General features: G+C 41.9%; 8 protein-coding genes across 8 annotated transcripts; 3 read left to right on the top strand and 5 right to left on the bottom strand.

The window, feature by feature from the left end:
* Window positions 1-814: 814 nt before the first annotated feature.
* On the top strand, window positions 815-1,759 carry LOC309366697 (olfactory receptor 5AP2-like; the record flags this gene model as incomplete). Its single annotated transcript, XM_081905463.1, has 1 exon — window positions 815-1,759. One exon carries the CDS (start codon window positions 815-817, stop codon window positions 1,757-1,759), a length of 945 nt encoding a protein of 314 aa, XP_081761589.1.
* Window positions 1,760-6,113: 4,354 nt separating this feature from the next.
* On the bottom strand, window positions 6,114-7,049 carry LOC309356730 (olfactory receptor 5V1-like; the record flags this gene model as incomplete). Its single annotated transcript, XM_081888375.1, has 1 exon — window positions 6,114-7,049. The coding sequence occupies one exon, from the start codon at window positions 7,047-7,049 to the stop codon at window positions 6,114-6,116; it is 936 nt and encodes a 311-aa protein (XP_081744501.1).
* A 7,434-nt stretch (window positions 7,050-14,483) lies between these two features.
* LOC309366862 (olfactory receptor 5V1-like) lies at window positions 14,484-15,419 on the bottom strand (the record flags this gene model as incomplete). The annotated part of the gene is made up of 1 exon (XM_081905752.1): window positions 14,484-15,419. One exon carries the CDS (start codon window positions 15,417-15,419, stop codon window positions 14,484-14,486), a length of 936 nt encoding a protein of 311 aa, XP_081761878.1.
* Window positions 15,420-19,717: 4,298 nt separating this feature from the next.
* LOC309366877 (olfactory receptor 5V1-like) lies at window positions 19,718-20,650 on the bottom strand (the record flags this gene model as incomplete). Its single annotated transcript, XM_081905793.1, has 1 exon — window positions 19,718-20,650. The coding sequence occupies one exon, from the start codon at window positions 20,648-20,650 to the stop codon at window positions 19,718-19,720; it is 933 nt and encodes a 310-aa protein (XP_081761919.1).
* Window positions 20,651-26,205: 5,555 nt separating this feature from the next.
* Window positions 26,206-27,141, bottom strand: LOC309366847 (olfactory receptor 5V1-like; the record flags this gene model as incomplete). Its single annotated transcript, XM_081905705.1, has 1 exon — window positions 26,206-27,141. The coding sequence occupies one exon, from the start codon at window positions 27,139-27,141 to the stop codon at window positions 26,206-26,208; it is 936 nt and encodes a 311-aa protein (XP_081761831.1).
* A 5,140-nt stretch (window positions 27,142-32,281) lies between these two features.
* On the bottom strand, window positions 32,282-34,831 carry LOC309356736 (olfactory receptor 5V1-like; the record flags this gene model as incomplete). Its single annotated transcript, XM_081888389.1, has 2 exons — window positions 34,803-34,831; window positions 32,282-33,247 (listed from the first exon to the last, which is right to left on the bottom strand). Exon 2 carries the CDS (start codon window positions 33,212-33,214, stop codon window positions 32,282-32,284), a length of 933 nt encoding a protein of 310 aa, XP_081744515.1. The 5' UTR covers window positions 33,215-33,247; window positions 34,803-34,831.
* Window positions 34,832-53,965: 19,134 nt separating this feature from the next.
* LOC309356740 (olfactory receptor 5J3-like) lies at window positions 53,966-54,910 on the top strand (the record flags this gene model as incomplete). The annotated part of the gene is made up of 1 exon (XM_081888405.1): window positions 53,966-54,910. One exon carries the CDS (start codon window positions 53,966-53,968, stop codon window positions 54,908-54,910), a length of 945 nt encoding a protein of 314 aa, XP_081744531.1.
* Window positions 54,911-60,587: 5,677 nt separating this feature from the next.
* On the top strand, window positions 60,588-71,495 carry LOC309356745 (olfactory receptor 5AP2-like; the record flags this gene model as incomplete). Its single annotated transcript, XM_081888417.1, has 2 exons — window positions 60,588-61,386; window positions 70,502-71,495. Exons 1-2 carry the CDS (start codon window positions 60,593-60,595, stop codon window positions 71,493-71,495), a joined length of 1,788 nt encoding a protein of 595 aa, XP_081744543.1. The 5' UTR covers window positions 60,588-60,592.
* Between the last annotated feature and the right edge of the window lie 594 nt (window positions 71,496-72,089).

Consider the following 72,089-nt stretch of genomic DNA (forward strand, 5'->3'; position numbering starts at 1 on the left):
GTGGCCAATTTAATCCCATAGCACGTTGTCTTGAGTCGTTATTCCACATGACGGGGGACCGCGCAGGATCTGGGGACTCCGCCTGTCCACGCAAAGCACCATGCAGACTCAAAACCCAGCTTTTTTAAAAAGAAAAAGAAAAAAGCAGGCTTCCAAAACACGTGAGCAAGAAAAAGATAAGCAAAAGAAAAGGGAGATAATGCAAGACCTATCAGCCCAAATTGTAAAGTAACGTTTAATGAGGGGAGGATAGTAAAAATAAAATGAAAGTAGATGAAAATAAAATCTGAAATGGAAGAGGGGTTTTTCCACTGGCACTAGATCAAATATATTTTTCCAGAATTAGAATATGCACAACAGCTTGATTATTGATCCACTTTTGTCATTATTATGACAACATTGAAAAAGTCCCACCATCACCTTCAGAGTAACAGTGCTATGTAGAACTCTTCTGCAGCTCTGCAGTAATAAGAAAGATAATGCAAAATGGAATCAGACTCCCTCCCAGCTCACACTGCTTCTAATGTTATCCTTCTAACTAAAGATTTTAAAAGAGTACTTTTCCCATTTAGAGTTGCTGAAAAGCAAGCACAGAGATCAACTCTTTGATCCATTGCACAGTGACAACAGATGTCCTTTTTACATCCTTTTCTATCCTGTATGTTTGAAATGTACTTTTGAATTTGGAAGCTGGTTAGCTCCAGTTGATCAAATTTGCAATTTGTGCTGCCAATAAATCTTCAAGTCTAGCTATTTTCTTCCTTTCAAGTTTACATTTTTACCTCTCCCTGGCAGGTGAAAAGACCTAGGATAAATGACCGCAAAAAATCAAACCCAAGTGACTGTGTTCATATTCTCAGGATTCACAGATCATCCAGAATTGCAAGCTATCCTCTTTATCACATTCCTGGTGATTTACACCATCACTCTGGGTGCAAATCTAGGGATGATCATCTTGATCAGGATGGATCGACAGCTACAAACCCTAATGTACTTCTTTCTCAGTCACTTGGCTTTCCTGGATGCCAGCTACTCTTCTGCAGTTACTCCAAAAGCCATATGGGACCTTTTAGCTGAAAGGAAAACCATTTCCTTTGCTGGGTGTGCAGCACAGTTTTACATGTTTGATGGTCTGGTGATGACTGAATTCTTCCTGCTGTCTGTGATGGCATATGATCGCTATGTGGCCATCTGCAACCCATTGCTTTATTACGTAGTTATGTCTAAGAAGTTCTGCACTGCGGCAGTGGCCAGTGTATATATCTATGGTTTTGCGAGCTCAGTGGTTCAAACAGCCTTGACTTTTCAGCTGTCCTTCTGCAGATCAAATGTGATCAATCATTTCTACTGCAATGACCCACCGCTTCTCGCTTTGTCCTGCTCTGACACTCGACCGAAGGAAATCCAGCTTTTAGCTCTATCTGCAATCAACTTATGCAGTTCCCTCTCAGCAATCATCGTCTCCTATGTCTACATTCTGTCTGCCATCTTTGGGAAACACTCTGCAGGTGGGAGTCAAAGAGGCTTCTCCACATGTGCCTCACACATGACAGCTGTTATCATTTTCTATGGCACCCTCTTCTTCATGTATCTTCAACCCAGCTCGGCTCATTCTCTGAACTATGACAAAGTGGTGTCAGTTTTTTATGCTGTTGTTATCCCCATGCTGAACCCTCTGATCTACAGCTTAAGGAACAAAGAAGTGAAGGGGGCCTTGAAGAGAGTGATGGGAAGAAATTGTTTTTATTGTATGGTTTAAATAAAGTGCAGACCTGGTCCTGTGTTTAAATAAATAGTAGTATTACAGTTGACCAACTCTACAATTTTATGATTCTGTGACCCTGAGATAAATGCTACACTGATTACCATTTCAGAGCTGTGTTTAGTGATAAAGACCTTCCCATAGGGAGCCCATGGGGTGCCCTCCAGATCCCATCAACCAATGCTCAGGGGTGATATAAACTACAACTTTGAGAGGGCACCATGTTGGCTTCCCTTGGAAGGGAATTGTCAAGGCTACGGGAAAGCTATTTCTCCCCCAGTTGTAGCAAGAGCAGGGAAAACAAGGTAAAGTCCTTTTTAACGAGTTTTATTTAATACTAATAGCGAGAGACAAAAAACTGCAACAAGTCTTAACAAAGGCATTGCTCCAAACTGGGCACCTCCTCCCTCCATTCTAGCAACAGCACCTTCCCTTACAGTGGCCACTTGCGGCCAAATGTCTCTGATTCTGTTGTTCCTGCACTCTTAATGAACGAAGCATTCTGGGAAAAGGATGACTATCTGTACTGCCTCCACCACCCACAAGTGGTTATCCATCTATTGGATTTTCTGGTGAAAGGTAGCTGTCACCTTTGGAGTGGCAGGGTGGCCAGCCAACTGGTCATTCAAGCCCCTGTAGGATGTACCTTGGATAGAGATGAGTGAATCTGCCAATTTAAGTTTCTCATATTTCCAGTTGTCCACATTTCTACATCAGTTTGTATTTTTTAAAGTCCTCATGAAAATTCTGCAGCGTTCTAGTTTGAATTTCCCCATATCTGATGTACACATACTTGAAAAACAATTTTCTCTCATGGATTTTTGTATGATGTTGTCAGTAATGATGCATTTGTAGGCATACTTTCCCATAATCTATGCATTTTTGTACACATCACTTAACTACATTGCAAAATTAAGAGAAGTGCAAATTTCGAGACATCGGTGTGTTTCATTGTTTCAGAAAGTGCTAATTAGATGGGTTCGCCTTTAAATGCAAACTGAATTGTATTTCTCCCCCATCACTATTCATGGAGATGATTTCTCCCCTCTATTTACTAGCCATGGGTGTTCCATAAGAGGCGCCACATACTGTGCTGACCTGCTCAAATTTCCTGCTGGACAAGAGGGCTTGAGGTGCCAAACCAGTGAAGTCAGTAATGTCTATCACATCCTTTTCTACTCATATTAAACCTGCATTCACTGATGCTTCAGAGTACACAATGACTATCTGTTCTAAAAGTGTTTTAAGTTGGAGTCAAAACTCTTTGTATATGGGTCTTGTGTGAAATGGGGTTTACTAGCCCTCCTTTCCCATTCCTCCCTTCCTAAGCAAAAACAGCATTGCACCAGGGCCCATACCTATTTGAGGGCTAATACTCTAAGCTTTATTTTTTTTATTTAAAAAATAGCAAATCCCCACCTTTAAATGTTTTTAGCCAATGAGTGAAGACAAAACTATGATTGATGAATGGTTGATGAGTTCTGTCCTGGGTCCATTGTTGTTTAACATATTTATAATGACTTGGATGAAAGAATGGAGGGGATGATCATCAGATTTGCAGATGACACAAAATTGGGAGGAATAGCTAATGCAGCAGAAGACAAAATCAGAATTCAAGGTTACCACAACATATTGGAGAAGTGAGCCAAAACTAACTAACAAAACTAACAAGGTTGTGCACTTAGGCAGGAATAATCAGCTGCTGAAATATAAAATGGGAGGTGGGGGGTACCTGGCTTGCCAGTAGTGCATGTGAAAAGGATCTAGGGATCTTAGTAGACCACAAGTTTAACATGAATCTACAGTGTGATGCAGTGGCAAAAAAAAGATAATGCTATTCTAGGCTGCATCAACAGAAGTACTTTCTCGCTGTTCTGGCTTCTGGGATAGCCACGCGAAGCCTGTTCAGGGCAGCGTGATGAATGCTCCCCCTGCCCTGAAGAGGCTTCGTGCGGCTATCCCAGAAGCCAGAACATCGAGAGGGATCACTGTGCAGCAATCCCTCTTGCTGTTCTGGCTTCTGGGATTCAGAATTATTTTTTTCTTGTTTTCCTCCTCCAAAAACTAGGTGTGTCTTATGGTCTTGTGCGTCTTATAGAGCGAAAAATACATTATAGTGTCCCAATCAAGGGACGTAATAGTCCCCCTCTGCTCTGCCTTGGTCAAACCACACCTGGGATACTGTGTCCAGTTCTGGACAGCACAATGTAAGAAGGATATTGACAAAGTGGAATGTGTGTAAAGGAGGGAGACCACAATGATCAAGGGTCTGCAAACCAAGCATTTGGAGGAACAGTTGAGGGAATTGGGTATGTTTACCCTTGTAAAGAGGAGGCTGAGAGGAGATATGATAGCCATCTTCAAATATTTAAAGGGCTGTCACATGGTAGACGGAACAAGCTTGTTTTATCTTAACAAGGGTACTCTCCTCTCTCTCTCTCTCTCTCTCTCTCTCTCTCTCTCTCTCTCCCCCCCCCAACCCTTACCCACTCCTCAGAGAAGAAGTGGGGGTCTGGTAGGGAACATGGTTTCAAGTTATTAGTCCCCCCCCTCCAGAAAAAAGAATATACAACAAAAGTGCTGGACAATTCTCTGAGAAAGCAAAATACACACACACACACTGAGGCAAGTAAGGGGAGAACAACAGAACAACAATAAATTATCCAAATTAGTACCTAAAAGGTTAAAAGGGAAACAGTCTCATTTTGAGAGCCAGTGTGGTGTAGTAGTTAAGAGCGGTAGTCTCGTAATCTGGGAAACCGGGTTCACCTCTCCGCTCCTCCACATGCAGCTGCTGGGTGATCTTGGGCTAGTCCCACTTCTCTGAAGTGTCTCAGCCCCACTCACCTCACAGTGTTTGTTGTGGGGGAGGAAGGGAAAGGAGAATGTTAGCCATTTTGAGACTCCTTCGTGGTAGTGATAAAATGGGATATCAAATCCAAACTCTTCTTCTTCTTCTTTTAAAAATGAGTACAGTAATCCCATAATTTATGTGCATTAAACTTGTGCACATTCAGTTTTATGTGTGTGGCAATTTTTAAAAACAAAAAGGGGAAGGAAGGCAGATGGGGTTCCAAGAAAAAATGCCTTTGGCAATCCCACCTGCCATTGAACTCAATGGGGTTTTGGCTTTAGGCAACTCAATGGGGTTTTGGCTTTAGGCAATTTTGGCTTTAGGCAATGTCCCTGGAGCGTAACCCCAGTGTAAATTGTGGACTTACACAGTATGTTTCCGAGCACAATTCAAAGTTTTGGTGTTGACCTTTAAAGCCCTAAATGGTGGAGTGTCTCCACCTCCATCGTTTTGCCCAGGCACTGAGGTCTAGCGCCAAGGGCCTTCTGGCAGTTCCCTCATTGTGAGAAGCAAAACTACAGGGAACCAGGCAGAGGGCCTTCTCAGTAGTGACACCCGCCCTGTGGAATGCCCTCCCATCAGATGTCAAAGAGATAAACAACTACCTGACATTCAGAAGACATCTGAAGGTAGCCCTGTTCAGGGAAGTTTTTAATGTGTGATATTTTAATGTGTTTTTAATCTTTGTTGGAAGCTGCCCAGAGTGGCTGGGGAAACCCAGCCAGATGGGTGGGGTACAAATAAATTACTACTTCTACTACTACTACTACTATTATTATTATTATTATTATTATTATTATTATTATTATTATTATTATTATGATGCATGAACAGGTGGTGCCATTTAAAACAGCAAGAGACCATTGCTGCATTCCCTATGGCTGCGGGGGGGGGGGTGAGTTTTCACATTTTACTTCTAAAATAACAAAACAAGCAGAACTGGCCTATTTCCAATGGAGTGGAATTACACAGTTGAGACAAAGTGCGTGAAGAGGCCTGGGCAGGCTCTGTATTTATCCCTCTATTGCAGTTTGCCCCTCCCCCAGGGAGGTCCTCCACGGCAGCCCGCCTGTGATTGGCCAATTTTCAGGCAGGCGATGATCTGACTAAGTCCTGCACCCAGCACTGCCACAGGATTTTGCAGGGGAGATGGTGCCAGGCTGCAACACCACCTGCCCAATAGGGAGCAAGAGGACTTGTCAAGTGTCAGGCCTGCTTAAAGCCTTATAGCCACTTAAAGTAAAAGAAAGAGAGGTTAACTACTTTTGCTTTGTCCCTGCTTACAGCCGTGGAGGGAATGTGGACCACCATACAAAAGTGATTTTCTCACTTTGTGCAGGACAAATGAAAAGGAAAGAGGGAGGAAACCATGTGGCCTTCTCCCTTAAAAACAGACCTGTGTTGGGGATTTGGGCCACGTCTGAGAGATACTTCTGAATGGGCTAAACAACACATTTTGATAGTACTGAGGAACAGGAAAAAATGAACCGAGCCCATTCATGGAAATCTTTTCAAGCCAAGTGCTTTGACCAGAGCCCTTTTAACTTGCTTATTTCTCAGGCTGTAGATCAAAGGGTTTAGCAGGGGAGTAACAACCACATACAACATAGAAACAATTCTGTCCTGTTTGGGGGAATAGCTGGAGGTGGGGCGTACATAGGTGCCCATGGTCGCCCCATAGAACAGGAAAACTACAGTCAAGTGGGAACCACAGGTAGAAAAGGCTTTGCTCCTTCCTTCAGCAGACTGCATGCGCAAGACAGTAGAAATGATATAGACATAAGAGATCAGAGTGACCAGGAAAGCACCAGCTCCTAAAATACCAGGCACAACAAGAAGGACCAGTTCAAAGATGTAGGTAGAGGAGCAAGAAATCGCAACCAGTGGAGGGATATCACAGTAATACTGGTTAACTTTGCTGGGCACACAGAAAGTTAATGTAAAGGTCAGCAAGGTAAGAACCGAGGCATGGATAAAGCTAGCTAGCCAGGACCCAGCAGCCAGCTGCATAAACAGCCGTGTACTCATTATGTTTGTGTAGTGCAAGGGACTACAGATAGCCACATAGCGGTCATATGCCATCACTGCTAGCAAGAAAACTTCAGTGCCCACAAAATCAATCAGAAGGAAGAGTTGTGATACACAGCCAGCAAATGATATTGTCTTGTCCTCTGACATGAAGACCTGGAGCATCTTGGGCACAGTGACAGTTGGGGAAAGAATATCCAGGAAAGATAAATTGCTGAGGAAGAAGTACATGGGGGTCTGGAGCTGGACTTCTGTTGCTATTGCCAAGATAATTGCCCCATTCCCTGCCAGAGTGATCAAGTAGATCAACAGAAACACAAGAAAGAGGGAAATCCGCACTTCCGGAACATCAGAAAGCTCGATCAGGTAGAATTCTTTTGTTTCTGTGATGTTGTCTTTCTCCATCTTCCTGCCAATCAAATTAATCAATTAGAATATCTAAAATGCACACAGAGAGAAAGTAGATTTGTTAAAGGTGTTTGAAGAGAAAGAGCAGGGATCATTCAATTTGTAACCCAAGGGTTAATTCCATCATTAGTAAGACAGCCAACCAAGAGGAGAGATGAAGGTGTTTTCTTGCAATGAATCAGAATGCTGTGATCATTACTGAGTTCTGATTTGCTGTGCTGTTCTGAATGTGTTTTCCCCCTGTGTAGTTGTATGTCTCCTTGGCATGTACTAGGCCTGAATGAAGAAACCTTTGCTTATTTCTCCTCATATTATATACTGCTCTTGTTCAGTTTACTAAGTGAAGTATTCTCAGTTTCTCTTCTTTCCAGATACTACTTCTGTTACTCAAGTGACTCTGCTAACAATAAGTAGGTCTATATCTTCCTATATACAAAAAAGTAACACTGTTGTCATGCTGTGGTTCACATGGTGGCCGTACCAACTCCTGCATGATGACACAATGACAGGCAGGTGAGTGAGTGAGTGAGTGAGTGAGCAGTAGGATGGTCCAAGTGAGCTTCTTAAATAAGAATGAGAGGCACTGTCTGTAAAATGTGACTGCAGCAAGGTTTAATGGAGAGGGGAGGCTTCAACAGTTTGGCAAATAGCTCTGAAGCAGCTACCTCCTCTGTTAAACCTTGATGCTTTAAAGGTGGGAAACCACACTCTCTAAAGCACCTCCAACCAGCCCTCCTTAAAAAGGGGTTAGGCCAGGTGTGGAGGTAGGAGTTTGCAAAGGGATTAGTAGGTAAACGGGCTTGGTGAGCAGGAGTGTATAACAGATAGACCATTTGACTTTTAATCACATAGAACTTGTACCATACCTGTATCCCTGCCACAAACACGGCTACCAAGCAGGCCAAGGGGAACTGGCAGCTGAGTGGAAGAGAGTTGCCAAAATATCAATACAGATTCCATTGAACATTGTTTGAAACAAGGTCATATTTACTTTTCACTGTGAAATGATTTGCCATCTTGGCTGTCTCTTAGTGCAGACCCAGTTCATCATCCCTGAGCTTCCACACCCACCACCCGCCATGAACCACCACTGGCAGTGTTGATATTCCTTTTTACTCTCCTTGCAGAGGGATATTTTTTAAAAAAAGAAATTTCCCTCTCATTTATTCCATTTGGGAAAAAGTACAAACACTAACTTCAAAGGAGGTGATGGTTGCAGAGCATTGGATGCAGGGGATCTGAAACCACCCCTTGCCCACCCCTGGTAAAACCCCAGAAGGCCCCATTTGTTCCCTCACCACTTTCAGAGCACCAACAGCAATAGCAAGAGATCTTGCCACTGTTTCTGCAGACCCTCCAAGTGTCCCTATTTTCCAGAGACATTCCCAGATTTACAGAAGCTGTCCCAGTTTCTTACTGGATCCCAGAATGTCCTGCTTTTCCTCAGGATGTCCCTGTCTTCATTGGAGAAATGTTGGAGGGTTTGGAGCTATGCAACCCCCAAGCCAAGGAGATAAATAGCTATACAACCTTTAGAAGACATTGGAATACAGTCCTGTATAGGGAAGTTTCTTAATGTTTAATGTTTTATTATGTTTTTATATATGTTGGAAGCTATCCAGTCAGATGGGCAGGACATTATTATTATTATTATTATTATTATTATTATTATTATTATTAGTGCCCCTGTTTTCATCGGAGAAATGTTGGAGGGTATGCTTCTGAAGGGAGACATCCCTGATCCCTCTCCACTGAAATATCTCTCTTTCTCTGATCATGCAGAGGAAGATCTGCACAATCCTATGGCATAGGAATGCAGACTTGATGAAAATAATAGTTTAATAATATAAACTGTATCATATACTATGTAATGTAAATTATTCTGTTCAAAATTTTAGAGACCACTGGAATGATGGGTAATACATTAGTACCAAAGCCTGAAAGATATTCCTAAATTGCAGGGGTTTGGACAAGATGACTATTGGGGACCTTTTCAACTCTACGATTGTATGATTCATATATATATATATTCATATATTCATATATTCATATATTCATATATTCATATATTCATATATTCATTCATATATATATATATATATATGCAGGTTTTGGTGTCCTCGGGTGTCTTCCCGTGTAAAAGTTGGGGTGTCTAGGCGACGTTTCGACGAGGTCTCACTCGTCATCTTCAGGCTGGTGCTTTCGGCTTCTTGTTACTGGAACAGAGCAGGATCTCAGTGTTTGAGTTCCTATAAATACTGTTGAGGGGGTGTGGTGTATAGCCTCCAATGTTCTGGGCAGAGAGGAAGTTCCCAGGCTAGTGTGCCTTTTCTTCTTTTGTTCCTTAAGAACAAAAGTAATTAAGGAACAAAAGAAGAAAAGGCACACTAGCCTGGGAACTTCCTCTCTGCCCAGAACATTGGAGGCTATACACCACACCCCCTCAACAGTATTTATAGGAACTCAAACACTGAGATCCTGCTCTGTTCCAGTAACAAGAAGCCGAAAGCACCAGCCTGAAGATGACGAGTGAGACCTCGTCGAAACGTCGCCTAGACACCCCAACTTTTACACGGGAAGACACCCGAGGACACCAAAACCTGCATTCCTGTACCCGTGAAAATCTACGAAAGCATATATATATATATATATATATATATATATATATATATATATATATGAATGAATATATATATATATATATATATATATATTGCACCGTGTCTTGCTTTTAGCATTTAAAAGGTATATTTATTAACTTTATCAAATATACTAGTTTGACCTGCAACACAATGTTGCAATGTCCAACCATAGCATTCTATTCACTCCTTTCTATCTCCACCTTACCCCAGACAGCAAGTTAGCATTTCATGCTCACTGAGCAGGCTGTTTGATGGTTACCCACCTCCTAAAGCTTTTTGCCCTGAAGATGTTGCCCAGTTCTGCAAAATTCAAGGATTCCTACATCAGCTGATACAGTGGAACCTCAGTTGTCGAACGTAAACTGTTCCGGAAGACCGTTCAACTTCTGAAACGTTTGACAACTGAGGCTCAATGGGCTGTCAGCAACTTCCATTGAGAAAATTGAAAAACACACAGTGGAAGCCATTCACCTTCCGAGGCACATTTGAAAACGGAAGCATTTACTTCTGGGTTTTCAGCATTCAGGTTCCGAAACATTCGGCTTCCGAGACACTAGAAAAACGAGGTTCTACTGTATATGCCAAAGATACTATCATTTTTGGACTGCCGTCACTAAACCTACAGTATACATTCTCACAAATAGATTTAAATCTTGGATAATGACAACAATATATTCAAAGCTACTAACAATTACTAAACCTACCATATATCTATACATTCCCACCAATGTTTCCATTATACAGATAGGGGACTTTTAATTATGAAATGGAAACTTGCCCAACATTATCAACTGATGTCTCAGTGAGTTCTGATCTTTGATCTTTAGTACACTGAATGAATACAATATGAATCCATTTTTTAAAAAAACAGCACTACAGACCTAAAATGTTTGACTGCCTAAGATTGCCAGTATAATGAAATTCACCCACTTGCCTTTCTTGCTTTCTTTGCAATCTGTAGCACCACAGTAGGAGAGGGCAATGTGAAGAACTTATGTGGAGTCAAGAGGAATGTACATCTTCTGAAGTATAATATAAGAAATATTGCCACTGCCATTTGGCAAAAGGGGAAAGCCTTCTCCCCCCTCCACTCCCGCTTTTGCCATGGGGAGAGCTGGCATTAAGGTGAAGTGTCTACATTGGGACAAGTGTCTCTGGGGCATCTTGCTTTTCCTGACTTGAAGTTGCAAGTGAAAAAACTTACTTGGCCCAAATGTGTTTTGAATCCTATGACTCTGATTCAGGGTAGCTGAGTTCTCCCAAAGTTATGGCAAATTCAAGAAGACTTAATTTAGTGACTCCATGATTCAAGGAAGGAAGGAAGGATGGAATAGTTTTTTGAGTAACACTGAGAGTGTTTGGCGTTTTTAATATTATGATTTCGATTTCTAGTCTGGCCATCATTCTATTAATGATACCAGGACAGCTTACAACATAAAACATGAATTCCATTAAAACAAAAGCAAAACATTCACATATAAAATTACAACCTATATAGTACATCAGATGGAATACCAGCAATTTACAGCTAGTCACATCAAGTCAAGTCCCTACAGAAACCTGACAAAGTGGTGCTGAAAAGTAGACACCTATGTCACCAGATGTACCTGGGGGCGGGGAGATACAGTGATACCTTGGGTTACATACGCTTCAGGTTACATACGCCTCAGGTTACAGACTCCACTAACCCAGAAATAGTACCTCGGGTTAAGCACTTTGCTTCAGGATGAGAACAGAAATCGTGCAGCAGCAGCAGGAGGCCCCATTAGCTAAAGTGGTGCTTCAGGTTAAGAACAGTTTCAGGTTAACAACGGACCTCCGGAACGAATTAAGTACTTAACCCGAGGTACCACTGTATAAACATGGTGCCACCACAAGTTGCTTGCTTCACATCTCGACATGAATATAAAGGGAGGTATTGGTTATCATCGTTAAAAAGAATTCAAAGGATAGGTACATGGAAAACAACCTTCCACTGAGCTATGCCACTGCCTCATCTTGTTCAGTAGCAGGTACACTGACTGACAGCAGCTGCCCATGGTTTCGGCAGGATATTTTCCAAAAGCCTACTTGGAGGTGCCAGGGATTGAACCTGGGATCATGTGCAAGCAAAGCAGGGGCTACCAGGCAAAAATTTCCTCTATAACCTGGCCTTTGGTCTTTAACTATTGGTGGCCATTTAGAAGTGGGTGGTATGTTGTTAATGTATTTCTTTTTCCTCTTGGTTTTAATGTATTTATGTGAGAGGGTTCCTGTCTGTTTGTTTGGTTGCAAGTTGCTAACAAATTTTATAAATAACAACAACAACAACTTCACTTTTAAAATATACATAGTTGTTCATAGTTTTTCCAAGAGCAATGTCTTCCTATTTTTGTGTGTGTGGGAGAAGAAGATGGAGCTGTTTAAGTATACTTTTATACAGTAACTCTGTTAGGATACACATTTTACAGAGAAACATAAGCAAGAGAGATACCGCCTCAAGGAACGTACAATCTAGAGGCAGGTGGGTTGTGGAACAGGGGCTACAATAGCAGAAGGGGTTACATAAATTGAGAGTAAAAGAGAAACAAAGGAAGAAATGGAGCAAATGCATTTTATGCATGTTTACACTGCAACCCTCAGGAGTAACTCCAACTGTGTTCATGTGTAATTACTCTCAGGCAAGGCTGCTACATTTAGTGTGGACAGGTCGAAGCTCCTGAATCAAAATATTCTTGTTGCAAGGAGCTTGAACCATCAGTACTCACAAATAGTGGAGCCTGTTGTTGTTGTTGCTGCTGCTGTTACCCCAGATGTAATGTTGTGCACTAGTGTGAACCCACAAATGCACAATTAACCCATTCAAGCTTCGATGCAAACAAATCAGAGCAGCAAAAACAGTCATGGTGTCAAAACTTTACCCTATATCAAAACAAAAGGCCATGTATTATTCTCTTTAAAAGATGTCCTGTGGAAACGGAGGAGGATATCAACCAGATTTTATTTCCTTTTAATCAATCAGTCAAATATTAGTCAAGAATATGATTAGAAGCCAAACATATGAGAGTATTGAAGGACAGAAAAAAGAGAATTTAGCCACTTCATGAAAATGTTTGGAGGTGAAATGCTTTGACCAATGCCCTCTTAACATCCTTATTCCTCAGACTGTAAATCATAGGGTTTAGCATAGGAGTAACAATCTCATAAAACATGGAAACAATTCTGTCCTGTTTGGGCGAATAGCTGGAGGTGGGGCGAACAAAGGTGGCAATGGTGGTCCCATAAAACAGGAAAACTACAATCAGGTGGGAACCACAGGTGGAAAAGGCTTTGCACCTTCCCTCAGCAGACTGCATGCACAAGATAGTAGAGATGATATAGGCATAAGAGATCAGTGTAACCAAGAAAGCGCCATCTCCTAAAATGAAAGCCACAAGTTTGCCGCATGCATATCCCGAAGGATACGTAACCAGAGGTGCTCGTATATAGAGGTACCACTGTATTGTACTTCACCAGATCTTAACCTATTACAGTATTTGTAAGAATGGATTCCAAATATCATTAAATTTGTCCATGGCAAGTGTGCGTTTATATGCAAGTTGTTCATATGCTGCGAGTTTGTGGAAGTCCTCAATCCAACTGTAGAAGGGAGCCACATTTTTATTTTTCCAGTTAATCAGTATCAGTCTTTTTGCTGTGCTAAGTGCATGAAGAGGCCACTCATATTGTCCTTCTGTAAGGTTCCATGTGCTGTGTATATAATTCAAACGAATATTTTGCTCTGTAAATGTAAGGTTTTCCATACAGTTCTGATAGTTTCAGTTACCTTCTGCCAAAAATATTTCAATATAGGACAATGAAAAAACATGTTTTATTTAATGTTGTCTATGCAAATACAAAATTAGTATTGTTTAAACGGTTGAACCAAAAAGGTTATTTCCTATTAACATCAACTCCAATTTGGACCAGGTTATAGTATATCCACAGATATTGCCAAAAACATCTATGGTTTGCAGTAATATTGGAACAGAACTGTGAGGTTTTGTGATGAACAGAATAATATCATCTGCAAACATTATCAATTTGTATTAAGAAGATTGAGCTGTTTAGGTATTCTTTTATAACTCTGTTAGGATACATGACACTTTTCAGAGAAACATGAGCAAGAGGGTTGCTGAGTCAAGGAGCATACAGTCTAGATGCAGATGAGTTACAGCATAGGGGCTCAGTGCCAGGGGGAAATACATATAGTGAGAGTAAAAGATAAACAAAGGAAGAATTGGAGCAAATATCTTTTATAAAATGTTTACACTCAGAAGTAACTCCCACTGCATTCAGGTGGACTTACTCTCAGGCACTAAGTGAAGACAGGTTGAAGCTCCTGATTCCAGAATTCCTTGATGCAAGGAGTTTGAACCATCGGTACTCACAAATATTAAGGCCTGCTGTTGTTGCTGTTGTTACTCCAGGTGTAAGACTGTGAACTAGTGTGAACCCACAAATGTACAACTAACCCCATGGAATCTTCAATGAAAACTAATTTGAACACCAAAAACAGTCATGGCTTTAGACTTATTATCTTTATGAAAACAACAGTTTAAATACCCAGGATAAACCCTTTTAAAGGCTGTGTATTCTACTCCCTTAAAATATGTCCTGTGAAACTGAGAAAAATCTGGACCAGGGCTGATATCAAGACTTAATTTGCTTTCCCTCTCAAATGATCAATCAAGTATTAGTCAAGAATGTGCTCAGAAGTCCAACATATTCTGAGAGTATTGAAGGATAGGAAAGACAGAACCTAACCATTTCATGAAAATATTTTAAGGCTGAGGGCTTTGACCAAGGCTCTCTTAACGTCTTTGTTCCTCAGGCTGTAGATCATAGGGTTTAGCATAGGAGTAACAATCCCATACAACATGGAAATAATTCTGTCCTGTTTGGGCGAATAGCTGGAGGTGGGGCGAACATAGGTGGCAATGGTGGTCCCATAAAACAAGAAAACTACAGTCAAGTGGGAACCACAGGTGGAAAAGGCTTTGCGCCTTCCCTCAGCAGACTGCATGTGCAGGATAGTAGAGATTATATAGATGTAAGAAATCAGAGTGACCAGGAATGCACCACCTCCTAAAATGCCACCCACAAGGAGAGCAGCCAGTTCTGGGAGGTAGGTAGAGGAGCAAGAGGCAGCCATTAACGGTGGGATATCACAGTAATATTGATGAATTTTATAGGGCTCACAGAAGGATAATGTAGAGGTCAATGAGGTATGAATCATGGAACTGATGAAGCCGGTTAGCCAGGTCCCTGCAGCCAGCTGAACACACCGCCATTTCGTCATGATGTTTGTGTAGTGCAAGGGACTGCAGATAGCCACATAGCGGTCATACGCCATCACTGAGAGTAATAAAATTTCAGTGCCCACAGCATCAATCAGAAAGAAGAGTTGTAATACACAGCCAACAAATGATATTGACTTGTCCTCTGACAAGAAGACCTGGAGCATCTTGGGCACAGTGACAGTTGGACAAAGGACATCCAGGAAAGACAGGTTGCTGATGAAGAAGTACATGGGAGTCTGGAGGTGAACATCTGTCGCTATTGCCATGAGGATTGACCCATTCCCTGCCAGAGTGATCAAGTAAATCAGCAGAACTGCTACAAAGAGGAAGATTCGCACTTCTGGGAGATCAGACAGCTCTGTGAAGTAAAAATCTTTTGGTTTTGTAATATTGCCTTTCTCCATTGCTACTCAAATAGCATATCTAAAGCACGGAGAAAACAAAAGCAGATTTGTTAGAAGAGCAAGATCATTCAGTTTGAAACCTAAGGGTAGTTCTGTTATTGATAAGAGAGACAGTCAGGAAGCATGGTGCCAACGCCCCACGTCTAGGGGATCGTAGGCACCTCGGTCCCCTTGGTATCAGTTTTAAGGGGGCTAGGCTCCCTCAATTTTCAGACATTTGTTGTTTTTCTTAAAACTACAAGTTTGACCGGCAACATAATGTTGCAATGTCCACCCACAGTGTTTTATTCACTCCTTTCCACAGTGAGACAGCATTTCATGGACAATTAGCATGCTGAGTTTGATAGTTTCCCTCCACCTAAAACATCCCACCTAAAGATGTTGTCCTCTTCTGCAAATGTCAGGGTTTCCTACATCAGATTATACCTTTTCCTGGTGTGCACGGTACCCTTTGGGCTACATCAAGATAGCATGAATTTGCTATTAAAATATATTCATCCAGTCAATGTCCATTTGTTTTCTAATGTTAAACTTTATAAAACCAGATACAAATTATTCCAGCTTTTTCATCAGCTATTTTCAACTGACAAAATAAGATTTTTTTCAAAATATTTTTCATTTAAAAATGTCATTAATTTTTCATTAAAATGCATGATGACAGAGGAAAATCCCAATATCGATAAAACAGGTATAGTATCATCTAACAAGACTACCCTCCAAAATTTCACTTCCTCTTAATACCAGACCTTTTTAGGTAAGAGAATTATTTGCCAAATCTGTCAATGTTTAATAAAAATAAATGGGTTAGAAATTTACATAATGATACCAGTGTATTGCAGACATACAATAATTGTTATAAAGCAGTAACTGAACCTACCTTATACATTCCCACAACTGAATTTTAAATCAATGGAATGGGTTTTAATACAGAGTTGAAAACAAAATGGATTTAAAAATTAAGTCATCACAACAATGTATATTGTGAAGATGATATAGTATTTCTACTGCAAAACCGAAAGCTACAGTATAAAGTCCCTTTTTACTGATAAGGGATTCGAGATTGTGACATGGAAATTTGCCCATCACCCACTGATATCATGAGTTCTGATGTCTGATCTTCAGCTCATTGAATGAATACAGTTTGCCTATCACTATAAAATAGCACTACCTAGCTAAAATGTTTGACTGCCTAAGTCTGCCAGTACAATAAAGCATCTACTTGCCTTCCTTGCTTTCCTTGTAGACTTGAGCACCACAGTAAGAGAGGGCAATGTGAAGAATTTATATCTCATCAGGAGAATGGTGCCATGCCTCTTCTGAACTAAAATTAAATAAACATTGCCTCTGACTTGAGTCAAAGGGGCAAAGTACCGTATTGTTTTTCCTTTGGCATAGTAGTGTGGGTGAATGGTATCAAGACAAAGTGTCTGTATTGGGACAAAGGTCTCTGAGGAATCCTGCAGTCCCTGAGTTGGAGTCTCAGAAGTGTGCAAATTCATTTGGCCAAAAGGTATTTTAAATGCAATGGCCCTGATCCATGGGAGATGGGTTGTGCCCAAGTTCTGGTGAACTCAATGGAAATTACTTTAACCTTGAAATCTCATTATCAAGCAAGAATATTTTTTAAAAAATGTGGAGTCAAGAGAAATGCTGGCATATGTTTTCTGAAGTAAAGTTTAAAAAACACTGCATCTGCCATGATAACAAATGGCACCAAGAGAAAGTGGCTACATTTGGACAAAGGTCTCTAAGGAATACTGCAGTTGCTGACTTGAAGACTCATACACGCAAAAGCTCTTTTGGCCAAAAAAATACAATGGTCTTCATCATGGGCATAGCCAGGATTTTTGTTTTGGGTGGGGCAGGCTTTTGTTGGGGGACAGAACCTCAGTTAGCTATATAATTTTATTGATTTTTATTGATGGGGGGGCAGCTGCCCCTCCCTGCCCATGCTCCTGATCCAGAGAAAAAAAATGTTAGTCCTATGTTCTGGAGAACTCAAGCAAACTTTATTTAACCATAAAATCTCATTGATTTCTATGAAGTTCAAGGGCAGCAGATTTACTTGGGACCAAACCTGGTTTAAAAGGCTTTTTTATAAACTGCATCTTGCATTCCTGTTATCTTCCATTTGCGAGGCCACCCAGAAGAATCTAGAAATGGTGGTTTGCGCTGTTAACTATCCAGCTATTAGAAAGTCACAAATAGGGAGAAAGAAGATGGTATCTCAAATAGCTTGCCAGGATTATCTTCCTGTTATCAACACACAGACGGAAGCTGCATTAGTCAGCAAAATCAGTATCAACTTCAACATGCCAATGCCTTCAATATGTGTAGATGTCAGGGAGTGTTGATAAAAAATGAGTGTAGTTAATTAACTAGAAGATTTATTGCAAAAACAGAGTTCACTGGAGCGGCGATCGCAGCTGTCCATCTAATAATTCAAAGATGTCCCTTCTAAGGAGCATGTTTCCGGCGAGACCAGAAACAGCCAAACTTCCTCTTGTGACATATTCTGTCTTGCAGGAACCCCCCCCCCCTTATGCCCCCAGACCATGGACTAAGGGGGTCAGCTCCCACCCCTTCCTCATTCTCTGAAACAGTACTTCCATGGTCCTTCACGCTCTCTGAGCTGCTTTCGTTTCTAGCCCCTGCATTTGTCCTTCACTAGTGCGCTGGCAAGCTGCCAGCTGACTCTCTGCAACTCTGCTATCAGTTGACATTCCTGAGGGCAGGGAAGTTGACTTTCGGCTATAATCATCCTGTCTTGTAGTTACCTCTCCCTCTCTCTTCTTGGTTACTTCCTTCACTGTGAGCTGGCTGCAAACTTTCCCTTGGGGCTGGCTCATTCATGACAGTTGATGAAGGCTAAGGAGCCTTTCTTGGGATGCGGGAGGCACTGTGGGTTAAACCACAGAGCTTAGGACTTGCCAATCAGAAGGTCGGCTGTTCGAATCCCCGCAACAGGGTGAGCTCCAGTTGCTCGGTCCCTGCTCCTGCCAACCTAGCAGTTCGAAAGCACGTCAAAGTGCAAGTAGATAAATAGGTACCGCTCCGGCGGGAAGGTAAACAGCGTTTCCGTGCGCTGCTCTGGTTCTCCAGAATCGGCTTAGTCATACTGGCCACATGACCTGGAAGCTGTACGCCAGCTCCCTCGGCCAATAAAGAGAGATGAGCGCCGCAACCCCAGAGTCGGCCACGACTGGACCTAATGGTCAGGGGTCCCTTTATCTTTAAGTACCAACCTTTCTTAGCCTTAAGTACTAACCTTTGTCATTAGTTTACACACTTTACCTTTTTATTAATCTCCAAGCCCAACTCAAACATAAGAGCTGATGCTTTTCACCTAACTATCTAGGAATCCATGGTTACCCAAGAGACACTGCCTGTCTCTGTAGAAGAACATTTCTTGTGGAACAACACACTCACACACCTTGCATTTTACCCTTGGCTTTCCTTCATTCCTATGCTGAGGAGATTTCCATGTCACCACCATCAACCCCAACAGACCTCATCCTTGCAGAATCAGGAAATGCATTAAACTCTCTCAGGTCCACCCCTCCCTCTCCTTCCCCTGCCTTCTGCTTTGAAGCCCCATGAAGTCCCCTTCTCTTGGGGAAACGTGTTCTCTTCCTTGCCTGTTGTCTCACCCTAAAATCTCAATTCCCCCTTTCCTCACTATCCATACCCTCCCACTGCTAAAGGGTGACTGCCCAAAGTCTCTAACTTGCATTCTTGCTATTTTTGCCTTAAAACCTTCTCAGAACCCCACTCTTGAACGCCCCCTAATTCCTGTGAATATCTCTGTTTCTCTTCTGCAAGCAAACAAGTCTAGTCACCCACCCACCCTGGTTCTAAAAGACCTTTCACCCCTTGAGCCAACATCCTCTTTCTCTGCCTTCCTTCACCACACCCGTGTTTTCAAATGAGTATCTAGGAAAATTTGAGTGTCAGATTGCATGTGAGAATTGCAGACTTGTGTCCAAACTGCATACGGTATTTACTCAAATCTAATGCGCCATCAAATCTAAAGCACACCTTTATTTTCGCAACATAATTTGGCCCCCAAGAAGTGCGCATTAGATTTCAGAAAATAGGGTACTTCATAACAGGTCATTAAATGATTGTCTCCCAGCACAAGCTCATAAGAAGGAAGGAAGGAAGGAAGGAAGGAAGGAAGGAAGGAAGGAAGGAAGGAAGGAAGGAAGGAAGGAATATTGTAGTAACTTTTAGCGCAGAAGTACAACGTATTTGAAGGACAGTAATCAAGGACAAATGGAATGAACCCAGTAATTTCATTAAAATAATTTCAAGCGAAATGCTTTGACCAAGGCCCTCTTAACATCCTTATTCCTCAGACTGTAAATCATAGGGTTTAGCATAGGAGTAACAATCCCATACAACATGGAAACAATTCTGTCCTGTTTGGGTGAATAGCTGGAAGTGGGGCGAACATAGGTGGCAATGGTGGTCCCATAAAACAGGAAAACTACAGTCAGGTGGGAACCACAGGTAGAAAAGGCTTTGCGCCTTCCCTCCGCAGAGTGCATGCGCAAGATAGTAGAGATTATATAGACATAAGATATCAGAGTGACCAGGAAAGCACCACCTCCTAAAATGCCAGCCACAAGGAGAGCAACCAGTTCAGGGAGGTAGGTAGAGGAGCAAGAGGCAGCCATTAGTGGTGGGATATCACAGTAATATTGGTGAATTTTATAGGGCTCACAGAAGGATAATGTAAAGGTCAATGAGGTATGAATCATGGAATTGATGAAGCCGGTTAGCAAGGTCCCAGCAGCCAGCTGAACACACCGCCGTTTTGTCATGATGTTTGTGTAGTGCAAGGGACTGCAGATAGCCACATAGCGGTCATACGCCATCACTGAGAGCAAGAAGACTTCGGTGCCCACGGCATAAATCAGAAAGAAGAGTTGTAATACACAGCCAATAAATGATATTGTCTTGTTCTCCGACATAAAGATCTGGAGCATCTTTGGCACTGTTACTGTGGGGCAAAGGACATCCAGGAAAGACAGGTTGCTGATGAAGAAGTACATGGGGGTCTGGAGGTGACTATCTGTTGCTATTGCTGTGAGAATTGCCCCATTTCCTGCCAGCGTGATCAAGTAAATCAGCAGAATTGCTACAAAGAGGACAATTCGCACTTCTGGGAGATCAGACAGCTCTGTGAAGTAAAAATCTCTTGTTTCTGTGATATTGGTTTTCTCCATTGCCACTCAAATTGCATATCTAAAGTACGGAGAAAAGAAAGCAGATTTGTTAAGAGAGCAATAATAATAATATAATAATTTATTATTTATACTCTGCCCATCTGGCTGGGTTTCCCCAGCCACTCTGGGCAGCTTCCAACAGAATATTAAAATACAATAATCTTTATTTAAAAGATTCCCGAAACAGGGCTGCTTTCAGATGGCTTCTAAAAGTCTGGTAGTTGTTTTTCTCTTTGACATCTGATGGGAGGGTGTGCCACTACCGAGAAGGCCCTCTGCCTGGTTCCCTGTAACTTGGTTTCTCGCAGTGAGTGAACTGCCAGAAGGCCCTTGGTGCTGAACCTCAGTGTCTGGGCAAGAGCAGGGATCATTATGTTTGTAACCTAAGGGTAGTTCTGTTATTAATAAGACAGCCAATTGGGATGCAGGGTGCTGATGCCCCAAATCTAGGGCATCTTAGGCACCTCAGTCTACTTGTTATCAATTTTAAGGGTGCCAGGCTCCTTCAATGTTCAGACATTTGTTATCTTTCTAAAAATGTCCACCCACAGTGTTTTATTCACTCCTTTCCACAGTGAGACAGCATTTCATGGACAATTAGCATGCTGAGTTTGATAGTTTTCCTCCACCTAAAACTTACACACACACCCCAAGATGTTGTCCTCTTCTGCAAATGTCAGGGTTTCCTACATTAGATGATACCATTTCCTGGTATGGGTGGTACCTTTTTGGCTACATCAAGATAGCATTAATTTGCTATTAAAATATATTAATCAAGTCAATGTCTATTTGTTGCATATGTTAAACTTTATAAAACCAAATACAAATTATTCCAGCTTTTTCATCAGCTTTTTTCAACTAACAAAATAAGATTTCTCAAAATATTAATCTATTTTTCATTTAAAAATTTCATTAAAAGTACATGTTAAAAGAGGAAAATATCATTTTTAAAAAAAACAACAACACCTAAAATCAATAAAACATGTATTGTGGCATCTAACAACATTACCCTCCAAAATTACACTTTTTCTTAATACCAGACCTTTTTAGGGTAAGAGAATTATTTGCCAAATCTGTCAATGTTTAATAAAAATAAATGGGTTAGAAATTTACATAATGATACCAGTGTATTGCAGACATACAATAATTGTTAAAAAGCAGTAACTGAACCTACCTTATACATTCCCACAACTGAATTTTAAATCAATGGAATGGGTTTTAATACAGAGTTGAAAACAAAATGGATTTAAAAATTAAGTCATCACAACAATGTATATTGTCAAGATGATATAGTATTTCTACTGCAAAACCGAAAGCTACAGTATAAAGTCCCTTTTTACTGATAAGGGATTCGAGATTGTGACATGGAAATTTGCCCATCACCCACTGATATCATGAGTTCTAATGTTTGATCTTCAGCTCATTGAATGAATACAGTATGCCTATTACTAAAAAATAGCACTACCTAGCTAAAATGTTTGACTGCCTAAGTCTGCCAGTACAATAAAGCATCTACTTGCCTTCCTTGCTTTCCTTGTAGACTTGAGCACCACAGTAAGAGAGGGCAATGTGAAGAATTTATATCTCATCAGGAGAATGGTGCCATGCCTCTTCTGAACTAAAATTCAATAAACATTGCCTCTGACTTGAGTCAAAGGGGCAAAGTATTGTTTTTCTTTTGGCATGGTGGTTGGGGGAATGGCATCGAGACAGAGTGTCTATATTGGGACAAAGGTCTCTGAGGAATCCAGCAGTCCCTGAGTTGAAGTCTCAGAAGTGTGCAAATTCATTTGGCCAAAAGGTATTTTGAATGCAATGGCCCTGATCCATAGAAAATGGGTTGTGCCCACGTTCTGGTGAACTCAATGGAACTTACTTTAACCTTGAAGTCTCATTGCTTTCAATGGGACTTTTCTCAGGAGGACAAAGTCTCTTCAAAGCAATATCTGTTTTAATGTATTTTTAATCTTTTGTTGGAAGCTGCCCAGAGTGGCTGGGGAAACCCAGCCAGATGGGCAGGGTATAAATATATTATTATTATTATTATTATTATTAGCTTTTTTCATGACGTTTGTGTAGCATAATGGACTGCAGATAGCAACATACCGGTCATATGCCATCTCTGCTAGCAATAAAATGTGAGTGCCCACCACAGCAATCAGAAATAAGAGTTCTAGCATGCAGCCAACAAATGATATTGCCTTGTCCTTTGACAAGAAGACCTGGTGCATCTTTGACACAGTGACAGTTGGACAAAGGACATCTACCGTAAAAAAGATTAATTACTGAGGAAGAGTTACATGGGGGTCTGGAGGTGAACATCTGTCCCTTTGGCCAAGAGAACTGCCCAATTCCCTACCAGCGTAATCAAGTAGGTTAGCAGAATTGCCACAAAGAGGGAGATTTGCACTTCAGAAGATCAGGCATCTTGGTGAGGTAAAAATCTTTTATTTCTGTGATATCATCATTCTCCATCTTCCTGCCAATCAGTTCAAGTGGGATATCTAAAATACAGTGGAAACAGAGTAAATTTGTTTAAAGCTTAACTACTTAACAATATATAATTGATTACCTTTCTGACTTTTATTTACATAGAGCACACCCCTCATCCACCCGTGGCTACCAGCTTGGCCAGAGGGGTCTGGCAGCTGAGTGGGAGGGAATTGCCTGACCCTTCTTTGAAACAAGGTCATATGTACTTTTTACTGTGCAATAAAAGATGTGAGACATAATCCTCAGGGGGAAATTCTGGAAGAATGCTTTAAAATTCATGGCCTGTACCTCATTTAAATATTGGAAAGGTAAAAAGAAAAAGAAAAGAAAAGGCCATTTAGATAATCCTAGCTCAGTACAGTCCCAGCTAAAGAAGATTGGTAAATTAAGTTAATGGAATGGGCTGAAATGGTTAAAATAATTGGGAAATCTAGAAATTAAGATGATAACAATATAAAGAAGAATGGGAAATGCTTATTGTATACATACAAAGCAATGCGCATAAGTAAATTTCGGAAAACACTTGTAACATGTTAGAAAATGTATTAAAAATGGAAGAAAATAGAAGTTAAGATTTTTGTGGGTGTGCCTAAATGAAAATAATAAAATTGAACCTAGGGTGGGGATGGAGGGAAGTCAAGGGATTAAAGTAATCCCAAACTAAGTATTTAATATGAATTGCTTTTTAAAAAAAATAACCTCAAAAACAGTATTGTATGTGTGTGGTGGTGGTGGTGTTTAGTTCTGCTGGGGTTTTTCTTTTCTTTTCTTTCAATGATTTTTTTTTGTAAAAAGTTAATAAAAATATTATTACATTTTTTAAAAAAAACAGTCTGCGTCCTTGGTGGCAAAGATACTTGGTGGGATTCAACTGAGTAGTTGTGTGCATAGAATGAAGTCCACTCATGCCACATCTCCTTCCACCTTGTGCCCCCAGTAATCCCTCAATCTGATGTAGAGGGTTGGGATAAAACCTGGAGCTGGGAGCGAGAGGAGTGCATGGCAGAAGAGAGTGGGGAGGGTCCCATTGTGCAGGTGGACCTCGTTCCCCTGCTCACGGGCCACTTTGCGCTACTCTGAATTCCACCCACTATGTTTCTTCAACTGCAATCACAAAACCAATGGTATACATCCCTACAAATGGACTTAAAACTTAGGTAGTGGGTTTTAACTCAACTAAATAGATTTAAAAATTAGATGACGGCAACAATATATTGTGAATATGCTAAAAAGAATTTTTTTACTGCAAAAGCAAAACCTACAACATGCATTCCCATTTTACAGATAAGGGATTTAAGATAGTGAAAAGGAAACTTGCAAAAGATCATCAACTAAGATCATGACTTCTGATCTCTGATTGTTAGTTTGTGGAATTAATACAATAAGCCTATGAGTAAGAAACAGCACTGCAAACGGAAGCCACTTGCCTTTCGTGCTTTCCAAGTAATCTGTAACACAACATTATCAAGCAAGACAATTAAGAAAAAAGTGGAGTCAAGAGAAATGCTGGCATATGTTTTCTGAAGTAAAGTTTAAAAAACACCGCATCTGCCATGAGAAGAAATGGCACCAAAAGAAAGTGGCTACATTTGGACAAAGGTCTCAAAGGAATCCTGCAATTGCTGACTTGAAGACTCAGATGTGCAAAAGCTCTTTTGGCCAAAAGGAATACAACGGTTTTGATCATGAGCGTAGCCCGGATTTTTTGGGGGGGTGGGGCAAGCTTTTTGTTGGGGGGTAGAAACTCAGTTAGCTATGTATTTTTTATTGATGTTTATTGATTTGGGGGGAACAGCAGCCCCACCGTGCCCCTCCCTGCCCATGTTCCTGATCCAGAGGGGAAAAAATGTTAGTCCCATGTTGTGGTGAACTCAAGCAGACTTTACTTAACCATAAAATCTCATTGATTTCTATGAGGATCAAGGACAGCAAATTTGCTCGGGACTAAACCTGGTTTAAAAGGCTCTTTTATAAACTGCATCTTGCATTCCTGTTATCTTCCATTGGAGAGGCCACCCAGAAGAATCTAGAAATGGTGGGGTGTGCTGTTAAATATCCAGCTATTAGAAAGTCCAAAAGCGGCAAAGAAGATGGTATATCAAATAGCTTGCCAGGATTGATCTTCCTGTTATCACCACACAGATGGAAGCAGCATTAGTCAGCAAAATCAATATCAACTTCAACATGCCAGTGCCTTTAATATGAGTACATGAGGCCTGAAAAGCCTTTCTTAACCTTAAGTACAAACCTTTCCATTAGTTTACACACTGGTTTTTTGTTAATCTCCAAGCCCAACTCAAACATAAGAACTGATGCTTTTCACCTAACTATCTAGGAATCCATGGTTACCCAAGAGACTTAGCCTGTCTTTGTAGAAGAACATTTCTTGTGGAACAACACACTCACACACCTTGCATTTTACCTTTGGCTTTCCTTCATTCCTATGCTGAGGAGATTTCCATGTCACCACCATCAACCCCAACAGAACTCATCCTTGAAGAATCATGAAATGCATTAAACTCTCTCAAGTCCACCCCTCCCTCTCCTTCCCCTGCCTTCTGCTTTGAAGCCCCATGAAGTCCCCTTCTCTTGGGGAAACGTGCGCTCTTCCTTGCCTGTTGTCTCACCCTAAAATCTCAATTACCCCTTTCCTCACTATCCATACCCTCCCCCTGCAAAAGGGTGAAGGCCCCAAAATCTCTAGCCTGCATTCTTGCAATTTTTGCCTTAAAACCTTCTCAGATCCCCAAACAGCGTAAGGTGTCCAAACTGCATATGGAATTTACTCAAATATAATGCACTATCAAATCTAATGATCACCTTAATTTTTGCAACATAATTTGGCCCAAAATAAGTGCGCATTAGATTTCCGTAAATATGGTACTTCATAACAGGTCATTAAATCATAGTCTCCCAGTACAGGCTCATAGGAAGGAAGGAAGGAAGGAAGGAAGGAAGGAAGGAAGGAAGGAAGGAAGGAATATTATAGCGACTTTTAGCTCAGATGTACAATGTATTTGAAGGACAATATTCAAAGACAGGGATGTCTGAACCCAATAACTTCATGAAAAACTTTTCAGATGAAAAGCTTTGACCAAGGCCCTCTTAACATCCTTATTCCTCAGGCTGTAGATCATAGGGTTTAGCATAGGAGTAACAATCCCATACAACATGGAAACAATTCTGTCCTGTTTGGGCGAATAGCTGGAGGTGGGGCGAACATAGGTGGCAATGGTGGTCCCATAAAACAGGAAAACTACAGTCAGGTGGGAACCACAGGTAGAAAAGGCTTTGCGCCTTCCCTCCGCAGACTGCATGCGCAAGATAGTAGAGATGATATAGACATAAGAGATCAGTGTAACCAGGAATGCACCACTTCCTAAAATGCCGGCCACAAGCAGGAGAACCAGTTCAGGGAGGTAAGTAGAGGAGCAAGAGGCAGCCATTAGTGGTGGGATATCACAGTAATATTGGTTAATTTTATACGGCTCACAGAAGGATAATGTAAAGGTCAATGAGGTATGAATCATGGGATTGATGAAGCCAGTTAGCCAGGTCACAGCAGCCAGCTGAACACACAGCCTTTTCGTCATGATGTTTGTGTAGTGCAAGGGACTGCAGATAGCCACATAGCGGTCATACGCCATCACTGAGAGTAATAAAATTTCAGTGCCCACAGCATCAATCAGAAAGAAAAGTTGTAATGCACAACCAACAAATGATATCGACTTGTCCTCTGACAAGAAGACCTGGAGCATCTTGGGCACAGTGACAGTTGGACAAAGGACATCCAGGAAGGACAGGTTGCTGATGAAGAAGTACATGGGAGTCTGGAGGTGAACATCCGTCGCTATTGCCATGAGGATTGATCCATTCCCTGCCAGAGTGATCAAATAAATCAGCAGAATTGCTACAAAGAGGAAGATTCGCACTTCTGGGAGATCAGACAGCTCTGTGAAGTAAAAATCTCTTGTTTCTGTGATATTGCCTTTCTCCATTGCCACTCAAATTGCATATCTAAAGCACAGAGAAAACAAAAACAGATTTGTTAGAAGAGCAAGAGCAGGGATCATTCAGTTTGTAACCTAAGGGTAGTTCTGTTATTAATAAGACAGCCAGTCAGGAAAGCATGGTGCCAACGTCTAGGGGATTGTAGGCACCTCGGTCCCCTTGGTATCAGTTTTAAGGGGGCTAGGCTCCCTCAATGTTCAGATATTTGTTGTCTTTCTTAAAACTACATGTTTGACCTGCAACACAATGTTGCAATGTCCACCCACAGAGTTTTATTCACTCATTTCCACAGGGAGGCAGCATTTCATGGCATGCTGAGTTTGATAGTTTCCCTCCACCTAAAACATCCCACCTAAAGATGTTGTCCTGTTCTGCAAATGTCAGGGTTTCCTACATCAGATTATACCTTTTCCTGGTGTGCACGGTACCCTTTGGGCTACATAAAGACAACATGAATTTGCTATTAAAATACATTAATCAAGTCAATGTCAATTTGCTGCAAATGTTAAACTTTATAAAACCAGATACAAATTATTTCAGCTTTTTCATCAGCTATTTTCAACTGACAAAATAAGATTTCTCAAAATCTTATTCTATTTTTCATTAGAATATTTCATTAATTTTTCTTTCAAATACATGTTGAAAGAAGAAGATATCAGATTCTTATTAAAAAAAACCTATAATCAATAAAACATGTATAGTGGCATCTAACAACATTGTGTGTGGTACGGAAGCTGTAGTACCCAGGACAGGATGGGGTTGTGCAGAGTTGTTAAGGCAGCTGAGAGCATTGTTAGCTGCCCACTCTCCACCTTAGAGCAGATTTATGCCACAAGGTGCCATAGGAAGGCACTGGACATAGTAAAAGATCCATCGCATCCTGGTCACTGTCTCTTCGAGCTCCTGCCGTCGGGACGGAGATACAGGACGATGAAGACAAGAACGAGCCGTCTTAAGAACAGCTTCTTCTCCAGAGCGATCTCGGCCCTGAATGGGAAGCCTGGACTTTGAAAGTCATCTAATCTTCCTTGCTGTATTATACTGTATTGTTTTAATTAGTGTTTTTATAGTTGTTTTGATTTTGTGTGGAGTGCCCTACCTGGGTGGATGGAGCAGCCAAGTAATTTCGTTGTCCCCGAGAGGGGGCAATGACAATAAAGATATTATTATTATTATTATTATTATTATTATTATTACTACTACTACTACTACTACTACTACTACCCCCCTCCAAAATTACACTTTCTCTTAAGACCAGATTTTTTGGGGGGGTTAGAGAATTATCTGCCAGATCTGCCACTGTCTGATAAAAATAAATGGATTGAAAATATACATAATGATAACAGTATATTGCAGACATACAATAATTGTTATAATACAGTAACTAAACCTACATTATACATTCCCACAACTGAATTTTGAATCAATGGAATGGGTTTTAATACAGATTTTAAAACAAAATGGATTTAAAAATTAACTCATCACAACAAGGTATATTGTGAGGATGATATGGTATTTCTACTGCAAAACCGAAAGCTACAGTACAGTGCTTCCTCAGGTTACAGATCCTTCAGGTTATAGACTCTGCTTACTCAGAAATAGTACCTCGGGTTAAGAACTTTGATTCTGGATGAGAACAGAAATTGCAAGGTGACAGCGCAGCGGAAGCAGGAGGCTCCATTAGCTAAAGTGGTGCTTCAGGTTAAGAACAGTTTCATGTTAAGAACAGACCTCCAGAATGAATTAAGTTCTTAATCTGAGGTACCACTGTATAAAGTCCCTTCTTACTGATAAGGGATTCAAGATTGTGACATGGAAATTTGCCCATCACCCACTGATATCATGACTTCTGATGTCTGATCTTCAGCCCTTTGAATGAATACAGTATGCCTATCACTATAAAATAGCACTACCTACCTAAAATGTTTGACTGCCTAAGTCTGCCAGTACAATAAAGCATCTACTTGCCTTCTTTTCTTTCCTTTCCTTGTAGACTTGAGCACCACAGTAAGAGATGGCAATGTGAAGAATGTATGACTCATCAGGAAAAATGATACCATGCCTCTTCTGAACTAAAATTCAATAAACAATGCCTCTGACTTGAGTCAAAGGGGCAAAGTACCGTATTATTTTTCCTTTGGCACAGCAGTGTGGGTGAATGATATCGAGACAAAGTGTCTATATTGGGACAAAAGTCTCTGAGGAATCCGGCAGTCCCTGAGTTGAAGTCTCAGAAGTGTGCAAATTCATTCTGCCAAAAGGTATTTTATATGCAATGGCCCTGATCCATGGAAGATGGGTTGTGCCCAAGTTCTGGTGAAATCAAGGAAACTTACTTTAACCTTGAAGTCTCTTTGCTTTCAAAGGGACTTACACAGCTACTTTTCTCAGGAGAACAAAGTCTCTTCAAAGCAATTATTTGTTTTAATTTATTTTTACTCTTTTGTTGGAAGCCGCACAGAGTGGAAACCCAGCTAGATGGGCGGGGTATAAATCCATTATTATTATTATTATTATTATTATTATTATTATTATTATTATTATTTGTTTTTTCCATGATGTTTGTGTAGCATGATGGACTGCAGATAGCAACATACCGGTCATATGCCATCACTGCTAGCAATAAAATGTGAGTGCCCACCACATCAATCAGAAATAAGAGTTCTAGCATACAACCAACAAATGGTATTGCCTTGTCCTCTGACAAGAAGACCTGGTGCATCTTTGGCACAGTGACAGTTGGACAAAGGACATCTAAATAAGATTAATTACTGAGGAAGAGATGCATGGGTGTCTGGAGGTGAACATCTGTCCCTTTGGCTAAGAGAACTGCCCCATTCCCTACCAGGGTAATCAAGGAGGTCAGCAGAATTGCCACTAAGAGGAAGATTTGTACTTCGGAAGATCAGGTAGCTCGGTGAGGTAAAATTTTTTTGCTTCTATGATATCGTCTTTCTCCATCTTCCTCCCAATCAGGTCAACTGAGATATCTAAAATACAGTGGAAACAGAGTAAATTTGTTTAAAGTTTAACTACTTAACAATATATTATTGATTACCTATCTGACTTTTATTTACATTGAGTTTGATTCATTTGTGTCTCCATACACCCCTCATCCTGGACGCGGGGTGGCGCTGTGGGTAAAACCTCAGTGCCTAGGACTTGCCGATCGCATGGTCGGCGGTTCGAATCCCCGCGGCGGGGTGAGTTCCCATCTTTCGGTCCCAGCTCCTACCCACCTAGCAGTTCGAAAGCACCCCTAAGTGCAAGTAGATAAATAGGTACCACTTTCTAGCAGGAAGGTAAACGGCGTTTCCGTGTGCTGCGCTGGTGCTGGCTCGCCAGAGCAGCTTTGTCACACTGGCCACGTGACCCGGAAGTGTCTCTGGACAGCGCTGGCCCCCGGCCTCTTAAGTGAGATGGGCGCACAACCCTAGAGTCGGACACGACTGGCCCCTATGGGCAGGGGTACCTTTACTACCTTTACACCCCTCATCCACCCATGGTTACCAGCTGGGCCGGAGGGGACGGGCAACTGAGTGGGAGTTCATATGTACTTCTCAGTGTGCAATAAGCTAGAATTAATATACCAAAGCTCTACCATGAGCCACTGAGAAAAGGAAATGCCATCTTATCAACAATCTTATCAATAATCAATTTTGTAATGTGAAATACAAAATTTAGGCCGTATAGTGGTACCTCGGGTTAAGAACTTAATTCATTCTGGAGGTCCATTCTTAACCTGAAACTGTTCTTAACCTGAGACACCACTTTAGCTAATGGGGCCTCCCGCTGCTGCCGCCGTACGATTTCTGTTCTCATCCTGAAGCAAAGTTCTTAACCCAAGGTACTATTTCTGGGTTAGCGGAGTCTGTAACCTGAAGCGTCTGTAACCCGAGGTACCACTGTATTAGGCATCAAACAAAAACCTGACCTTTGACTGATTAACAGTCTGTGTCCTTCCGTTCTTCTTAAAGCTTTTCCCCCTACATACACCGTGGGCTCTTGTGTGTGGATAGTACCATTATGGCTACATGAAGACTCAGAGAATGAATTTGCTCTTAGTATATACAGTATTACTAGGAGGGGGAGCAATTCCTCAGTACTTTAAATCATTATTGGATTTAATTTATGTTTCAATTGGAATCATTATTAGTGGAATGGAATAAAAGGTGATGGAGGGATGTAACACATATATTATGAATCGGATCAGTGTCAGTTTGCTGCAAATACAACTTTATAAACCTTCAGATGCAAATTCTTTTTTCAGCTTTTTTATCAGAAATTTCCATCAGGCATTTCCAAGTTTTATAATGAGATAATTCAGAATAGTAGTCCAGGTTACATTGCAAGATACATGTGGAAAGAAGGAGATGGCTGTTTCTTGCCTTAAGTACCAACCTTTCTTAGCCTTAAGTACCAACCTTTGCCATTAGTTTACACTCTTTGCTTTTTTATTAATCTCCAAGCCCCTTTCCTCACTATCCATACCCTACCCCTGCAAAAGGGTGACCTCCCAAAGTCTCTAACCTGCATTCTTGTTATTTTTGCCTTAAAACCTTCTTAGAACCCCACTCTTGAACGCCCCCTAATTCCTGTGAATATCTCTGTTTCTCTTCTGCAAGCAAACAAGTCTAGTCACCCACCCACCCTGGTTCTAAAAGAACTTTCACCCCTTGAGCCAACATCCTCTTTCTCTGCCTTCCTTCACCATACCTGTGTTTTCAAATGAGTATCTTGGAAAACTTTTAAGAATAAGTCTCCTATTGGTTTTAAACTCTTCTAAATTCAACCTAGTATTAGTGTGGTGTTTATTATTTTGGTTAATTTTTTAGTAACTGTGCTAATTTCCTTAATTTTCACATCATAATTTGGCCCAAAAGAAGTGTGCATTAGATTTCAGTAAATATGGTCCTTCATAACAGGTCATTAAATGATAGTATCCCAGTACAGGCTCATAGAAAGGAAGGAAGGAAGGAAGGAAGGAAGGAAGGAAGGAAGGAAGGAAGGAAGGAAGGAAGGAAGGAAGGAAGGAAGGAAGGAATATTGAGTGACTTTCAGCTTAGAAGTACAATGTATTTGAAGGACAGTATTCAAGGACAGGGATGATTGAACCCATTAATTTCATTAAGATCTTTTCAGGCAAAATACTTTGACCAAGGCCCTCTTAACATCCTTATTCCTCAGACTGTAGATCATAGGGTTTAGCATAGGAGTAACAATCCCATACAACATGGAAACAATTCTGTCCTGTTTGGGCGAATAGCTGGAGGTGGGGCGAACATAGGTGGCAATGGTAGTCCCATAAAACAGGAAAACTACAGTCAGATGGGAACCACAGGTGGAAAAGGCTTTGCGCCTTCCCTCAGCAGAGCGCATGCGCAGGATAGTAGAGATGATATAGACATAAGAGATCAGAGTGACCAGGAAAGCACCACCTCCTAAAATGCCAGCCACAAGCAGGAGAACCAGTTCAGGGAGGTAGGTAGAGGAGCAAGAGGCAGCCATTAGTGGTGGGATATCACAGTAATATTGGTTAATTTTATGGGGCTCACAGAAGGATAATGTAAAGGTCAATGAGGTATGAATCATGGAATTGATGAAGCCAGTTAGCCAGGTCCCTGCAGTCAGTTGAACACACAGCCTTTTCGTCATGATATTTGTGTAGTGCAAGGGACTGCAGATAGCCACGTAGCGGTCATACGCCATCACTGAGAGCAAGAAGATTTCGGTGCCCACAGCATAAATCAGAAAGAAGAGTTGTAATACACAGCCAACAAATGATATTGTCTTGTCCTCTGACATAAAGATCTGAAGCATCTTTGGCACTGTCACTGTAGGGCAAAGGACATCCAGGAAAGATAGGCTGCTGATGAAGAAGTACATGGGGGTCTGGAGGTGAATATCTGTTGCTATTGCTGTGAGAATTGCCCCATTTCCTGCCAGAGTGATCAAGTAGGTCAGCAGAATTACCACAAAGAGGACAATTCGCACTTCTGGGAGATCAGAGAGTTCAGTCAAGTCAAAGTCTTTTGCTGCTGTGGTGTTGTCTTTCTGCATTGTCCTCCTAATCAAACTGGTCAGCTAGAATGTCTAAAATACGAAGAAAACAAAGCAAATTTTTTATAAGTACAAATGTTGGTTGAAGGACAATATACAATTGTTTAAGCATCTGACTTTTAATCATAGATGGCCTGATCCTGTTTGTTTCTGATGAATATCTCTCCCGCACATGTGGCCAAAACCTGTATATTCCTTTGGTCAATAGAAAAAGCTTTGAAACCACTTTGAAATTAAGAATAAAGAAAACCTCATAAAATATAAAACTGAACACAGAATGGAAGAGCATGAGAGACAGCACTATAATCTCTTTTCAAAACTATTCAGGTCTTAACCACAATATTACTGTCAGAAGTTACCATGGAAAGAGTCATTTTCTTGTACCTACTAGGAGAGGGAGGCAGGCATCGTGGCCAACTCCAAAGCGTTGCTGGAATTCCCCTGGCAAGGTGGAGAGGAGTGTCTTTCTCCCAGTTTCCCTCTCCTTTCTCAGTTTTTTTAAAAGGAATTTTTGATCAATTGACTGACTGATTGGATTGGATTGGATTGGATTGGCTTTCTATCCAGCCTCTCCTCCAAGAAGCTCAAGGTGACATACATAGTTTTTCTTCTCCCCATCTTCTCCTCACAATCCTGTGAGGTAGATTAGGTTAAGAGACAGTGACTGGCCCAACACCACCCAACCAGTGGTGGAGCTTCATGCTCTGGCACCAGGGAGCAGAGAGCATGCAGGGACGGGGCTGACGCGCATCCCGGGGGTGTGGCATGCATCCTGGGGGCGTAGTGCGCCACCTGCAGGGGCATAGCGCGCGTCCTGGGGGCGATGCGCTCCCCACTGGGATCGCGCTGCTGGGGGTGGTAGCGCTCCCTCCGCACTCCTCTTCCTCCGCCAGTGCACCCAACAAGCTTCCTGGCTGAGTGGGGAATTGAATCCTGGTCGCCCAGCACTCTGATCACCCCACCATATGAGGCATGCCAACATCAGGGCTGCGTACCCTCCCCCACCCCTGCTACATTCTATGGGCTTGTCAAGGGAATGAGAGGGCTCTGGATCCAATGGTTGCAAAACCTCCCCTTACCATCCCCAGCACAACCCTGGAACAATGGAGGCAGGGCAAAAAGCAGCAACAACAGATCTTAACACTGATGCTGCAGGAAAACCTCCCTCATCAGATCTCCCTCTCCTATGGCAGACCTCTGTCTCCACCCATAGAAAGGAAGATCTGAAGAATCTTATGGCCTCAGGTCAGGCACCCCAAAGACCACAGGATTACAGTCGTAATCAAAACGCCCTACCCCTCAAAATTATACTGCAATGCACCCATTGCATTAATTATTTTCAAAATATGAAGGAGTACTAGAATGATAGATGGTAGTTAAACAGTAAAGCCTAGGAAACATTATACAGTACATGTTAAAAGAAGGAGATTAACAACTTATCAAACCAAGAAAATGTGCTTATTGGCATATAACAACAATACTCTCCAAGTTTATATTTATCACTTAATAACAGACATTTGTATGGCAAGACATTTATCTGCCAAAGCTGCAAAACAGTTTAATAAGAGTAAATGGATTTTAAACTTACCTAATGACAATATATTGCAAAGATGCTATGATTTTTTCCCCAAAACAATCACTAAACCTAAGGTACATATTTCCACATAGAAACTCAACTAAGATTATGATCTCTTATATTTAGTTCACTGAATGAATATAATATACCCATAACTGAAAAACAGCACTATAGACCTAAAGTATTTTGACTGCCTAAGATTGGAGACCCAGTAAACTGCATCCACGAGCCATCCTTGATTTCCTTGTGAACTGTAGAACCACAGCAACAAACAAGAAAGTGAAGAATTTATGTGGAGTCAAGAAAAATATCACACAGCAATCTGAAGTAATGCCTAAGAAGCATTGCCTCTGTCATTAGTCAAAAGGACAACATCTTCCCCCCCACCCCGCCTTTGCCACAGAGGTGGAGTTGGGGGGGGGGAGATGGCATAAACTCTATCTTGGGACACAGGTCTCGGAGGAATCCTGCAGTTGCTGACTTGAAATCTCAGTTGTGCAAAAGCTCATTGGGCCAAATCCTGTTTGCCAACACACAAGAAAGAAAACTTGAGAAAAACATTACCACGGGTAAACAGATTATATTGATTAAATATACCAAAGTAAAGGATCTACAAACCAACCTAGTTCAATCAGACTAAGCAATCCAAATACACCCAGCTGGGCAGGTGAATTGTAATATATGGGGGGGATTTTATCCTTCCCAGCTCCTGGTCATATTCAAGAGTCACTCGCTGCGGCCATACAGAAATGTTTGGAAGGAATCCTCCCTCTCTGCTGCAAACATATTGATGTTCAGACATAGTTCAGACTATGCCAGTAGGATCCCGACCCCCCCCCCTGAAGGACATCCCAAGGTATAACCTGTGAAAAATGACTGAAGAGTGCCCTCAACCCAATAATGTCTTAGATATTAAAGCAAGCATGCCTTAATTCCTCTCACCTGCCCATACCAAATGCTACAGGAGGTGATCAGCTCCCACTTTTCATTTCCAGGGAAACACACAAGAGCTCAAACAGAGAGCTCTTTGCAGATCCTCCAAGAACATGTTCTGACCTGAAAGATGAACCCCATCACCCTTAAATAATTTCCATGCGATTATCAGGGACTGGGCAGAGGAGGAGGATGTCGGCATGCAGAGGGTCTCAAGGCCAGCTGGCTAGACCCAGCTGGGTCATCTCCTTCCAGCCGTCCCACTGCGAAGACCCATTGGCCTCTGGTCTGACATAAATCAGCAACCCAGGCTTCAAAAAGCCAGAGCACACCATATCAGCAGAGCGAACTGCGCACACAGAATAGGCCTGAGGCTTGTGGAAGCATACTACAACTATGGATTTATTTATTTATTTTTAACATAACTTTATTGAATTTTCCATATTTCATTTCATAATACATATCCAGAGCTTACATTATTACTCAAAAAGCAAAGCGACCTCCTTCCCTCCCTCTTTTCTGACTTTCCGATTCCTTTAACATATTTATCACATTTCCATAATCACTTCTTTCTTCTAATCATTTAAAAATCACACTCTCATTTGTAAATCAGCTCTCTTTCCTCATTACCAAATGTTTCATGTTAAGACTACAAATGTCTTCAGATGTTTACAGTTTTCTTTCAAATAATATATAAATTTACTCCAAACCTTTTGAAATCTCTCATCAGGTCGGTTCCTGATTTTCCCCGTCAACTTCGCCAACTCCACAAATTCTACCATTTTTATCTGCCAGTCATCTAGGGTGGGGAGTTCTTGCTGTTTCCATCTCTGGGCCAGGAGGATTCTTGCTGCCATTGTGGCATACATCAATAAGTTTACATCTTTTTTGTGGATTTCCTCATCAATTAACCCTAATAAGAATACTTCTGGTTTTTTACTGAAATTGTAATTGAATTTACTGAAATTCAATACCTTTTTAATTCATTATAGATAATGTCCCAGAAGGTTTTAACTTTAGGGCAAGTACACCACATATGTAGGAAGTTTCCTTCCTTCTCCCTACATTTCCAACATGATTTATCCTGACTTCTATACAATTTGGCAAGTTTACTTGGTGTGATGTACCAACGATACATCATCTTCATTAGATTTTCTTTAAGTGCCACACACGCTGTGAATTTGATTGTTTTATTCCACATTACCTCCCACCTCTCAAAATCGATGTTATGCCCCAGATCCTGTGCCCATCTTATCATCACGCTCTTCACCTCCTCGTCCTTTGTATTCCATTCTAATAATACCTTATACATTTTTTATATCATTTTCTTTTTGCTACTCAACAGTTCTGTCTCTATTTTTGATTGAATATTACTAAATCCAGTACTTTTGTGGTCTTTCCTCAATATATCTTGTAGTTGGTGGTACTGTAACCAATAGGTTAATTTCCCTCTTAACTCTTCAAATGTTTTTAACTTTAATTTGCCATCTACTTCCACCACTAAATCTCTATATGTCGCCCATTCCTTTTTCATGTTTTTTCTTTTTTACTGCAAATGCCTCCAATGGTGAGATGCACCACGGAGTTTTGCGTTCTAACAAATTTTTGTGTCTTATCCATACCTCATACAAAGATTTCCTAATAATATGGTGCATAATAATAATAATAATAATAATAATAATAATAATAAATTTTATTTATATCCCGCCCTCCCCAGCCGAAGCCGGGCTCAGGGCGGCTAACAACAATAAAACAGTACAAAGGTACAGCACAAACAACACTCTAAAATCATTCATTATAAAATTAATTCAAATCAAGCCACTGGCAACCATTGGGCCAGAGCTCTGCAAAGATTGCCGAGGGAGGGAGTCAGGCTGTGCCCCGGCCAAAGGCCTGGTGGAACAGCTCTGTCTTGCAGGCCCATCAGAAAGATGTCAAGTCCCGCAGGGCCCTAGTCTCTTGTGACATGTACTTTTACCTTTTCGTACCACAAATAGGCATGCCACCCAAATCTATTATCAAATCCCTCTAGATCTAATATCTCCTCATTAACCAATGCCATCCATTCCCGCAACCAACAAAAACAAGATGCCTCGTAATAAATTTTTAAATCTGGCTGGGAGAATCCACCTTTCTTTAACATCCATCAAAATTTTGTACTTAATCCTAGGCTTCTTCCGCAGCCAGATAAATTTAGAAATTCGTTTTCGCCAGATATCAAATTGCTTCATTCCACATATAATGGGAACGGTCTGGAATAAAAATAACAGTTTCGGGAGCACATTCATATTAATAGCGGCGATTCTGCCCATCAACAATAGTTTCATTCTGGTCCAAATTTCTAGGTCTTGCTTAATCTCGTTCCATACCTTTTCATAATCATCTTTGTATAATTTGATGTTTTTAGTCGTAAGCCACACACCCAAATCTTTTACTTTTTTTGCTGATTAATCCTGTTTTCGTTTATAACTCTTCTGTTTCTTTACTATCTATATTTTTTGTTAATAGTTTCGTTTTAGTTTTATTAAGTTTGAATCCTGCAAGTTGACCGTATTCTTCTATCTTTTCCATTGCTTCAATTGCACTGTTTGTTGGTTGTTCCAGCGCCAACACTGCGTCATCTGCAAAGGCTTTATATTTATACTCTTTGGAGCCAATTTCAATACCCTTTACTCCTTTTGTTTCATCCATTTTTTTCAACAAAACTTCAAAAGTTGTTATGAATAATAGTGGCAATAACGGACACCCCTGCTTCATCCCCTTCATTATCTCAATTCTTTGCGTAAGAGTATTATTAATTACAAGTCTAGCATATTGTTCAGAATAGATAGATTTAACTCCATTTATAAATTTCGTTCCCATATCCATGATTTCTAAATTCCTTTTCATGAAGTGCCAAGACACATTATCGAATGCCTTCTCAGCGTCCAGGAACATTAACACCGCTTGTTTATCCCTTCTGGCATCCAAGAGTTTGATTATGTCAATGATGTTTTCAACATTATCTTTCAGTTGACAGCCAGGCACAAAGCTGGTTTGATTTTTCCCAATTCTCTCTCCTAATATTTGTTTATATCTGTCAGGGAACTGCCATCGGCTCAGGGGCAAGAGGGGAAAAGGCGGATGGATTATAGAGAGCCCCCCAAGATTGTGAGAAGCAGCAGTTCCTCAGCGGAGGAAGGAAGCCACACCTCTAGTGGGGAGGAGATGCAGGGCTCGGAGGATGCAAGGCTGGGAGGATGCAAGGACACCTTGCCTGAGCAAAGCGGGGAGGAGGGAGATCCCCCGTTACCCAAGCCTTCCTTGCGCAGAGAGGGGAGGCGCAGACTGGGGGTCAAGAAACTACTTTGCTGGGGAAGATTTAAGGACCGCCCACACTCAGATTCTGCCAGTGAATGAACAAGACATGGAATAGAGGCGCTCTGCACTGCAAAGGTGTTTTTTCGTTGTTGTTGGTTTTTTTGCACTAATAAGAAAGCTTTAGAACAGACTAGTGACACATATGGCCTGATTGCTCTCGAGCAACCACCCGATACCCTTAACAATATCGATTAGCTAAAATACTAGCAAATAATTTATAGTCTGCCACGACTGGACCTGATGGTCAGGGGTCCCTTTACCTTTAATTTATAGTCATTGTTTAGGAAAGATATTGGCCTATAATTTTTAATTTGAGTCGGATCTGTGTCTGGCTTTAGGAAGCAAGATGATATAAGCTTCTCTCCAGGTCTCCGGAACTTTATTCCCTTCTAAAATACTATTCATCACTTCCACTAAAGGTGCAGACAATTGTTCCGAGCATTTCTTATAATATTTGGCTGTCAGGCCATTTGGGCCTGGTGCCTTACCAATTGCTGCTTGTTTTATTGCCATTTTTATTTCTTCTATTGTTATATTTGTGTTGAGTTGAGTTTTTTCCTCATTTCCTTCAGCCTATTCTGTTCCAAATATTCTTCAACCTTCCCTTCATCTTCTTTTTCTTTTTCGAATAGTTGTTTATAGTGCCTCTGAAAGCTTTTTCTAATTTCATCTGGATTTTCGATTTAATCATAAATCAGGACAAAGAAACATGTCGCCTCTCTCTTTTTCTTCACAGAGAGACGGAGAAAAGCAAAAGCTATAAACACAGCGGAAGTTCCCAGCAGACTGTGGTGGTATGTAAACAGACATGTGACACACAACAGTTCCATGTCTGCTCCTTAAGGTGGAATGGAAATCTCAACAGAGGAATGGTGGAGAGCGCCTCCCCATCCTGACCCTTCTAGGGAGGAGGAGGAAGAAGACATTATATATTTGCAACAGGGATTTGAGGGAGGTCACAGCTCAGAGGCAGATGAGGGGGAAAGCTGGGAAATAATGGGAGAGCCAGAGCAGCAGCTGGCTGACAAATTGTCATTAGAAAGCATTCCAGAACCCGGCAAGCCTTAAAAGTAGGAGAGCAAAGAGCTCAAAGACAAAGGGCACTTAGCAGCACCCATAGAGGAGGGGATCATGATGATGATGATGATGATAAATAAGGAATGGGAGAAACGGGAAGTGGAGACTCACTCAGGACAATGCCTTTATCCAAAAGTCGGGGTTCTATAGCTTCCCAGTGTAAAATTTGAAATAAAAAAGGTCTGTAAGAAACTTCCTTGTCTTTATACTTTCCTGGGCAACCAGCCCGGGAGCCGCTGACAGCATCCTGACAGCTATCTTCATTTGCCTCCTACCCAGAAGCCTCCTGGGATGGTGGTCTCCACCACTCTTCCTCATCTGGCCAGTCCCTGACAGTCAACTATGCTCTGGCAGGGGTGCCAACTTGAATAAAATATTGTGGGGGCCCAGGTAAAACCCACCCCACAAAACTGATCAAATGACACAGTGCACAAACACCATTTAAATGGGAATGCCCCTCAACTTTGTGTGGGTCTAGCCCCCTCATATATTTTATTATGGGGGCCAAAGCCCCCACTGCCCCTAGGAGTTGACTCTTATGTGCTCTGGTAACCTTTAGGCTAGATTACTGCAATGTGTTATATATGAGGCTGGCTCTGAAGACAGTTCTGAAACTTCAGCTCGTGCAGTGTTCAGTGGCCAGAGGCCAGGTTGCTCGCCGGGACAATATGGTTTGAACATATACCACCAATCCTGTCCTGATTGCACTGGCTGCTAATGGGCTCAAATCAAAGTGCTGGTTTTGACCTATACAGCCTTAAATGGCTCAGGACTGTAATACCTCAAGGACTGCCTCTCCCCATAGGACCTAACCCAGACCTGAGATCATCATCTGAGGCACTTCTTTGTGTGCCTCCTCCACAAGATGTCTGGAGGGTGGCAACTGAGAATGGGCCTTTTCTCTGGTGGCTTCCCGTTTGTGGAATACTCTCCCCAAGGAGAGTACATATTGTTAGATGCCAGGTGAAAACATTCCTCTTCTCCCAAACCTTCTCCCAAACCTTTGGCTAATTAAACCTATTAAACTGTGAGAGGTATTGTTTACTTTAAATATATAAATTTAATAAATAAATAATAAATAAATGCATTCAGTTAAGTCTGCCCAGCCCCACTCCCTTTTATTTTTAAGGGGAAAGGGTTATATGAACCATTCCAATAGACATTCCATTGCTGGCCTGCTAGCAGTGGCATTGCCAGGGGAAACCCAAGCCCTTTGCCCTTTGTGTTGGGCATTGCGTTTGCCTCCCGTTTAAAATTATTCTGTGTACCTGTTATTACATTACATTACATTACATTATATTTACATTGCTTACAGCAGTGTTTCCCAACCGGTGTTCCGCGGCACACTACTGTGCCGTCAGACATTGGCTGGTGTGCCGTGGGAGGGAGGCGGGCGAGTCGGGCGGTGAGAGGCGGCGGCGGCGAGGATCCGCGTCGAGCCGGGGGCGGCTCCGCGGTGGTGGTGCCGAGCGGCGGGGCAGCGCGTACAAAAGGGAGGAGCGCGAGACAGCGGAGGAGGAGGAGGCCGGCATGTCCGGGCAGCAGCAGCAACAACAGCAGCAGCAACTCCCGGCGACGGCTCCTCAAGCCCCGCCGCCACCCCCTCCTCCGCCCGCTATCGCCGCCACCACCACAACAGCCGCCGCCGCCTCAGTTGCCGCCGTCCCTCAGTCCCTCGCTCTGCTGCCTCCTCCCACCCCCAAAGCTTGGAGGTTCCCCGGCAAGGGGGAGGGAAAAAACTTTCACTTTCGTGCGTCCCTCCCGGCGTGACGCTGCGCGCTGACGTCACGGGGCGGGGCTTTAATGGTGGTGTGCCGTGAGATTTTTTTTCAGTAAACAGGTGTGCCGTTGCCCAAAAAAGTTTGGGAAACACTGGCTTACAGGGCAGCTGGGCACATTGCAAAGTGCCTTACAATTGAGCCACTCATCATCTTAATTTGCCCAGAAGCATATATACATCTAAATTAGCATAAGCAAAACTTATGTCATGTGATAATCTCTAATGAAAAATGGAACATGCCTTTTTTGTGGGGGGGGGGTTTAAAAGCAGTTTTGGCCCAGTTAAACAGCAGGCGGCCACACACCCTAGCCATCCTGATTGGTCAGCCAAGGGGTGTGACACGGCAGGGAGTCCCAGTAATGTGGGTGTCATCCCTCCGCCCACAGCCGGGTCACCGGGAGGCCCACAGGCCCTCCTGCAATGCTGCCCCCCCCCCCCGGGGAAGGGGAGCAGACTTTTTGAAACTTACATAGGTGGCATCTTTCCCCCTTGCAAATATCCCACATGAGGCCAGGGGCAGCATCAGCCTGCTGGAGGGGAGTTTACATACATATATGGTAGTTTTGCAAATCTGTTCACCTATGTTGGGCTTTGGTGTTCAAAGAATTGAGTTTAATATACAAAGCGGGCCTACAAACTTCCCCTTCAGCTTACTTTACTTGGAATAAAGGACATGTCTATTCCACCAATTGTTCATAAAGTACTTTTAACATTCCTCCTTATGGTGGCATGTATGAAAATAACCATGCGATTGCACACTACCTTGGGCTTGAACATTGAAGCATAGTACTCCAGAACATGGACAAGAGCCCTGGCTGAGAAGACATAACAGATTCGTGTGACCAACGGGAATTCTAACCTCTATCAGTTCTATAAAGTGTGGCAACCATTTTTGGATTACATGCATTAAGAAGATTGTGCTTATAAACCTCTAGAGAACTCATGGCAATATGGGGGGAGGGGGACTATAAGAATTTGATTTGATATTTTTAAGAAAAGTGATTGATGTGTTGGGAGTTGAGTTGTTTTCTGTGTGGTGTGAAAAATGAAAAATAAATTTAAAAAAATAATTTAATGCATAGAGGGACCACCCTGGTGAGAATATGAACTAGCCCATTTTATCTGGTGTGATTAGCTTACAGGGACAGAACCATGCTGTGGGAAAGTAGGGGGCAGATCTGAGCAAGATAAGGAGGGGGGGTCATGGGTCATTTTTGTCATGATGCACAGGCATGCCAAGGTGTCATGTCCAAACCAGCATTCGTTCCAGAGAACCTGCATCTGCCTTTCTCTAATTTAAAGTAATGTCTTTGAAACAGAGTTGAATTTTAACAAGGCACTGAGGAGCCAATTTGCCAGAACTTTCAGACTTCTCGCATAAGTTACATAATGGCAGGCTGGCAAGCGATAACTTTTTAATCATGCCCTCGAGGGCTTATTAGTATAGCTGGGAGTTGACACAGTTGCCGGAGATATGAGTCAATTACCTTAAACTGATCACCTCAAATCCAGAGGCAGAAGCACTCAAAGGGGAAAACCCCTGGAGTTTTCATTTTTGTTTTCTTGCCAGAGTTGGGACCATTAGGCTGAAGCAGTGCACGCAATCTCCATGGTGCATGTCTTCGTTCCCAAGAAGGGAGCAAGAATTGGCTACAGAAAATTCCCTAGGAGAGATTGGTAAGGGGAAGAAAAACTACTTGTATGATCTCCAACTCCGAGACTACACAGAACATTAATCATGCACTTCTATCTTCTATTCTAGAAGATTTACATGACAGAGTAAATCACCTCTGAGTATGAGTACCATTCTTGTTAGCCACACGCCCCCATCTTCCCAGTCTGGGCCTGCCATTTGTCCTATCCCCTGCTGACCCCACAGGGAAAAATCACAGAACATAGAGTTTAAACTGAGAGTTGCTTATAGAAAGCAGCTATATGCAAATCAAAGCATGGTGTATTTGCTAGAACACAGCAGAAGTTATGGGAAAGGGACATTAATTCATCCTACTCTAAGCTGAAACTTCAGCCATGAGTTCCTCAGACTCAGAATAAAGCCCACCCCAATGGCAAACATTTCCCCATTCCTGTAGGAAAGGCATTCTCCATCCATAGGAAATGTGAGTTGCAGCAAGGCCACCCTACCATTACACAGACTAAGGTAGGCCATATTCACACCATATATTTAAAACAGTATGATATCACTTTAAAGAGTCATAATAATAATAATAATAATTTATCATTTATTCCCTAGCCACTCTGGGTGGCTTCCAACAGAATATTAAAATACAATAGTCTATTAAACATTAAAAGCTTCCCTAAACAGGGCTGCCTTCAGGTGTCTTCTAAAAGTCAGGTATAGTCATACCTTGAGTTGAATGTGCTTCAGGTTGAGCACTTTCGGGTTGCGCTCCGCGGCAACTCGGAAGTAATGGAGCATGTTACTTCTGGGTTTCGACTGCTCGCGCATGCGCAGACACTCAAAATGACGTTACGCGCTTGCACAGAAGCAGCGAAACGCAACCCACGCACATGCAGACGCACATCTTATTTTCCATTCAAGATGCAAACGGGGCTCCAGAACAGATTCCGTTCGCATCCTGAGGTACCACTGTAGTTGTTTTTCTCTTTGACATCTGGTGGGAGGGCGTGCCACTACCGAGAAGGCCCTGTGCCTGGTTCCCTGTAACTTGGCTTCTTGTAGCGAGGGAACTGCCAGAAGGCCCTCAGCACTGGATCTCAGTGTTCAGGCAGAACGATGGGAGTGGAGATGCTCCTTCAGGTATACTGGATTGAGGCCGTTGGGGGCTTTAAAGGTCAGCACCAACACTTTGAATTGTGCTCGGAAACGTACTGGGAGCCAATGTAGGTCTTTCAAGACCGGTGTTATGTGGTCTCGGCGGCCGCTCCCAGTCACCAGTCTAGCTGCCACATTCTGGAATAGTTGTAGTTTCTGGGTCACCTTCAAAGGTAGCCCCATGTAGAGCACATTGCAGTACTCCAAGCAAGACTACTTGGCATCCCCCAAAGAATCCTGGGAACTGTAGTTTGTTATGGGTGCTGAGAGATGCCAGGAGAACCCTATTCCCCTCAAAGAGCTACAATTTCCAGAGCTACCTGTGAAGAGGGATTGATAAACCACACTGGGAGTTGTAGCTTGGGGGGGTAGGGGGTCTCCTCATAAGGCTCAACAAGCTTAACGAACTACAGCTCCCCAAATTATTTAAGGGAAGCCTTGATTTCATAGCACATTCAATGTATGATGTGAATGTGGCTGTAGTCACCTCAGATCGCTGATATTTGGCAGGGGGAAGGAGTTGTGGCAAAGTGTTGGAGGGTGAAGCTTGTGGGTCTGCCCTGTCTTGAACAAGCCTGCTGCTCTCTGGTAAACAGAAAATGCATTCCCACTGCCAGGGTGGCCCATTTAGTTTCACTGCCTGAAAAAAAGATCTCATGAGAGCTCTATGAGATCCCACAAGAAGGGGCGGAGGAAGGGGGGGTGCAGTGGGTGCGGGCTGCCCTGGGTGTCACCACTGAGGGGGGTGACAAAATGCCGGGCAGCACTCACCATGGGGCCTGCAGCGCGCCCAAGTCACACGTTTCTCCTCGGAGAGACACGGCGGCTTGGGCACTGCCCAAACGGTCTGCCTGCTGCCTCCCCCCAGCTGTAGGGCAGCTGAGTGGGAGGAGGCAGGCAGACTCCAGAGGCCTCACGGTGTGCCCCGCCCCTATGGACGGTTCGCCCTGCCCCTGGGCGCACCGCCCCAGGTGCCCAAGCGGCTTCCTCCACCGCTGCCCACCAGATCACGACGGAAGCTGCATCCACCACAGCCGCAACAGCCACACAACCCCAGCAGTGACAGGGGTGGGTCTATGAAGGCACAACTTCCTGGGATTCCAGACCCTCCAAGTGTCCCTATTTTCCAGGGACAATCCTGGATTTACATAATCCATCCTGGTTTCTGATTTGAATGTCCTACTTTTCCGTAGGATGTCCCTATTTTCATCAGAGAAATGTTGGAGTGTATGGAGTTAAGCGACCCCTGAGCCAAGGAGGTAAGTAACTACACAACCTTTAGAAGACACCTGACGGCAGCTCAGTATAGGGATGTTTCTTCATGTATTTTATTATGTTTTTTTTATATGTTGGAAGCCACCCAGAGTGGCTGGGGTAACCCAGTCAGATTGGTGGGGTATAAATAAATTATTATTATTGTTGTTATTATTATTATTATTATTATTATTATTATTATTATTATTATTTCCTTTTTAGCACCATTGGAGGTGCCTTCATGTTTTACAGGCCCATGCTTTAAGCCAAGGTTGGCGGTAGTAGTGGACTGTGGCCTTCTTGATGTTGTCGGGACTCCCAACTCCCATTAGCCTCAGCCAACATGGCCAATGGTTAGGGACTGATGGGGGCTTGTAGCCCAGCAACATTTGGAGGGTCATATGTACCCAACCCCTGGCTTAGATCATCCTCCTTTGGAGTTGCTTGGCTCAAGTTCCTAAGGCTCTATGCTGTTTCTCAAGTCTCCATCATTATACAGTGGTACCTTGGGTTACAGACACTTCAGGTTACATACGCTTCAGGTTACAGACTCCGCTAACCCAGAAATAGTACCTCGGGTTAAGAACTTTGCTTCAGGATGAGAACAGGAATCTCGCGGCGGCAGCGGGAGGCCCCATTAGCTAAAGTGGTACCTAAGGTTAAGAACAGTTTCAGTTAAGAACGGACCTCCAGGACGAATTAAGTTCTTAACCTGAGGTACCACTGTACAAGGTGCTTTACAGTGCAACATAAGCAACAGAGACATGTCCCTGACCCAAATTTTGTAAGAAGGAAAAGGAGAAGAGGAGTGGAGCGCCTGGAGGAAAGAGGGTCAAAAATAATAGGAGACAAATATGTGTAAATGCAGCTGCACCTATTTAGCTCATGTAAAGAGTGAAACCGAAAGGGCACCACAGAACAAAAAGGCTTTGAAAAAAGAAGCTTGGAGGAACAACTATTGTATATCACTAGCTTAGAGTTCAGAAACAATAGCTTGAATCTCCTATATTGTGAATAACATTGCACAGACGGCCTATAGATGGATCTTTGGTGACATCTAGCGGCTAGTTTTTAAAATGTATTCACTCAGCCTTTTCAAACCAAAGGAATGGGAAGTTTTTCAATTCTAGGCCCGTTTAGATTTTAAAGGATCAAGTACCAGGTAAAGAAACTATGTGGAGGTTATACTCGACGGTATTCTGCTTCTCTATCCATTACTAATAAAGGATGCAATACCCCACATTACTGTTGAGGAGTGCTGACAAGCCACATGCTGCTGTGCCTGCCACTCAACCATACCCTAGTCATGAGTTAGGCTTCCTCTTGCCTTCAGTCTTTTTCTTAAGTATCTTTCCGTAAGAACAACCCCTCAAACTGATAATCCCGTCATCACACACACATACAACTGATGCAATAATTTTAGATTAGATGGCACAGCTTCTGTTGGCTTCTGGCTCTTTATTAGCTGAACTGCCAATGGTTATGCATTTTTCAGGGCCATATCTCCATATGCAAAAGGTGGAGACACATAGAAAGTTGGTGGTGCATGCAGATTGCTGCAAGTCATTAACTGGAGCTATTACCGATGCTGCCCATTCCCACTGTGGTTGCATACTACCATTATCAGCTTATGAAAAAAGGTTTGCATCTTTGACAAGTCACCACTTTTTAACATCAAATTTTATTTTTTTAATTTGTTTGTTTGTTTGTTTGTTTGTTTGTTTGTTTGTTATACTTCTCTACTGCCCTTCATCATAAATTCTCAGGGCGGCTCACAAGATAAAATACAAGGTAAAAATGTTATTGGCTGAGAACCAAGTTTTGAAATTAAAAAAAAAACCAGACTCATCAGAATGGTATGCAGAACAAGCTGGTGCCTCTGTGGTGTATCTTCCAATTGCAGGTTGTATGAAACAGTGTTCCAGGTTCTGCAACAAGACCCAACTTCTGTTTATCCATAGCTGGGGGGCAGGGACGACCTGGTACAGTATAAGACAGAGATCATCTCAATAGTAAGGCTTTTAATGCAAGATAAATAATGCATTGCACATCATTTTGAATTGGTCATATTAAACAAACAAACCTGATACTTGTGGATGAAACTGGCAGAAGATGTCAAAAGTATTTGAAATATTAATTAGTGGGTTATTGATTTGAAACATATGAGCTTATCTGAGAAACTGGAGAAAATGAGAGCTGTACTGGACAGTTGGTACAAGATTGACTTTTGGAGTGTCTTGAAATAGCAGGAATGGACAAGTTGACAGATTTGGTTTATAAGACAAATGGTATCCTCTGTAATACAAAATTTGCTGAGAGGTGGTCATGCTTTATAAGTTATTGCATTACAAATGTGGGAGGCATAAGGCATGAAATAAATTTATTTTTGTAAATAATGTTTGATGTAAGCGTGAACTGCATGGCTTATAAATAAGGGGGAAGCTTTTTAAAGTTTGCTTAAGTTTTCCTCTTTCCATCAAACCTCTCTCTCTGTTTCATATCAATGTGTTATATTGATTTTCAAAAGTGTACAACAAAGAGTAAAGAATAACAAAGTCGCAAATGCAGGCCTCTCATTGTTTTCCCTGTTGAATAAAGTACATAAAGGAGGTACACAAGCAGCGGGCAGGTTAGCAAAGAAGTCTCTCCAAAAGCAAGCATACAGAGCAGGTGGCTTTTGAGCACCAGAAGAAGAGTTAGTGTCTGCAAGGAAGGGAAATGAAACAGTTTCAACTGTATAACGTTTGGCATCGCCTTTGGCCAGCCTTAAATTATGTGTAAGGTTTATATGAGTAATGTGTTATACATAGGGCTGCCTCTGAAGACGGTTCAGAAACGTCAGCTAGTGCAGAATTCAGCAGCCAGGTTGCTCACCGGAGCAAGACAGTTTGAGCATATTGCACTGATCTTGGTCCGACTGCACTGGCTACCAATTAGTTTCTAGGCCCAATTCAAAGTGCTGTTTTTGTTGTTTTTTTATAGAATATTTATTAAAATTTTCAGTAATAATACAATAAAAAGAAAAAGAAAAAATAACAAAAATACAAAAATATAAAAATAATTAGAAACACACAGAATTTCCATTACTTATTTTCCTTTAACTTATTTCCCGGACCTCCTCGTACCTCCCTTTTTTGTATTCCAATTCAGATTGTTAGTTCAGCAAATCCTTACCATTAAATTTTTACCTATTTCTAAACCATTTTTTCATATTCTCTTAAAGCATTACAGCTGGAAACCACTTGATTTCTATCCAACATCATTCTAACATTCCTTAATTTTACAATATTTCTGTAAATAGTCTTTAAATTTCTTCCAATCTTCTTCCGCCGACTCTTCTCCCTGGTCTCGGATTCTGCCAGTCATTTCTGCCAATCCCATATAGTCCATCACCTTCATCTCCCATTCTTCCAGAGTGGGTAGGTCTTGTGTCTTCCAGTACTTTGCAATAAGTATTCTTGCTGCTGTTGTAGCATACATAAAGAAAGTTCTGTCCTTCTTTGGCACCAATTGGCCGACCATGCCCAGGAGAAAGGCCTCTGGTTTCTTCAGGAAGGTATATTTAAATACCTTTTTCATTTCGTTATAGATCATTTCCCAGAAAGCCTTAATCCTTGGGCAGTGCTGGTTTTGACCTATAAAGCCTTAAATGGCTCAGGACCACAATACCTCAAGGACCACCTCTCTCCATATGAACCTACCCAGACCCCTGAGATCATCTTTTGAAGCCCTTCTTTGTGTGCCTCCTCCTTGAGAGGTGCAGAGGGTGGCAGCACGAGAATAGGCCTTCTCTGCAGAGGCTCCCCATCTGTAGAATGTTCCCCCCAGGGAAGTTCGCCTGCCGCCTTCATTGCACACCTTTAGGTGCCAGCAGGGCCAGATTTAGGTCTGATGAGGTCCTAAGCTACTGAAGGTAATGGGGCCTTTATATGTTCAGCTGTCCTTTGTCAACAACAAATTGTCACTGTTTTTTGTGTTGGATATATGCTATATGGTAATTTATGGACCTAATAGGTATTTAAAGCCATTTGCACGTAACAAAATATGTATTTTATCAAAGTATTTGTTGAACTGAAATACAATTAAGAAGAAGGATATTAATTGTCAAATACTATTAAGAAGTATATTAATAGTGAAATAATTATTAAGTTCTAACTGTATTATTTTATTTTATTATTTATTTATTTTTTATTTTATTTGTTTTTTATCTTATATTTTGGAAATGTACATCCAGGGTTTTTATCCCTTTAAATTTTTGGGGGGGCCCCAAGAGAGTGGTGCCCTAAGCTATAGCCTGTTGAGCTTATACAGAAATCCAGCACTGGCAAAACATTCATTTTTAACCAGGCCTTTGGTTGGTCTGTTTGACATCTTATACCCTTTTAAAATGTGGCTCTTTTCTGGGGGAGGGGGGTTATTGGGGTGTGTTTTTATTCTCATTATATATGTTGTGATCTTTTCTGTGAACTGCCCTGAGACCTCCGGGTACAGGACAGTATAAGAATTCAATACATGAAATAAATAAATAAATAAATAAATAAATAAATAAATAAATAAGCAAGCTTCTCCATCAGAGCTGAACAGCAGAGTCAACTATTATCAGTCAGCGAAAGGAAAAGTCAAAAGCCTCCTGCCACAGTCATTCTAGCAGCAACCAAAAGGAAGACACTGAGAGCTGTGTGAAGTAGCTTAGGACCAGCAAAGAGAGACAGCAGGGCTAAGGAGGGAGACTTGGGGACTGGTGATTTTAGAAATACAGTTAAATACAATATCCTAGAGTTGGGCCACATAAGGGAGTAAGATCCCTGGCAGAGCAGCCTCTCCAGCAATTTGAGGATAGAGATGAGGTCCTATAGCTCAACTTCACTGGAGTAAGATGCCAGCAATGGATAACCTTCAGTGCAGCTTCCCGTCCTGTTGCTAAACTAGCCTCAAACGGTGCCAGCGTTCTTCCTCAAAGGCCTATGGAAGTTGGTGGTGGAATGCCACTTCTTAGCAAAGCTGTGGACTTGAAAGCCCTGAATGAAGCCAGTGGTTCTTTGGATCAGTCAGGGAAGTCAACAGCTTGGCAGGAGTTTTTGGCTTCTCGTTTACAGACAAGTCACAGAGACATGGGATCCCGGCACCTTCCCACTTCAGAAAATGGCTGTACCACTCAGGCTGGGAGAACCACGGATGATCCAGATGAGGGTGTTGCGGGGGGGGGGGCAAAGGAAACAAGTGAACCCGGCTTCATCTCCACACCTGTAGCATAGAAAGCAAAAGGAAATTCCCCAGATGCTGAAGGAATTGGTGAGATGGAAGAATGAAAGGTAGCGCTGGTGTCCTCTAGGATTCCATTGAGAGCCAAGAGACATTTGTACTGTGACTAATAATTTGCAATAATTGGTGAAGCTGACAAGCCTTGCAATATAGTCTGAGATTCAGAACACCCATTCCTCCCTCTTTTGCTGTCTTATAAAGTAAGGTTCGGTTAAACCCTTTCCCATTTCTCTCACGGAGAAGACTACTGCCACTACTGTAATAAGGTAAGGGGAAGCATAACTGGAAGGATCTAGAACAGATAGAGCAATCTCAGTAGGAACAACATCTTGATGGCCAAAATGTGCCTTAGCCAAGAGAGCAAAAGAGTCTGCCAAGAGGACCATAGTTCTACCACCTAACACATGCCAGGTCTTTAGTCTCCAGGACTCCTAAATTTTTCTTTTTAAAGCCTCCCAGAGGGTGAGGTTGGCCTCTGTTGCTAAGGAAGCCTGGTCATGCTAATTGATGTTGAGGCATGTAAGTTGTCGTTTGGTATAATTGACCTCTAAACCTTCAACTTTTAAAATTTACGTAGTTCCTCTTTCAAAGGTGCAATTCCTCCAACAGGGTCTGATAAACTTCCCTCTTCTTTTGTCTCATTTTTCTTTAGCTTCTGAAGGCAAGGAACTCTTCTTCTTATTTTTGTACAGTGCCTGGTGCAAATTAAGGAATTAGAGGTGGTGATTATGATGGTATATTGATTCCTTTCTTTTGACAGGAAACTACTTTCACTTCAGAAATCCACCACTACCATTTTAATATCTTATCAGTCTTGCAATGGGGGGTGGGGAGAGAACCAACATCTGGCTTTGCAGAGTGAGGGGTGCCATTATAAACTGCTGCACTGCTGGTATATATAGTAAGTTATAATGAGCTGATTAGGAATTACTCAGTTGCCATCTTGAAGTGAAGAAATACGTTTTGTTTTCAAACAAGGTTTGCCTAACTTGAATCCAAGCTCCCTTTTGGGTTGGAGAATGAAGAACAACATGCACCTTGCAGATTGTGAGTCTGCTCAATAGAAGTTGCATTACAGACCTGAGCTTTCAGAATCAAGGTATATATCATAAGATACTTGGGGGACTGGGAGATGATTGCAGATTAACATCCAAACAACAGAACATTTGCAACAAGAATTAGAAACCAGGGTGTTCCTTCATTTTAGAGTCTACACCCCATAAACTAGCTATTCTGGGACAATGGAGTCTTCTGTCTGTTCATGGGAAAGACAAGCCCTGATCTTCACGCCAGAGCAGAACAAGCTTCTAAAGACTGTTCTTCGCTAATGAAGCCCTTTATCACTGATCCTGTTGCAGAGTGAAAGGTGAGCCTGTTCGCTTCATTTTCAGCATGTTATTTGAACTGCTGTAGTGCCATGACTAAAAAACTTGGTTCACATGTTACACTGAACAAAGGTAGAAGCTGACTTCACACACAAACAAGTATTTGTGTAAAACTTTGTTGATTTGTAGAAGAAGAGTTTGGATTTGCTATCCCGCTTTATCACTACCCTAGGGAGTCTCAAAGCGGCTAACATTCTCCTTTCCCTTCCTCCCCCACAACAAACACTCTGTGAGGTGAGTGGGGTTGAGAGACTTCAGAGAAGTGTGACTAGCCCAAGGTCACCTAGCAGCTGCACGTGGAGGAGCGGGGACGCGAACCCGGTTCACCAGATTACGAGCCTACCGCTCTTAACCACTACACCACACTGGCTATTATAACTTATTATATTATATAACTTATTATATATTATGATATAACTTATTATAACATTATAATTATTATGTATAACTCAGCTATTCTGTACACAGGTACACAGGCTGTACACTTGTTGAGAATTACACCTCAACTGTTGTGTATATGGGTACTACACAGACTGCATGGTCATTAAATGTGAGATGTAAACATCCCTTATGAAACCAAGTTATGAATCAGGAAGTCCCCAGTTCAAATCTCAACCTTCCTATGAAATCACTAGGTGCAAACTACTGTCTGTCAACTGCAGTCGTCCACACCTGCAATATGAGAGATAATTATACTGACTTACCTTATGCAGTTGTTGTAACGATTATAAATAGACAGTTGTCAGGATTGTAGATAGATGATACATGTGGAATGCTTTGAACACTTGCAAATGATTTATTTATTTGTTTGTTTGTTTGTTTGTTTGTTTGTGTTGATTACATTTGTATACTGCCCTTCATCCAAAGATCTCAGGGTGGTTCATAGCATACAAATTCAAGATAAAAACACAAAATACATAATAAAAACGGTGGGGATGGGACCAAAAGCAACCCTCTGGACTTGCAGTCCCTCCTCAGCCACATCCCCTCATCCCAGGACACCTCCCTCATTGGCCCTGCTTTGCACCCTTGAGTTGTTTTGCCTGGCTGGAATGTGCCCTCAAACTCTAATAATGCGTCTTGCTTGGATGGATGGATTGGATGGAAAGAGGGGTCTGTGAGCATGTGTCTGCCCTGGCCACCACAGGCATGTGGTCCCTGGAACATTACGCAGAAGTGAATGTGGTCCTCAGACTGAAAATGATGCCCTGTCCCTGCAGTAGGACATTCATGTAGAACTTCATTTCTAAGTATGATTCACCAAGACGTATGTAGTACTAAGAACTGACCGATACAATTCCCCCCTTCGTTATTTAGCAGATTTCAGAATATGGAAGCAGCTGTAGAGGGAAACTGCACCGTGGTGACTGAGTTCATTCTCCTGGGATTCTCTGAAGGTCCGGAACTGCAGCTGCCCTTGTTTATGGTGTTCCTCATGATCTACATCATCACCCTAATTGGGAATCTGGGGATGATCATGTTAATCAGGGTCAACACCCGGCTTCACACTCCCATGTATTTCTTCCTATGCAACTTGTCCGCTGTTGATATCTGTTACTCATCAGTCATCACGCCAAGGATGCTGATAAACCTTCTAGCACAAAGTAAATTGATTTCCTACAATGCATGTTTTGCTCAGCTTTACTTTTTTGTGGCCTGGGTGTGCACTGAGTGTTTCTTGCTGGCCAACATGGCATATGACCGTTACATGGCCATCTGTAGCCCATTGCTCTATTCCGCAGTTATGTCGCAGAGAGTCTGCATCCTGTTGGTTGCTGGCTCGTGCTTCATTGGCTTCACAAATGCCATGGTAACGGTATGTTTTTTAAGCAGGTTGCCATTCTGTGGCTCTAACATCATCAGGCACTTCTTCTGTGACACTCCTCCCCTATTAACGCTGTCCTCCGACAGCCATGTCACAGAAATGATCATTTCCTCCCTCGCTGGCTTCACTACCATTGGATCCTTGTTCATCATTGTCTTCTCTTACGTGTTCATTCTGGCTGCCATCCTGAAGATCCGATCAGCTCAAGGCAGACACAAGGCCTTCTCCACCTGCACCTCTCACCTTACAGCCGTCACGGTCTTCTACGGGACTCTGATATTCACATATCTGCGTCCCAATACAAGCTACTCGTTGGGTCGGGACCAAGTGGCTTCCGTGTTCTACACAGTGGTGGTCCCAATGTTGAATCCTCTAATCTACAGCCTCAGGAACAAGGAAGTGAAGGAAGCTTTCAGGCAATCCGTGAGGATGAAAATGTTTTTGCGATGAATGCAAAAACAATTTAGGGCAATTCCTTGAGGAGGCCAACAGAAATGAAACAGAATTCTGTGAAAGCTTCTGAGCATATGTACACATACCCCTTAAACGTTTTATCAGACAAGATGTTGAAAAACACACGCTTGCACACCTTTCTGTTGGCTTAGTAAAGGAATTTCCCTAATATGCACTTTGGAATTTTTGTTATGAGCCAACAACCTTTACTTGGGGGTTTAAAAGAATTTTGTAATTTAAATAGTAATAATCATGTAACAAAATAATCATAAAACAATAAATGGAACAACTCTAAAATCTTCCCTATGTGGGTTCCAGTCTGAATTTACATAGACCTTTTACACTGCTGTGGATGACAAAAGCTAATCTACGCATGGCAAAACATATATGTTACCTCCATTGAGTTGTCTTCACTGAAATAACTAGAACATCCTTAGCCACCCAATTCTATTCAATTATGGCTCAATTAAAGTAATAGCCTTTTCTTTTACTACAAGTATTACATTAGTTCAGCTAAAGCAACTGTGCTATCACCACCCATTAGTTTGATTTGAATGGTCACTAGGTTTACCTTGTGTGTGTTTGCATTTAAATGCCACAAAAACAAATTTCATGGTCTTTTGGTTCTTCTGTTTGCACATTTCATGCATCTGATGGTGCAGTAAGGTCATTACACAAATGTTTCTGCCACAATCAATCTCATAAGTGCCACGAGATCTTTGGTAGTTTTACCTACAAAGGTGGCTCCTCTGTTGAGAAATGTATTGCAAGCATGCATGCATTCGTTCCATTTAAAGACCTTCCTTCATTGATAACAATACAGCAGGCATGTCCAACTCCCAAGAGACTGTGATCTACTCCCAGTAAAAAAAAAATGGCAGTGATCTACCCATTGGGGAGGATTGCACAGAGTTTTTTAACTTTTCCCCATAACTTTTTGTACATGATAAGGATCCCACAATCTACCAGGTCAGCCAGGGATCTGCCGGTAGATTGCAATCTACTGGTTGCACATCCCTGCAAGACAGCATCTGCCTCGGAGCTGGACCTCAGTGTCCAGGCTGAACGATGGGGGTGGAGACGCTCCTTCAGGTATACAGAGGTATAATCTGAAAGTGTTCTTAACCTGAACACTCTAGCTAATGGGGCCTCCTGCTGCCGCTGTGCCGCCACTGCACAATTTATGTTCGCATCCTGAAGCAAAGTTCTTAACCCGAGGTAATATTTCTGGGTTAGCGGAGTCTGTAACCTGAAGCGTATTTAACGTAAAGCGTATGTAACCTGAGGTACCACTGTACTGGGGTTGTGTTACTGCCCCGCAGGTGAATGTGATGGGAGGAGTGGATCTTTCACAGCTATGTCCACTTGAGTTATTGATACTTCACCAATAGGAACTCAATGGCTGGAGAGCAGAAGCTGCTGTCAGACTGAGAGTCAGTTTTGAGCCAAGGTCAGCCAATCATGGCTGAATAGGGATTTGAACCACTAAGCTCTCAAACTGTTATATCATTCTGTCTCTTTTTATCTCGACTGCTTCCATTTGGGGGCAACCATGACTAAGGCTACAAGTTGTACATTAGTGTACCAGAGCTATGCCTCACTGGAGGAGGAAGACCTTGATTCATACAGATTAAGGCATAGTCTATATTTCTTGCAAATCCTCCCACCCATTTTACCTGTGGATGGGAAAGATGGGGAAAAAATGGGACTGATGCAATCACATCTAGCTTGATCCTGACTTCAGTACATCAGTAGAGCTCACATGAGGGTGTCTCAAAGGACCATCTAGTCCCAAAGAACCTGAGGCAATGTAGAAATACTCCTGCACTAGCTGATTCTAAGCCCTTTCAAAGCTGCCCTTGCAGTTTACAACCTGGAAATATTGCAAGGTAATTTGAAACTGAAGCGCTTCCTGGAAAACTGGACTCTTAATTGTTAGCCAACAGAGGCTGTGTACCCATTTACTCTGCATCCAGTGTGTGTTCCCACCACTGGTTTGGGAAGCAGTATGCACACGACATTAGCCACTACTCATATCTATCCTGTGCCTGCACTTTGATGCATTTTTCCCTAAACCAGCTTCGGTCCAAATTGAGAAAAAGAATGACCTAGCTGCATTTTAAGCTCGTAGTGTGTACATAACCTAAGACTAACCCTGTGCACGCTACCTTGGGAACAACACCCTGCCCGAAAACATAGTGAGCGTAAGTATGCATAGAACCAGGCTGTAAACCAGGGCTCTTTTTTCAGCCGGAACTCTCCAGAACTCAGTTCCGGCACCTCTCAGGTGGGCACCATTGGCATTATAAGAAAACAAGGGAGGTGGTCAAGATGAGTTCTGGCACCTCCTTTCTAGAAAAATAGCACTGCTTTGAACTATTTTATTAAAGAGCCCACACGCTTTGCAGCTTAGTCAGTCGTCTTCAGTTAATTGGTGAAATGTTTTTATTTTAAAAATGATGGAGAACAGAATAGAAAACCGTGGCCTGCTTAACTGAAATAGAAATCAGCATTATTATTTTTCATCCTGGCAATGTTCTCCTGAATAGTACCATTAGGAACTGAAATACCTCAATGTTTTCATTCTTCAGGGAAACGGAAGAGCCAGCCTTTGCGGAGCCATGTGAAGCATAGTAAGTCTGACTCATCTGTACAGTTTCTTGCAGCATCATGTAGACAAAAGGCCTGAGGCTCACACTGTTGTTGAGGCACTCAAAACTAGCAATAACCAACAGATAGATGCCAGTTAAAATGTGAGGGGAAATTGTGACAAACTTACTTGAAGGCTGAAGGGAGGGGTGGAGGTCTTTACCATCCTCCTGAAAGGACTAAGAGATGGATCTGATGGACTTTAGATGGAAGAGAATTTCATAATAGAGGAACCACCATGAAGATGGCTTTGTTACCTTACAGGTCAGCCTAACCTATGCATCTTTTGGTGGCTCATTGATATACTTCAGTATACAGAGAGGTACATAAGGGAAGCCCCTCTTAATGTCCCACCCCTGTGAGCTACATGTTTGATAATGACCCATAGGCAGACCTTCTTTGTGGAGGCTCCTGGTTCCGAAATTTGGTGGGTACCCACATTGCTGGCCTTTCATCTCCATCCAGGTAAGATCTTGATTGTTTTTTCAGGCATTTCAGCAAAAATGGTGATGTTTATGGTATTTCTGTTGTGTGTTCTGGTGGGATTTCTGTAATATGTGGTTTTAAATTGAGAGTTGTTTTTATGCATTTGTTAAAGCAAACTTAGAAGGTTAAAAAAAATCACTTTGCTATGTGAGTAGATCGCCCTCTTTTAAAATGTGTAAAATAGCCAAGCTAGTTTTTTAAACAGATAACTTTGCCTTAGTTTGGGTTTACACAATCATTGTGTGCACTGTTAGTTTTAAGTAAAAGCAATCCTGACCTTCGGCCTTCTCTCTGCTACTCCTTGCCTCTCTGCATCTGCTGCCTGAGAGGGCTGGCTCATTCTGTTTGATGGTAAGATTAGCCCTGCAGCAGGGGCAGAAAGCAGGAAGGGGAAACAATGCACATCAGGCCACCCATCCACTTTGTTGCTGTGCTTACTGGGAGGGAGAGGCAGTGGGGGGTGTCTGCACAATGCAGACCCTGAAACAGAAGTGCCACATTGACTCTGCTGTTGTGTTCGCACTGCAGCAACCTCCCCACCATCATACCCCTTCCTCTCTCCCTTCCAGTAAGCACAACAATGTGGCAGGTGGGAGGACAGGCATGTAGCACTCTCCACCAGGCCCCCCTGTCCTCGAGAAAGCAGCACTCCCCTTGAGCTTCCATGAACCATAGCTTTTAAAAATATATACTATATAAATCTCCTAGGTGACTGTATATTGGAGTAGCCAGGGACACAATGGTGAGTGATTCTGCACCTTGAATTGTAGAGGAGCACAATGAAATGTTATCATCATTGCAGCCAGACGATGGTAGCAATGTGTAAAAGGGAAGATCTTGTGTTACTTTTTTATGATGAAGGATTGCCACTGTTCTCTGAAGCTTTGGAGACAAGGAAAAAACTTTCATTCAACAGTAAGAAAACTGTGCATTGTGTCATGGTAAATATTGTTGATTTGTCTTGCAAATTTATTGGCTGACATTTAAAAAACAAGGTCCTGTATTGGCCAACCACCAACCCAGAACCCTGAATATAATAAAATACTATTAAACTTTGGTCCTCAAAGAGAGGCTAGCTTTATTGGCTTCTTTTCTGACAACTATTTCCAGCAACAGTAACAAAGATAGCAGCAGTTTATGTCTAGGATGTAAAAAGAAACACAGAGAGAAGTGGAAGTGCTGTTTCATAGAATGGTAAATAATATTTCATATATTTTGAAATGACGATATTAAGAGGAAATATGTGAGGATTGAAGCAAATAAAAAACTAGATCAGGGTTGTGAATAGCACACCTAAGAATCTAGGTGCACAAGCAGGCAAGATTTACAAATAAATAATGATTAACAAAGGTGCAGTATTTTGTAAGCTGTTTTGTGGGCCAGTATCATCTGTGGACCTAATTGCATACCTGAGCTAGACAACAAAAAAGTAATCTGCTCTCGTCAGGCTTCATTTTTCAGATGGAGGAAAGAGCCTGAACCAGTTAAGGTTTATAAATGCTGCTATATATTTTTTTTTTTAATCATGCACTATCTTATTCCATGGACTAAATTAGCAAGCTTCTAAAAAGCCGCTACTTAGTCTGACTTTTTAACTCACCAACACCCCAAAACAAAGCCTTGAACTGTAAACATTTCTTATAATTACATTAAAAGTAAGGTGTGGGTAATTAATTCAGTATTTGCTTTTTTTAATTGTATTTATTTATAGCTGTCACATTCAAAGATTATAGGATTACTTTGGTGAAGAACCTTTTGTGATGTTTGTGTCTTCTTATTGGACATGTCTTTGTGAACCACTTTGAGGGTTTTTAAAATAAATACTGCCTACTCAGAAGTAAGTAGGGTTTACATCCAAATCAGTATAATTCTGTGCACACTTACTTGGGAGTAAGTCCCTTTGAACTCTGAATAGACATGTTACAGTTTTAAACTGAGAGAATGACTGTTATACAATAGGAATCTTTGATACTGTTTTGGTACTGCTTTATGTGGGTGCAATTATATTTATATATTTTCAGTGAAAGAGTCTGGAACTGTTAGTGCTAGAGAAATGGATATGTCAAGTGAGATTTGAAAGAGGTCACAGCAATCAAAGACAGTTTAATTCTTAGCACTTTCTTTCTCAAAAGAATGTTGGAGGGAACATATATTGACAAACAAAAACACATACATATTTGTTATACGTTTTTTTAATCCAGTTTTCAACTTGCATTTACATATTATTAATTATTACATATTATTACATTGCTCAAGATTATCATTGATTAGGTTCCATGTTGTTATTTTTCTCAAATGTTTTATTCATAGATGGAGACATTGATATCAAAATCCACTGGTATGAAGACACATTCCACTGCAGAAATACCAAAAGGTCCTTAATGTGGAGACTGCACATAATCAAATAACAAAATGGCAAGAGAAAATCATACTGTAGTGGCAGAATTTTTCCTCTCAGGCCTCACAGAAAATCCTGAGGTAGCCATTATTTGTTTTCCCTTCTTTCTAGCAATATACATGATCACTTGTGTGGGGAATCTCGGGATGATTGTCTTGATTAGGATTGATTCCCGACTCCACACCCCTATGTACTATTTTCTCAGTAACCTAGCTTTTGTGGATTTCTGCTATTCCTCAACTATAACTCCCAAGACCCTGGTGAATTTTTTAGCTGTCAGGAAAGCCATTTCATTTGGTGGCTGCGTTGCACAATTGTTCAGCTTTGTCCTGACTGCAAGCGTTGAGTGCCTTCTACTGGCTGTAATGGCCTATGACCGATATGTGGCCATTTGTAACCCACTCCTCTATACAGCCATAATGACAAAGAAACTCTGTGCTCAGCTGGTAGGCATTACCTATCTTATCGCCTTTATCCATGCTCTTGCACAAACTATCTCCACGTTCAGGCTCTCCTTCTGTGCCTCCAATGTCATCAATCATTATTTCTGTGACATTCCCCCTCTCATAAAGCTCTCCTGCAGTGATACCTACAGTAATGAGATTGTGCTTTACACCTTTGGCACTTTCCATGGCATCTTCACCTCAGCAGAGATTGTGATCTCCTATGTGTACATCATCTCCACGATCTTGCACATTCGCTCTTCAGAAGGCAGACGCAAAGCCTTCTCTACCTGTGCCTCTCACCTCACAGCTGTCTTGATATTTTATGGAACCACAGTGTTCATGTATGTCCGACCAATTTCAAGCTACTCTCTGGGCCGAGACAAAGTGATCTCTGTGTTCTACACGGTGGTGATCCCCATGCTGAATCCCCTGATCTACAGCCTGAGGAATAAGGAGGTGAAGGATGCGCTGATGAGATTCTCAGGAAGGCTGAAGTTTTCTCAATAAGCAAATGTTGTACATGAACAGAAACCCTGGTTAGAATAGATTGTTTCATGCATCACTGGTACTCCTAACTGTGCAAAATTGAAATAAAACAAAAAAATGTGTTTGTTTTTAACATTGGTATACTGTCCAATAACTAACATTCTTTGGGTGGCAAATATTACAGTTTGAAAAAAATGTAAGATGAGAATCAAGGGGGAATGCAATGAATCCATATTTATAAATAAAAAAATAGAAGAGATAAAATAACCAGCTGAAAACTATATAAAACAGCATTTAAAAGCACTAAAAGATTGTAAGAATTCAAAATACCTGGGAAAATAAAAAGGTATCAGCTGGTGCTGAAAGAGCAGGTGAGCCTCTCTGGAGAGTATATCCTGTAATCGGGGTACATTGCCAAAAAGACCCTCTATTCAGTAACCACGTACGGTAGCTCATTTAGTGGGGGGCAACCAGAAAAGGGTCTCTGAAGATGACTTTAGGTCCAGGTAGGCATATATGGATGGTGGTAATAATTAAGTAAGCTGGCCCCAAGCCATTTAGGGCTTTAAAGGTTAAAATCAATAGACCTATTGAAATGAATGGGCAGGACTAAGTTAGGTTAATTGCAGTGGGGCGGCTCTGAGTAAAAAATAGTTGAATATCACTTGTTCAGATTTTATCAAATGCTGCATTGTGTAAGAAGGCACTACCAATGGTGACCCACTTCGTTGTGGGCCCTTGTGCAAAATACAGTTTGGGCACCCAGTTTAGTTGGATTATACAGAGCAAAGGAAACAGCAGCATAGGCAGAAAGTTCATTTATGAAGCAGAAAACCCATTAAAAAATAAAAAAACTCACAAAACAGCTGTCAAGAAGACCAGGTCTCCAAAACCTGGGATTCAGCTCCTTGCCAGTTTAGCAGGTGCCAACTGGACAGAGATGAAAAAGGCAACCAGCCTAAGCCAGGAGACTCCCAGACTTTACCAAACAACCTCAAGACTCCAAAAAAGCAAGAGCTAAGAACCATACTCTCTGCCTTGAGAGCCTTGAGCCCACAAGGTTACTCAGTAGCAGTTTAACCAACAGGTCACTTAACTGGATCCACCACCATGGCTTTTCCCAAGAAACCACACCAGGATTGTAGAAGTAGATTTATTGAAATAATTAAAAGTGACAGCAAAAAAGACAGAACCTGTGTGCCAGTGAGAAATATATTGTTAAAAAAATACTGTTTAGAGCCACGGTTCCCAACGTGGGGCACACACTCCACAGGGGGTCAATTTGATTTGGGGGGGGCAATATAGAAGCTTGTTTAGACCACGTTAATGGCCTTTTAGGCTTCCTCCACGTGAACAGGAGTTCACTTTTTGAATAATAAGAATTATATATCACAGGGGAGGGCATCAGAATTTTACAGATGCTTAGGTGGGGCATGGCCAAAAAATGGTTGGGAACCACTGGTTTAAAGCATAAAGTACAATTGGGAATCATAATACAAAATAAAACAATAAAGCTAACTTAACCTAGCTCTAATACATACCAAAAGAGCCCTCCCTCAAGAACAAAACACAAAGGTGTCAGTAAAGGTTTGAGGTACAAGACACAGAAATATGGGTAACTTTATACTACATGGCCTAGCAATGCAAGAAGAGTTTGTCCATACTTCCTCCTGTCACATCCCAGAAAGCATGGGACTAAGCGATTTGCTGCTTGCCCATTGGTCCAAGCAGCTTTCCTTTTGCCCCACTGCTTTCCCACTCTTTAGTGATAAATCAGAACAAATGACAATCTGTGCAAAACCCAATTTCCATTTGTTCCAATTCAGCGCTAAAGATTGGGTTTCCCTGAAGGAAAGCAGCAGGGCAAACAGAGGCATGGATGAGCTTGCAGGCTGGAAGTTTCCAGAACTTCCAGAGTGAATGTGTTGTCACAGGGCTCATCCCCACTTCCACTTGCTCCACCACTTTCCCATAGGGACACCCACAGTTTATCATTGAAATGGAAATAATGGTAATCAAGTTTTCCACAGATAGTCATTTGTTCCAAATTAGTGCTAAAGAGTGGATTTTGCAGAGGACAAGCCAAAGTGTGGACAAGTCATAGCATGAGGCAGCATATCTTCATTTTCCTTAAATAATGCCACTGTTCTTACTGGGAAGACAGCATGTGAGGAAGTGGGGAGTATCTCTTCAAGGGATTTTTTTTCAAAGTTTCTGACTGCACAGGGTGGAGAGGTAAGATAATCTCCATTTCGACTGAGGTGGGGGAATGAAAAGATAACCCTTCCCTCCTCACACACTGACTTACCTGCCAGAACTGGGCTCCCCTGCACATGTAATTCACACGTCCCTAACATGGTAGAGCTAGCATATTTACAAGAGGAAATATACCCGAAGAATTTGCACAGCCAAGACCATCAGCCTTATTGAATGTGCATGTGAGCTTCTGTAGACCAAAGGGTTATTACCTGCATTGTATAGCTAAAGGGGACACACAGAGAGTTCCCTCCAATCCTCTGTTACTCCAAGTAACTGAATGAGCAATTCAAGATAATGCTCAGAGTTACTGTGTGTTGTGCTCACAGTTAGTAATCATTAATATAACTGACAAAGACCTTTTTCTCCCTTCTTGAGCCTTCATACAAAGTAGTGAGGATTGGGTGCCAGTGAGGTTGGAAAATATATCATTTCACCTAACTTCAACCCTGCCAGTTTTGACTGATTTAAGGTGCAATCCAATGTATGTTGATTCAGAATTAAGTCCCACTAACTTACAACACCCAGGTAAGGATATAGAGGGATCAACTTAGATGCTGAGAATGAACTTGATGGAGAACAGAAGACAATCATGAGGAAATTAGGGTTCTCCTTTTGCCCTTTAGCCCAACAACCTTCACCAGGGCCCCCTTTACCTCTTGGTTCCTCAAACTGTAGATCATGGGGTTCAGCATGAGAGTAACAATGCAATAGAACAATGAGGCAGTCTTCCCCTGCTTAGGTGAATAGTGGGACCTAGGTCGCAAGTAGGCAAAAATGGCTGTCCCATAGCACAGGGTCACCACCACTAGGTGGGCTGTACAAGTGGAAAAAGCTTTGCGCCTTCCCTCTGCTGTACGGATCTGGAAGATGGTTGTGATGATGTACACATAAGACACCAGCACAAGGAAGAAGGGTGTGAGCAGAATGAGGACACCAGCTCCCAGCATCACAGCATCTCCCACAAAGGTGCTAGAGCAGGCCAGCTGCTGGACGGCTAAGACTTCGCAGCCAAAATGGTTGATGGTCTTCCTTCCGCAGAATGGCAAGTGCAGAGTGAACACCGTCTGCAACAGGGCGTTCACGAAGCCACAGAGCCTACACCCGACTGCCATCTGCATGCAGAGCCGTTGGTTCATAAGAACATTATAATACAAGAGATGGCAGATTGCCATGTACCGGTCGTACGCCATGACAGCTAGCAGGATGAATTCGATTCCTCCCAGAGACAGGGAGATGTACATCTGTGCCATGCAGCCCACAAAGGAGATGGTTTTGCGCTCGGCCAGGAAGTTGAACAACATCTGAGGAATGATTGTGGTGGTGTAGCACATGTCCAAGAAGGAGAGGTGGCTCAGAAAATAATACATAGGTGTGTGCAAGTGTGGGTCCCCTCTTATCGCCAGCATGATGAGAATATTCTCTGCCAAGTCACAAGATACATCCCCAGAAAAAGGGCAAAGAGTCTTCTACGGGACTCTGATATTCACATATCTGCGTCCCAATACAAGCTACTCGTTGGGTCGGGACCAAGTGGCTTCTGTGTTCTACACAGTGGTGGTCCCAATGTTGAATCCCCTAATCTACAGCCTCAGGAACAAGGAAGTGAAGGAAGCTTTCAGGCAATCCGTGAGGATGAAAATGTTTTTACAATGAATGCAAAAACAATTTAGGGCAATTCCTTGAGGAGGCCAACAGAAATGAAACAGAATTCTGTGAAAGCTTCTGAGCATATGTACACATACCCCTCAAACGCTTTATCAGACAAGATGTTAAAAAACACACGCTTGCACACCTTTCTGTTGGCTTAATAAAGGAATTTCCCTAATATGCACTTTGGATTTTTTGTTATGAGCCAACAACCTTTACTTGGGGGTTTAAAAGAATTTTGTAATTTAAATAGTAATAATCATGTAACAAAATAATCATAAAACAATAAATGGAACAACTCTAAAATCTTCCCTATGTGGGTTCCAATCTGAATTAACATAGACATTGTACACTGTTGTAGATGACAAAAGCTAATCTATGCATGGCAAAACATATATGTTACCTCCATTGAGTTGTCTTCACTGAAATAACTAAAACATCCTTAGCCACCCAGTTCTATTCATTTATGGCTCAATTAAAGCAATAGCCTTTTCTTTTACAACAGGTATTAAATTAGTTCAGCTAAAGCAACTGTGCTATCACCACCTATTAGTTTGATTTGAATGGTCACTAGGTTCACCTTGTGTGTGTTTGCACTTAAATGCCACAAAAACAAATTTCATGGTCTTTTGGATCTTCTGCTTGCACATATGTGTGTACCAGTTAAGGGTAACATTTCATGCATCTGATGGTGCAGTAAAGTCATTACACAAACGTTTCTGCCACAATCAATCTCATAAGTGCCACAAGATCTTTGGTAGTTTTACCTACAAAGGTGGCTCCTCTGTTGAGAAATGTAATGCAAGCATGCATGCATTCGTTCTATTTAAAGACCTTCCTTCATTGATTAGGATCACATCATAACAATACAGCAGTCATGTCCAACTCCCAAGAGACTGTGATCTACTCCCTCTAAAAAAAAATGGCAGTGATCTACCCATTGGGGAGGATTGCACAGAGTTTTTTAACTTTCCCCCATAACTTTGAGTACACGATAAGGATCCCAAAATCTACCAGGATCAGCCAGGGATCTACTGGTAGATCGTGATTTACTGGTAGATCGCGATCTACTGGTTGGACATCCCTGCAATACAGCATCTACCTCAGTGTCTGGGTTGAATGATGGGGGTGGAGACGCTCCTTCAGGTATACTAGGGTTGTGTCACTGCCCCCCAGGTGAATGTGATGGGAGGAGTGGATCTCTCACAGCTATGTCCACTTGGGTTATTGACACATCGCCAGTAGGAACTCAATGGCTGGAGAGCAGAAGCTGCTGTCAGACTGAGAGTCAGTTTTTGACCCTAGGTCAGCCAATCAGCTTCATGGTTGAATAGGGATTTGAACCACTAAGCTCTCAAACCGTTATATCATGCTGTCTCTTTTTATCTCGACTGCTTCCATTTGGGGGCAACCATGACTAAGGCTACAAGTTGTGCATTAGTGTACCAGAGCTATGCCTCACTGGAGGAGGAAGACCTTGATTCATACAGATTAAGGCATATTCTATATTTCTTGCAAATCCTCCCACCCATTTTACCTGTGGATGGGAAAGATGTGGGGAAAAATGGGACTGATGCAATCACATCTGGCTTGATCCTGAGTTCAGTACATCAGTAGAGCTCTCGTGAGGCTGTCTCAAAGGACCATCTAGTCCCAAAGAACCTGAGGCAATGTAGAAATACTCCTGCACTAGCTGATTCTAAGCCCTTTCAAACCTGCCCTTGCAGTTTACAACCTGGAAATATTGCAAGGTAATTTGAAACCGAAGCGCTTCCTGGAAAACTGGACTCTTAATTGTTAGCCAAGAGAGGCTGTGCACCCATTTACTCTGCATCCAGTGTGTGTTCCCACCATTGGTTTGGGAAGCAGTGTGCACACAACATTAGCCACTACTCATATCTATCCTGTGCCTGCACTTTGATGCATTTTTCCCTAAACCAGCTTCGGTCCAAATTGAGAAAAAGAATGACCTAGCTGCATTTTAAGCTTGTAATTCGTACCTAACCTAAGACTAACCCTGTGCACGCTTCCTTGGGAACAACGCTCTGCCCAAAAACATAGTGAGCGTAAGTATGCATAGAACCAGGCTGTAAACCAGGGCTCTTTTTTTCAGCCGGAACTTTCCAGAACTCAGTTCCGGCACCTCTCAGGTGGGCACCATTGCCATTATAAGAAAACAAGGCACCTCCTTTTCTAGAAAAATAGCACTGCTGTGAACTATTTTATTAAAAGACAGCAGAGCCCACACACTTTGCAGCTTAGTCAGTCCTCTTCAGTTAATTGGTGAAATGTTTTTATTTTAAAAATGATGGAGAACAGAATAGAAAACTGTGGCCTGCTTAACTGAAATAGAAATCAGCGTTATTATTTTTCATCCTGGCAATGTTCTCCTGAATAGTACCATTAGGAACTGAAATACCTCAATGTTTTCATTCTTCAGGGAAACGGAAGAGCCAGCCTTTGCGGAGCCATGTGAAGCATAGTAAGTCTGACTCATCTGTACAGTTTCTTGCAGCATCATGTAGACAAAAGGCCTGAGGCTCACACTGTTGTTGAGGCACTCAAAACTAGCAATAACCAACAGATAGATGCCAGTTAAAATGTGAGGAGAAAATTGTGACAAACTTACTTGAAGGCTGAAGGGAGGGAGGGGGAGGTCTTTACCATCCTCCTGAAAGTACCAAGAGTTGGATCTGATGAACTTTAGAGGGAAGAGAATTTCATAATAGAGGAACCACCATGAAGATGGCTTTGTTACCTTGCAGGTCAGCCTAATCTATGCATCTTTTGGTGGCTCATTGATATACCTCAGTATACAGAGAGGTACATAAGGGAAGCCCCTCTTAATGTTCCACCCCTGTGAGCTACGTGTTTGATAATGACCATGGGCAGATCTTCTCTGTGGAGGCTCCTGGTTCTGAAATTTGGTGGGTACCCACATTGCTGGCCTTTAGACTCCATCCAGGTGAGATCTTGACTGTTTGTTCTGGCATTGAGGCAAAAATGCTGATGTTTGTGGTATTTCTGTTGTGTGTTCTGGTAGGATTTCTGTAGTATGTGGTTTTAAATTGAGAGTTGTTGTTATGCATTTGTTTAAACAAACATAGAAAGTATTAAAAAAAAAATCACTTTGCTATGTGAGTAAATCACCCTCTTTTAAAATGTGTAAAATAGCCAAGCTAGTTTTTTAAACAGACAACTTTGCCTTAGTTTGGGTTTACACAATCATTGTGTGCACTGTTAGTTTTAAGTAAAAGCAATCCTGACCCTCGGCCTTCTCTCTGCTACTCCTTGCCTCTCTGCATCTGCTGCCTGAGAGGGCTGGGTCATTCTGTTTGATGGTAAGAGTAGCCCTGCAGCAGGGGCAGAAAGCAAGGAGGGGAAACAATGCACATCAGGCCACCCATCCACTTTGTTGCTGTGCTTACTGGGAGGGAGAGGCAGTGGGGGGTGTCTGCACAATGCAGACCCTGAAACATAAGTGCCACATTGACTCTGCTGTTGTGTTCGCACTGCAGCAACCTCCCCACCATCATACCCCTTCCTCTCTCCCTTTCAGTAAGCACAGGAATGTGGCAGGTGGGATGACAGGCATGTAGCACTCTCCACCAGGCCCACCTGTCCTGGAGAAAAAAAATTGTGGAAAACTTGTCTCCTCCCTTCCCCCCTTTTTTTCCTTTTTATTTTCTTTCTTTTTAAAATTTTGCATTCAAGATGCACATTTGTCTGAAACTTGAGTTAAGAGTTCCTGGGAGAAATGCAATGTAGCACTGTGGCAACTTTTTGTCAGTGCAAGCACTTTTTAGCTCACCAGATGCAATGCTTCACCTCCCCTCAGAAGCTGCTGTGAGGGTTTTCCTGACACACTGCCCCCCAGCCATGTAGGGCATACCAGCGGGAAGGAGAGGAGGGAAAGACCCACTGTACTAGCAGAAGTCCTTGTGCAGAGTTCCCATAGTGGGAATAGTTACTTTAGATTAGATAGATAGATGATAGATAGATAGATGATAGATAGATAGATAGATGATGATAGATGATAGATAGATATAGATAGATAGATGATAGATAAAGATAGATAGATAGATAGATAGATAGATAGATAGATAGATAGATAGATAGATAGATAGATAGATAGATGATAGATAGATGATAGATAGATAGATGATAGATAGATAGATGATAGAGAGATAGATAGATAGATGATAGATAGATAGATAGATAGATAGATAGATAGATAGATAGATAGATAGATAGATAGATATAGATGATAGATAGATAGATGATAGATGATAGATAGATAGATAGATAGATAGATAGATGATAGATAGATAGATGATAGATAGATAGATAGATAGATAGATAGATAGATGATAGATAGATAGATAGATGATAGATAGATAGATAGATAGATAGATAGATAGATAGATAGATAGATAGATAGATAGATGATAGATAGATGATAGATAGATAGCTGATAGATAGATAGATAGATAGATAGATAGATAGATAGATAGATAGATAGATAGATAGATAGATGATAGATGATAGATACTGATTTTATATAGTCAAATGTTTTTGCTAACCTGTCAATAACCAATCATCAGATACAGATCTCTCACCATTATTCTATTGGACAATGCACATGAATGGAGCACTGGATAGAGTTCTAGAAACAAGGTATGATATCTCACAGAGAGTCTCTCCAAAAGCCAACATATGGGGCAGATGGGTTTAAATAATCAGAGGAGGAGTTGATAAAAGTAAGGAATGGAAATCACTGTCTAATAATAATAATAATAATAATAATAATAATAATTTATACCCCACCCATAAAACACCCAGAGTCTTATACAAAGCTTTATTAGAACAGCCCCCCAGAATTATGGAGGCATACTGTGAGTAGAAACGTTGAAAGTGGATTATGTAGGTTGGGTGGGAATTGCACTGGAAGCTTCCTTTCCCCTGCCGAAATGAAGAGTTGTTTGAGTTATAGTTACGTTTCTATGTTTCTTCCACAGAAGATGCAGCATGTGGGTGGGGAAAAAACCTGTCCTCAATAGCTGTACTGATGTGAAGAGGCAAACACGGACCTTCATTGATTAACTAGATTGAATTTCCATCAAGAGGCCAACGAGGAGAAGAAGAAAGAGAGAGAGAAAGAGAAAGAGAGCCCACATCTACTCATCACAGATTTTAATTGCCCATAAACCGTATTAGTCAAGTCATTGTAAAAATGCCTGAGGGAAACGATAGCACCATAACTGAATTCATTCTCCTGGGACTAACAGACAGGCCAGAACTCCAAGGTGTTTTGTTTGTGGTGTTTCTGATCCTGTACTTGATCACAGTCATAGGGAATTTGGGCATGATCACACTGATTAGGGTTGATGCCCGACTGCACACTCCTATGTACTTCTTCCTCAGCCACCTGGCTTTCCTGGACTTCTCTTACTCCTCAGCCATCACCCCAAAGACACTAATAAACCTTTTGGTTGAGAACAAGGCCATCTCACTGAGTGGCTGTGCCGCTCAGATGTATAGCTTCATTGCATTTGGGACTACCGAGTGCTTCCTTCTGGCAGTGATGGCCTACGATCGGTATGTGGCAATCTGTAAACCCTTGCTCTATACCGTCATCATGTCCCGACAGCTCTGCCTGCAGCTCCTTGTCACTTCTTACCTTTGTGGCTTTGGGATTGCAATGATACACACAAGCTGCGCTTTCCGGCTGTCCTTCTGTCACTCCAACGTCATCAAGCACTTCTTCTGTGATGTGATTCCCCTCCTCAACATCTCCTGCACTGACACCAGAGTGAATGAGATCATTCTGTTTGCCTTCTGCATCTTCAATGGGCTCTTCATCACACTGGAGATATGCATTTCCTATATCTACATTGTCTCCGCCATCTTGAAAATCCGCTCCTCCGAAGGGCGGCGCAAAGCCTTCTCCACCTGCACTTCTCACTTGGCCGTTGTCATAATGTTCTTCGGGACAGCGGTTTTTATGTACATGCGCCCCAGCTCGGACTCCTCACCAGACGAAGACAGGATTGTGTCAGTGTTTTATACCGTGGTGAATCCCATGCTGAACCCCTTGATCTACAGCCTGAGGAACAAGGAGGTGAAGGATGCCTTGAAAAGGGTGTTAAACAGGAAAAATGTGTTTTTCTCTTTGCAGAAAGATAAAAATGCACTTAAAACAACTGCTTAAAATGACCTGACTCCTTTTGGTACATTCTTTTTCACAGCTGTAGAAAAATATTCGCAATACAAGTATGGTGGTTCTATAATGTTCTTACTAGAAGAACTTCAGGCTCTTTTTGTTTTATTACCTAGAGCCACTTCCTACAGTTATCAAAGATAATTCATGCAAAAGTGAAGCAAATGATGCTTCTGTTGTTAAAATGTGCAGCTGCAGAAGTGACAGATGATGGTGTGCATGTTTTAATGGCAAGCATATTTCTTGGAATCAGCCTCTTGACTTCCTTCAGGACTCTTACTACTCCTGGCTTGTTCTCTCCACCTTTTTTTCCCTTTCTGCTTGTATCATTTTTACCAGACCAAGTAAGAGCTGTTCCAAATATTAGCAATGACGTGATCAACAACCTGGTGCTGTGCCAAAAAAATTTACTGTTGTGTAAATAAATAATCAAAGGGGAAGTTATCAAAGGTTTGGTGTAGGGAACTGTGCTTTCCATCCTTTCCTTTCTTTCAGTGAAGAACCACAACATTGCCCAATGTTTGAACTGTAAAGAACAGGCTCTCCAGAAACAAATGACAGGGTTACACTTGTTTGTTTGTTTGT

Source organism: Podarcis melisellensis (assembly GCF_964234715.1).
Source record: "Podarcis melisellensis genome assembly, chromosome: 1".
Classification (NCBI taxonomy): Eukaryota; Metazoa; Chordata; class Lepidosauria; order Squamata; family Lacertidae; genus Podarcis; species Podarcis melisellensis.